This window comes from Capra hircus, chromosome 5, assembly GCF_001704415.2.
Source record: "Capra hircus breed San Clemente chromosome 5, ASM170441v1, whole genome shotgun sequence".
NCBI lineage: Eukaryota > Metazoa > Chordata > Mammalia > Artiodactyla > Bovidae > Capra > Capra hircus.
The window spans coordinates 57524579-57596667 of record NC_030812.1 but is presented as its reverse complement, the minus strand read 5'-3'; the positions used below and the strand labels follow the sequence as shown (position 1 = coordinate 57596667).

Below are 72089 nucleotides of genomic sequence, written 5' to 3'. Positions count from 1 at the left end.
TAACAGACAGAAAAGTAAGTGTGATAAGTTTTGCAACATGAATAATATTTACCTTTGTTTAATTTTGGCTAAATTTTTCTCTGAGGATAAAAAGATCTTGCCTGCCTGCATTAAATTCAGATATATAAGCTATAATCTATATATTAAAGAGTAAATAGAAAGTTTGTATATTTATATATAGTAAAAATATTTTTTTACTTTATATTTTCATTTTAGTGTATTTATATATATATTAAATATTTATATACACTAAACAGATGACTGTATAAATAAGAATCCTCATAAATATCCAGAAATGACTTCAGCTATACCAGCAACCTCAACTTAGAAAATAAATGTATCATGTTTGTGTGTGTGTGTATAAATGTCTCCCTTCATCACATGCATGCAAAAGACAAGCTGTAGTAATATCACTCATTAGAAACTCATTCCCCTTTTCAAATATTTATTGAAAAATAAATAAACAGAAATCCATGGGTTATCAAACTCAATTAGTTTATTGAATTTTTTTCTTATAATCCCATGTAATATCTTCTAAGGAAAAAAAATTAACTGAGTAATGCCCATAAGGTATGAATTGGGACAACTACTAGATATAGCTCTTCTCTTACCTCAATATCAGTAGAATAAAGTTTTTATTAAAAAGAGAGAAACTGTACACAAGCAAATAAATTGTGGATTCATAGAGCTTTTTTTTTTTTTCTCATTGATATAAGATTACGAGTATTGAGAAACTTAAAATTGAGGACATTCACATACACCACGACAGTAATGAATTCTTGATGCCTGAGAAAGTTACTGTGGAGCAGCTTTTGACATAAATTCAGCAGAAAAAAAAATTCCCATGATCTCTGGATTTAATATTATTTTAATAGATAATAGTGAGGATGGAAACAAACTATCAATGAAAATACAGCTACTATGTAAAAAAAAAACCAAAACAGAGAAAATAGTTGTAACTGTAACATTTGTCACAATTATAAAGATCACGTCACAGTGTCTTAATAAAACAGCTCTTCTATAAAGACAAAAAGTAAAATAATCACAATACTTTACAATAATAGAATTAGTGATGCAGAAAATTTAGTAAGTATATTCAGTATTAGAGCATTATGACTTTAATATGAGAAAATTGTGGGTGCTTGATAAGGATTTACCAGGTGGTGCTAGTGGTAAAGAACCTGACTGCCAAATCAGGAGACATAAGAGATGTGGGTTCAATCCTTGGGTTGGAAAGATCCCCTCCCTGGAGGAGGACTTGGTAACCACTCCAGTATTCTTGTCTGGAGAATATCATGCACAGAGGAGCCTGGCAGTCTACAGTCCATAGGGTTGCAAAGAGTCAGACACCACTGAAGCAACATAGCATGCAAGCCTACATCTACATGGTAATTGAGAATATATAAATTTATTCATAAAATAAAACAACCAAGATAATCATGATGGTGTAATCATTCACCTAGAGCCAGACATCCTGAAATGCGAAGTCAAGTGTGCCTTAGCAAGCATCACTACGAACAAAGCTAGTGGAGGTGATGGAATTCCAGTTGAGCTATTTTAAATCCTGAAAGGTGATGCTGTGAAAGTGCTACACTCAATATGTCAGCACATTTGGAAAACTCAGCAGTGGCCACAGGAATGGCAAAGGTCACTTTTCATTCCAGTTCAAAAGAAAGGCAATCTCAAAGAATGCTCAAACTATTGCACAATTGCAATCAACTCACACGCTGGTAAAGTAATGCTCAAAATTCTCCAGGCAAGGCTTCAGCAATACATGAACTGTGAAATTCCAGATGTTCAAGCTGGTTTTAGAAAAGGCAGAGGAACCAGAGATCAAAATGCCAACATCCGCTGGATCATGGAAAAAGCAAGGGAGTTCCAGAAAAACATCTATTTCTGCTTTATTGACTATGCCAAAGCTTTTGACTATGTGGCTCATGATACACTGGAAAATTCTGAAATAGATAGGAATACCAGACCACCTGACCTGCCTCTTGGAAACCTATATGCAGGTCAGGAAGCAACAGTTAGAACTAGAAATGGAACAACAGACTGGTTCCAAATAGGAAAAAGAGTACATCAAGGCTGTATATTGTCACTCTGCTTATTTAACTTATATGCAGAGTACATCATGAGAAATGCTGGGCTAGAAGAAGCACAAGCTGGAATCAAGATTGTCGGGAGAAATATCAATAATTCAGATATGCAGATGACACCACCCTTATGGTAGAAAGTGAAGAGGAACTTAAAAAGCCTCTTGATGAAAGTGAAAGAGGAGAGTGAAAAATTTGGCTTAAAACTCAACATTCAAAAAACAAAGATCATGGCATCTGGTCCCATCACTTCATGGGAAATAGATGGGAAAAGAGTGGAAACAATGTCAGACTTTTGGGGGGGGGGGTCTCCAAAATCACTGCAGATGGTGACTGCAGCCATGAAATTAAAAGATGCTTACTCCTTGGAAAAAAAGTTATGACCAACCTAGATAGCATACTCAAAAGCAGAGACATTACTTTGCCAACAAAGATTCGTCCAGTCAAGGCTATGGTTTTTCCTGTGGTCATGTATGGATGTGAGAGTTGGACTTTGAAAAAGGCTGAGCACCAAAGAATTGATGCTTTTAAATTGTGGTGTTGGAGAAGACTCTTGAGAGTCCCTTGAACTGCAAAGAGATCCAACCAGTCCATGCTGAAGGAGATCAGCCCTGGGATTTCTTTGGAAGGAATGATGCTAAAGCTGAAACTCCAGTACTTTGGCCACCTCATGCGAAGAGTTGACTCATTGGAAAAGACCCAGATGCTGGGAGGGATTGGGGGCAGGAGGAGAAGGGGATGACAGAGGATGAGATGACTGGATGGCATCATGGACTTGATGGATGTGAGTCTGAGTGAACTCCGGGAGATGGTGATGAACAGGGAGGCCTGGCGTGCTGCAATTCATGGGGTCGCAGAGAGTCGGATACGACTGAGCAACTGAACTGAACTGATTCAGAAAATATTCTTTAGATATTGACAGTATAGGTAGAATTATGTTGTCATTATTAAGAATGACATGTACCCAACAAGCAAGCATGCATGCGTTCATGTTCAATAGCTTAACCATGTCTGACTCTTTGTGATGCCAAGGACTTTAACCTGCCAGGATCCTCTGTCCATGGGATTTTCCAGGCAAGAATACTGAGGTGGGTCATCCTTTTCTTCTCCATCCAGCAAACTTAGCCTCCTGCTAATCACTAACACAGTAGCAAATTTTATTTGTTATGGGTGCATAGGTGAGGATGAGGAGGCTAAGATAGTCATCAGAATAGCAGAAAACATTCCTGGGAGGTGGTACTTCAACAGAAAATCAATGATTAGATTTAATCAGTTCAGTTCAGTTCAGTTCAGTTGCTCAGTCATATCCGACTCTCTGCGACCCCATGAATTGCAGCACGCCAGGCCTCCCTGTTCATCACCATCTCCCGGAGTTCACTCAGACTCACGTCTATCGAGTCCGCGATGCCATCCAGCCATCTCATCCTCGGTCATCCCCTTCTCCTCCTGCCCCAATCCCTCCCAGCATCAGAGTTTTTCCAATGAGTCAAGTCTTCACATGATGTGGCCAAAGTACTGGAGCTTCAGCTTTAGCATCATTCCTTCCAAAGAAATCCCAGGGTTGATCTCCTTCAGAATGGACTGGTTGGATCTCCTTGTAGTCCAAGGCACTCTCGAGTCTTCTCCAACACCACAGTTCAAAAGCATCAATTCTTCGGCGCTCAGCCTTCTTCACAGTCCAACTCTTACATCCATACATGACCACAGGAAAAACCATAGCCTTGACTAGACAGACCTTAGTCGGCAAAGTAATGTCTCTGCTTTTGAATATACTATCTAGGTTGGTCATAACTTTTCTTCCAAGGAGTGAGCATCTTTTAATTTCATGGCTGCAATCACCATCTGCTGTGATTTTGGAACCCCCAAAAATAAAGTCTGACACCGTTTCCACTGTTTCCCCATCGATTTGCCATGAAGTGATGGGACTGGATGCCATGATCTTCATTTTCTGAATGTTGAGCTTTAAGCCAACTTTTTTGCTCTCCTCTTTCACTTTCATCAAGAGGCTTTTTAGCTCCTCTTCACTTTCTGCCAGAAGGGTGGTGTCATCTGCATATCTGAGGTTATTGATATTTCTCCCAGCAATCTTGATTCCAGCTTGTGTTTCTTCCAGTCTAGCGTTTCTCATGATGTATTCTGCATATAAGCTAAATAAGCAGGGTGACAATATACAGCCTTGACACACTCCTTTTCCTATTTGGAACCAGTCTGTTGTTCCATGTCCAGTTCTAACTGTTGCTTCCTGACCTGCATACAGATTTCTCAAGAGGCAGGTCAGGTGGTCTGGTATTCCCATCTCTTTCAGAATTTTCCACAGTTTATTGTGATCCACACAGTCAAAGGCTTTGGCATAGTCAATAAAGCAGAAATAGATGTTTTTCTGGAACTCTCTTGCTTTTTCCATGATCCAGCGGATGTTGGCAATTTGATCTCTGGTTCCTCTGCCTTTTCTAAAACCAGCTTGAACATCAGGGAGTTTACGGTTCACATATTGCCAAAGCTTTGCTTGGAGAATTTGAGCATTACTTTACTAGCGTGTGAGATGAGTGCAATTGTGCGGTAGTTCGAGCATTCTTTGGCATTGCCTTTCTTTGGGATTGGGATGAAAACGGACCTTTTCCAGTCCTGTGGCCACTGTTGAGATTTCCAAATGTGCTGGCATATTGAGTGCAGCACTTTCACAGCATCATCTTTCAGGATTTGAAACAGCTCAACTGGAATTCCATCACCTCCACTAGCTTTGTTTGTAGTGATGCTTTCTAAGTCCCACTTGACTTCGCTTTCCAAGATGTCTGGCTCTGGATTAGTGATCACATCATCATGATTATCTGGGTCATGAAGATCTTTTTTGTACAGTTCTTCCGTGTATTCTTGCCACCTGTTCTTAATATCTTCTGCTTCTGTTATGTCCATACCATTTCTGTCATTTATTGAGCCCATCCTTGCATGAAATGTTCCCTTGGTATCTCTAATTTTCTTGAAGAGGTCTCTAGACTTTCCCATTCTGTTTTTTCCTCTATTTCTTTGCATTGATCTCTGAAGAAAGCTTTCTTATCTCTTCCTGCTATTCTTTGGAACTCTGCATTCAGACGTCTATATCTTTCCTTTTCTCCTTTGCTTTTCACTTCTTAAACTGGGGAATATGGAACAAAACATACAAGACAAGAGCTTACTCTAATATCTGGCTCAGATTGTATGGTTAACAAATGGATCCTATTAGCACACAGGAAAAATGAGAAGGATGGCATAGTAGGTGAATATCATAACTTTGCTTTACCTACAGTGCAACAGACAAGCATATGGTTTGTGCAAGCAGATATGTTTAGGAGTAGGTTACAAATATAAGTACCTATATTTGATAATAAATTTAATATGAGTCAGAAAAACTCCATTACTAGAAACAGAAATTTTGTATTCATTAAGAGAAAGATGTTGTATAAAATTGTAGGAATTGTGTGGAAAACAGGAAGAGCATATATAGTCAGAAGTGAAGAGGACCTAATGGATCCAAGCAATCAAAAATGGAAAAGAGATTACATAGAAAAATCTTATGTGTAGTTTTAAAGTTACTTTATTAAAGCATTTCTTTTAAAACTACAATAATTATATCAAAAATACTTCATTTTGCACAACAGTTTGCAAAATGACAAAGAAATGTGGAAGGAAAACAGGAAAAGGAAGTTTGTATGTGGTCTTCTGTGTAATGTTTAGCATCATTTTAACAGAAAATACACTTATCCAAAAAAAAGAAAAAATCTTATAAAACTTGTGCACAGACTCCATGTTCTGACAAGACTCTTTAGAGTTCAAATTACATATTATGTATTAGTATTTTGACAAGGATCAAATCTGTAACCAAAAGCATTAATTTGTTTAGTTTTTTGGTTCTGCTTTGATTTTTGCTTAGCTTTGAATAGGGAAGAATTTGAGGAGCCAAATGACATTTTGTTACTGGAAAAGCACACTATGTTAGCAACATATGAAATCATCTGCATATTATGATCTAAAATATAATATGAAAATATAATGAAGATGAGCTGATTAAATTAGAGTTTATAGACATCACTCTGAATAATAATCTGAATTATTGGCAATGCAGATTTGATAGAAGTCACCAGTGATGAAAAAACTATACAGCAACAACCTTTATTCTACTGGGACTGACAGATGACCCTGAGTTACAGGTTCTGATTTCTTTTTTTTAATATAAATTTATTTATTTTAATTGGAGGTTAATTACTTTTAACTTTTAATTAATTTACTTTTTCTTTCTTTTTTTTCAGATACGAGCTGAGTGTGACTGGGAAATTCATCATCATCATACTCACCTTTGCGGATTCCCACCCAAAAACACCCATGTACTTGTTTTTTTTTTACAAAATTTCTCCTTCTTAGAGATCTCATTCACAACTTCCCGTATCCCTAGATATTTCTGTAACATCGCAACAGGTGATAATACCATCCTATATAAGCACTTGCATCAGACAAGTGTTTTTTACTGACTTCTTTGCAGTAACGGAATTTTCTCTTCTGGCTGCCATTGCTATGACCACCACATGGCCATCTGCAAACCCCTGCATTAAGTGACCATCGTGAGCAGCAAAGTCTGCCAGAGATTTATTTTTTCCTCTTGGTTGGCTGGACTGTTGGTCATAGCCTCCCTACTTAGTCTGAGCTAAATCTGAAATTCTGTGACTCCAATGTCATTGATCATTTTCTCTGTGATTCTTCTCCCCTCCTGAAGAAGTCCTGTTTGGATACATGGTTCGTGGAACAAACGGTTTTAATCCGTGCAGTGCTGACCCCCATTTTGACACTCATGTGTGTAGTTCTATCCTATATTTATTTTATGAAGACAATTTTAGGATTCCCTTCTGCCCAGCAAAGAAAAAAGGCTTTTTCCACTTGTTCTTTCCACATGATTGTGTTTTCCATCAAGTATGGCACATGCATGTTCATCTATATGAATCCTACAATCAAGGAAAAAGTCACTATTAATAAGGTGGTTTCACGGCTCATTTCTTCCATTTCACCTATGCTGAATCCATTAATTTACACACTGAGAAATAAGCAAATAAAGAAATCCTGTTATGACTCAATCAAAATAATTGCATCATTATTAAAGAAGTAAAATACAATGTAAAAGGTGAATTGCCCATAAACCTTTCTATTGATGCTTTTAAGTTTCTTTATTTTTTAATAATCTATATTTCAGTTACATTATATTTCTCTGTTCCTCCTTAGATTTACTTAAGTTGCACCTTAATCAAATCCATTATTCCCTTTGGTTTTTACTTATCTTCTTGAGGGAGCTTTATCTCTGTAAAAAAAATGAAAGTATATTTCTCATAAATTCTTTTGTAGATAAACATGATCTAATATATTAAAGTTTTGGCATAATAAAAAACAACTCTTTCATCTTACATAAAGTTAGTAGCATAATATTGCTGATTACTATACTCAAACATTCATAATATTCTATAAAAATTCAAGAGTTAAAATCTTGTGCTAAAATATTGAGTAGAAATGATGAGGGCATGGTGTAAAAATATAGGGATCAATTGGGAGAAGATAATATCATTTCTAATACTTTGGGAAAATACACTGAACACAAAAAAACTGCAGAATAAAATCTCACATTTATAGTTTAATTATAATTTAAAATGTGAGCAGTCGCAAATTATCAGAGACACAGAAAAATCAAAAATGAAGATAAGTAATTATAACCCATGGATTTCCAGAGAAGCAAATAAAGGAGGATAAAGAGGGGCAAGTTATTGAATTACAGGTTATAAGGACTTGGGTTTAAACATCCGTGTGTAGAGGAAATGGCAACCCACTCCAGTATTCTTGCCTGGGAAATCCCATGGACAGAGGAGCCTGGTGGTGGGCTAGTCCAAGGGGTCACAAAGAATTAGACACAACTGAGCAATTAACACACACACACACACACACACGCATGCACGCACACGCGCGCGCACACACACACCCTAGGTGGCACAGGGATAAATAATCTGCCTGCCAATTCAGGAAAGCCAAGATGTGAATTCAATCCCTGGGTCCGAAAGATCCTCTGGAGTAGCAAGTGGCAACCTACTGCAGTATTGGGAAAATTCCATGGTTAGAGGGGCTTTGGGGGAGGGGGAGACTATGATCCATGGGGTCAAAGAGAGTCAGAAGCGACTGACTGAATGCGCATGTATATCTCAAAGATGGCTTTTACAACTCAAATTCTATAATAATCACTAATGCTATAGATAATGTTAAGTAGTGAACACAAATTAATTCTTTGAAAGTTAAGAAATACAGATGAGATAGACACTTCATAACAATTTAATAAAGTATAAAAAGTTATACACCGAAGAAAGTAAAGAATTTTTATGCTTGTGTTGTGCACAATCGCTCAGTCATGTCCCACTGTTTGTGATCTCATGGACTGTAACCCTCCAGGGTCCTCTCTCCATGGAATTTTTCAGGCAAGAATGCTGGAGTGGGTTCCTCTTTCCTACTCCAGGGAATCTTCCTGACCCAGGGATCGAATTAACATGACTTGCTTTTCCTGCATTGGCAGGCAAATTCTTTACCACTAGTGCCACCTGGGAAACACTTTTATTCATAGACATTAATTATTTAAAAAAAATAAACAACAAAAAATAAATTCCTGATCATTATAAAAATGTCATAAACCATAAAATTATTTTAAAGTATATAGAACATGTATTTACTAAGGATAGAAAATTAAATTTAAAAGCTAAATAAATATAAAAGTAAATTCTTTCAAATTTTAAGAGAAATGAAAGATTAAGAAAAATGATAAATTTCTCAGAAATTAAAAACATGAAACAAAGAGAGAAAAACATGCAAAGTTACAAATCTTAAAGAAGATATAAATACTAGCATAGAATAAATTAGTATAACTTTGTAGGTATATTATCACAACTGTACTACAGCAACAATAAGCTGTGAAGACCTAGAGCTAATGAACCAGGACTTAGCAAAACAAAATTTCAAATTTAACTCAAGATGTGGAAAACTTACATGTATTAATCTCTATGCAACATTTGGGAAATCAAGTAAGATATATCATTAAAGAGGCAAAAGAACCAGATTGTTGTTGCAGTTCAATCGCTAAGCTGTATCTCACTCTTTGTGACCCCATGGGCTGCAGCACTCCAGGCTTCCCTGTCCTTCACTATCTCTCAGAGTTTTACTCAAACTTATGGTCATTGAGTTTGGCCATTCAATCATCTCATCCTATGTCATCCCCTTCTCTTCCTGCCTTCTATTTTTCTCAGCCTCAGGGTCTTTGCCAATGAGCTGGACCTTTGCATCAGGTGGCCAAATTATTGGAGCTTCAGCTTCAGCATCAGTCCTTCCAATGGATCTTCAGAGTTGATTGCCTTAGGATTGACTGGTTTGATCTCCTGCTCTCTCTCAAGACTCTCAAGAGTCTTCTCCAGTCACACAGTTTAAAGGTATCAATTCTTCAGCACTCAACCCTTTTTATTGTTCAGCTCTGACATCCGTACATGACTACTGGAAAAATCATAGCTTTGACTAGACGGACCTTTGTCGGCTAAATCTCTGCTTTTTAATATGCTGTGTAGTTTTGTCATAGCTTTCTTTCCAAGGAGGAAGTATCTTTTAATTTCATGGCTGCAGTCACCATCTGCAGTGATTTCGGAGCCCAAGAAAATAAAATCTGTCACTGTTTCCATTTTTTCCTTCATCTATTTGCATGAAGTGATGGGACAAGATGCCATGATCTTCACTTTCTGAATGCTGAATTTTAAGCCAGGTTTTTCACTCTCCTCTTTTATCTTCATCTAGAAGTTTTTAAATCCCTCTTGTCTTTCTGCCATAAGGGTGGTGTGTCATCTGCATATCTGAGGTTATTGATATTTCTCCAAGTAATTTTGTTTCTAGCTTGTGCTTCATCCAACCCAGAAGTTCTCATGATGTACCCAGCATATAAATTTAATAAGCAGGGTAACAATATACAGGCTTAATGTACTCCTTTCCCAATTTTGAACCAGTCTGATGTTCCAGTCTGGTTCTAACTGTTGCTTCTTCACCTGCATACAGGTTTTGCAGGAAGCAGGTAAGGTGATCTGGTATTCCCATCTCTTTAAGAATTTTTCACAATTTGCTGTGATCCACACACCCATCTATTAAACTCAACATTTAAAAAGCTAAGATCATGGCATCTAGTCCCATCACTTTATGGCAAATTTATGGGTAAACAATGGAAACAGTGGGAGACTTTATTTTTGTAGGCTCCAAAATCACTGCAGATGGTGACTGCAGCCATGAAATTAAAAGAGGCTTGCTTCTTGGAAGAAAAACTATGAACAACCCAGCAACATATTAAAAAACAAACAAACAAACAGAGACATTACTTTGCTGACAAATGTCCATCTAGTCAAAGCTATGGCTTTACCAGTAGTCATGTATGGATGTGAGAGTTGGACCATAAAAAAAGCTAAGCACCACAGAATTGATGCTTTGGAACTGTGGTGTTGTAGAAGACTCTTGAGAGACCCTTGGACTACAAAGAGATCAAACCAGTCAATTCTAAAGGAAATCAGTCCTGAATATTCATTGCTGAAGCTGAAGCTCCAGTACTTTGGCCACCTAATGTGAAGAACTGACTCATTTTAAAAGGCCCTGATGATGTGAAAGATTGAAGGCAAGAGAAGAAGGGGATGACAGAGAATGAGATGGTTGGATGACATCATCGACTCGATGGACCTGAGTTTGAGTGGGCTTCAGGAGTTGGTGATGGACAGAGAAGCCTGGCATGCTGCAGTCCATGGAACTGCAATGAATCAGACACAACTGAGTGACTGAACTGAACTGAACACACCCAACACAGACGGCTCATGGTGGAGCGTTCTGACAAAACATGGTCCACTGGAAAAGAGAATGGCAAATCACTTCAGCATTCTTGCCTTGAGAACCCCATGAACAATATGACAAAGCAAAAAGATATGACACTGAAAGATGAAGCCCTGAGGTCAGTAGGGGTCCAATGTGCTACTGTAGAAGAGTGGGAAAATAGCTCTGAAGGAATCAAGAGGCTGAGCCAAAGCAGAAACAAAGCCAAGCTGTGGATGTGCTGGTGGTGAAAGTATGCTCAAACTACCACACAACTGCACTCATCTCACACGCTGGTAAAGTAATGCTCAAAATTCTCCAAGCAAAGCTTCAGCAATACGTGAACCGTGAACTTCCTGATGTTCAAGCTGGTTTTAGAAAAGGCAGAGGAACCAGAGACCAAATTGCCAACATCCGCTGGATCAAGGAAAAAGCAAGAGAGTTCCAGAAAAACATCTATTTCTGCTTTATTGACTATGCCAAAGCCTTTGACTGTGTGGGCCACAATAAACTGTGGAAAATTCTGAAAGAGGTGAGAATACCAGACCACCTGACCTGCCTCTTGAGAAACCTATATGCCGGTCAGGGAGCAACAGTTAGAACTGGACATGGAACAACAGACTGGTTCCAAATAGGAAAAAGAGCACATCAAAGCTGTATATTGTCACCCTGCTTATTTAAGTTATATGCAGAGTACATCATGAGAAACACTGGACTGGAAGAAACACAACCTGGAATCAAGATTGCTGGGAGAAATATCAATAACCTCAGATATGCAGATGACACCACCCTTCTGGCAGAAAGTGAAGAGGAGCTAAAAAGCCTCTTGATGAAAGTGAAAGAGGAGAGTGAAAAAGTTGGCTGAAAACTCACCATTCAGAAAACGAAGATCATGGCATCCGGTCCCATCACTTCATGACAAATCGATGGGGAAACAGTAGAAACAGTGTCAGACTTTATTTTGGGGGGCTCCAAAATCACTGAAGATGGTGACTGCAGCCATGAAATTAAAAGATGCTTACTCCTTGGAAGAAAAGTTATGACCAACCTAGATAGTATATTCAAAAGCAGAGACATTACTTTGCCGACTAAGGTCCGTCTACTCAAGGCTATGGTTTTTCCTGTGGTCATGTATGGATGTGAGAGTTGGACTGTGAAGAAGGCTGAGCGCCGAAGAATTGATGCTTTTGAACTGTGGTGTTGGAGAAGACTCTTGAGAGTGCCTTGGACTGCAAGGAGATCCAACCAGTCCATTCTGAAGGAGATCAACCCTGGGATTTCTTTGGAAGGAATTATGCTAAAGCTGAAGCTCCAGTACTTTGGCCACCTCATGCGAAGAGTTGACTCATTGGGAAAGACTTTGACGCTGGGAGGGATTAGGGGCAGGAGGAGAAGGGGAAGACAGAGGATGAGATGGCTGGATGGCATCACGGACTCAATGGGTGTGAGTCTGAGTGAACTCTGGGAGAAGGTGATGGATAGGGAGGCCTGGCGTGCTGCAATTCATGGGGTTGCAAAGTGTCGGACGCGACTGAGCGACTGAACTGAACTGAACTGAGCCCTTTCATTCACACATTGTTTATAGCTGCATTTATATTACAGAGGGGTAGAGTTGTTTAATATCATCACGGACACTAAGGTCTGCAAATTCTGAATTATTAAAATAGTGCCCTTTAGACACAAATTGTGTTGACTTCTGAAACAGATAATTAAAATGTTTATACTGATTTAAACCTTTATAATAACCACTAAAGTGTTTGCATAGAATTATATAGAGAGTCACATTATCTGTTATCAGCATAAACTCCCTCATATCTTTTGTAATAATTTTACAGTTCTTTTAATTCCTGGTAATATAACTAGCTAGTTTACTGAGTTCAGTTCAGTTGCTCAGTCGAGTCCGACTCTTTGCAACCCCATGAATCGCAGCACGCCAGGCCTCCCTGTCTGTTACCATCCCCAGAGTTCACTCAGACTCATGGCCATTGAGTCAGGGATGCCATCCAACCATCTCATCCTCGTTGTCCCCTTTTCCTCCTGCCCCCAATCCCTCCCAGCATCGGATCTTTTCCAGTGAGTCAACTCTTCGCATGAGGTGGCCAAAGTACTGGAGTTTCAGCTTTAGCATCATTCCTTCCAAAGAAATCCCAGGGCTGATCTCCTTCAGAATGGACTGGTTGGGTCTCCTTGCAGTCCAAGGGACTCTCAAGAGTCTTCTCCAACACCACAGTTCAAAAGCATCAATTCTTCGGCGCTCAGCCTTCTTCACAGTCCAGCTCACACATCCATACATGACCACAGGAAAAACCATAGCCTTGACAAGACAGATCTTAGTTGGCAAAGTAATGTCTCTGCTTTTGAATATGCTATCTAGGTTGGTCATAACTTTTTTTCCAAGGAGTAAGCATCTAGTAATTTCATGGCTGCAGTCACCATCTGCAGTGAGTTTGGAGCCCAGAAAAATAAAATCTGACACTGTTTCCACTGTTTCCCCATCTATTTCCCATGAAGTGATGGGACCAGATGCCATGATCTTCGTTTTCTGAATGTTGAGCTTTAAGCCAACTTTTTCACTCTCCTCTTTCACTCTCATCAAGAGGCTTTTTAGCTCCTCTTCACTTTCTACCATAAGGGTGGTGTCATCTGCATATCTGAGGTTATTGATATTTCCTCTGGCAATCTTGATTCCAGCTTGTGCTTCTCTGGCCCAGCATATCTCATGATGTACTCTGCATATAAGTTAAATAAGCAGGGTGACAATATACAGCCTTGACGTACTCCTTGTCCTATTTGGAACCAGTCTGTTGTTCCATGTCCAGTTCTTAACAGTTGCTTCCTGGCCTGCATATAGGTTTCTTAAGAGGCAGCTCAGGTGGTCTCGTATTCCCATCACTTGAAGAATTTTCCACAGTTTATTGTGATCCACACAGTCAAAGGCTTTGTCATAGTCAATAAAGTAGAAATAGATCATTTTCTGGAACTCTCTTGCTTTTTGATGATCTAGCAGATGTTCGCAATTTGATCTCTGGTTCCTCTGCCTTTTCTAAAACCAGCTTGAACATCTGGAAGTTCACTCAGGTATCAAAACCCACATCATCAATCAATCCTAAACCTCAGTAGCTTCAAATATTTCCTGTTAACTGTAGAAATTTTTGTTTCAACAAAAAGGTAGGAAATAGTAAATTCATGACTCTCTCCAAACTGCAAAACTCGAGTATTTTTTAAAGTTGTTTTCTTTGCTTTTCAGTGTAGTATGGATCTAAGTCTCTCAACTGAGTACAATACATGCATATCAAGAAGAATTTAACTCAATGAATTACAATTATATTCTTTCTAGAAAAATGATTAGAAAATGCAAGATGAGTATGCATAACATTCAATATTATTTGAAATTTTGACTTCATGAAAAAGTTAAAAAAAAAACTTTACTGCCAGAGTTGCAAGATCTTGCATAATCATCTTCTAAATTGTAATCAATACATTTTTAAATACAGTGCTATATTATAATGCTTAAAACAGAGTGAAAATACAAATTTTTAGCTAAAGAAAATCTCAAGTTTATACACAGTAAAGTTTTGTCATTTAGCATTTTTATCCCTATTAATTGTTTATCATTTAATTAGGTAATTGGATGCATTATATGTGTACAATATTAACTCAAAATAACCACTTATATGAGAAAGTTGCAAGAACTGTCACCTATTGGTTATTTACCAAAAACAGCTTGCCATCAAGCATTAAATATACAACTGACTATTCAAATGCAGTCACATATGGTTTCCAATAATATTTAATTCTTCAGGCTTTTATTATAAATCGTTGTTATATGTGTTAATTAAAGAGTTCCCCCAAAAGAGGGACAATTTCACAGTTTTCTTGAAAGTATATACTCTTAATTGTTCTCAAATTGATAAATTATATGGCAGAGAGAGTTTAAGTTGCATAATGAGAAAAGTTTTTGATTTCTCAAGAAAGTATAATTCCATTATTTTTTTAGTTGTGCTGTTTTTCATGTAATTACTGAGTAGCCTTAGTATGGAGAGAATAATATGTGTAATACTCTAATAAGATGGTCAGTTTATGCTCATGGTCTTGTATAGTAAATTAAAAATAGTGTTTAACATGATTTATTATTTCCTGAATTTCTAGAAAGAATGAAATCATGAAAAAGGTCTCTCTTGAATATTCTTGCTCTGCCTCTTTCTGTCTGAATTTAATTTCCCAAGAAATATTGTGGGAGAAATGAAATTTTAAAAGTTTCAAAGAAGGAAATTGCCGTTTCCTAGTTACAGAGTGGAACACATGCGTGCAGGTGCACAATCATGCCAGATTTTTGTGCCAGCATGGACAATAGCCCATCAGGGTCCTCCATTCATAGACTTTTCCAGGCAAGAATACTGGAGTGTGCTGCCATTTCCTACTACAGAGGATCTTATGCACCCAGGGATTGAACCTGTGTCTCTTGTGTCTCCTGCATTAGCAGGTGGATTCTTTACCCCTGGTGCCAACTGGAAAGCACAGAATGAAAAGCTGAGCCCAAAGGAAGGGAAGTGCATGAGAGAAGGATGGGAATTTGAATAGAAAAAAAATGTATATAATATGCTTGTGACATTGCTGTCAATGGAAATATGAGTAATGAAAAAATAGCTCAATGGAGACAATATGAAAATTAATATATTTTGAAAAGCTCTGAGTTTTATTTAATTGCATTTCATTATGTCTCCATTTGTGGGATAGAACTTTTATTTTTTCATTTCCTTGAGAAAAGTACATTCTTCCTTGCCATGTCCATGAAGGCTCGCTTGACTTGCTGATTCCTTAAGGTATAGATAAATGGGTTTAGCATGGGGGCAACTGAGGTATTTAGCACAGCTACTCCCTTACTCAAAGACACCCTGTCCTTTGCTGATGGATTCATGTACATGAAAATGCAGCTGCCATAAGAGATGGAGATGACAATCATGTGAGAAGAACACGTGGAAAAGGCCTTTGTCCTCTGAGTGGTAGAAGGGATCCTCAAAATTGTTCTGATGATATATGTGTAGGACAGAATTATTAATGCCAAAGTAAACATCAGAGTAAATGCAGCACAAGAAAACACCATTATCTCTAGGAATTTGGTGTCTGAACAAGAAAGTTGTAAAAGGGGGGAAAAATCACAGGTATAATGGTCGATAGCATTGGACTTGCAATAATCAAGCTGTAGGGAGAACATGAGTAATGGAAATGTGTTTAAGAATGAGGCCAGCCAAGAAGCCAAGACAAGCAGGGTGCAGACTCTATGATTCATGATGGTCATGTAATGCAGCGGTTTGCAGATAGCAATGTAGCGGTCATAGGACATGGCAGCCAGAAGATAAAACTCAGTGACTCCCAAGAGAATGAAAAAAAATAACTGAGCCATACAGTCATTATAAGAAATAGTTTTATCTCCTGAAATAATGGTGGCCAGAAACCTGGGTATAGTGACAGTTGTGAATGATACTTCTAAGATGGAGAAACTTCTCAGGAAGAAATACATGGGGGTCTGGAGGTGGACGTCCAGCAGGGTTAGGATGATAATGGTCAGGTTCCCAGTGATGCTGAGCATGTAGGTGATGAGTAGAAAGACAAAGATCACAACCTGAAGTTGTGGGTCATCTGACAGTCCCAGGAGGATGAAATCTGTTGTTTCCGTGTAGTTTCTCATTTTCTTCTTCTTCTGAGTAACTTTCAAGAGAAAACAGAAACCGAAGAACTTAAAGAAAAGAGAATTATTCATGGACTACACTGGAATTTATTTCTGAATGTGTTATGCCATACTAATTTAACTTGGGAGATCTTTGAAACAATACAAACAGAGAACTCTCTTTAGAAGAATTTCTTACTATATGACACTGTGTGTGTTTTCAATAGAATGTTTCTTTTAAAATCTCCATTTTACTGATTGGAATTATGCTAAAAGTACTTTTATAAACTTTATCCAAATCACACCCCCTAAATGGGAAGAGCAGGAATTTTAACCTAGGCTTTTCTCTTTTTTAATATAAATTTATTTATTTTAATTGGAGGTTACTTACTTTACAATATTGTATCGTTTTTGCGAAACATCAACATGAATCCACCACAGGTATACACGTGATCCCCATCCTGAACCCCCCTCAGTGTTTGAAATACTGGAAAAGAAATGCTACCTGTTGACTTTTAAAAAATCCTTCCCTAAAAGTTTTCTTTCCCATTAAGAATCTTGTCTTTTCTTCAAACCTGGTAAAATTATATTATTTCTTAATTTTTCACCTAGTTTTGTATTGTTATTTGCTAGTTAACCTATAGAAAATTCAAAAATGTCAGGAAAAAGATCATTTAGTTGGATCTGTCTCCCAAATGAAAGTCATTAGACTTAAATCTTCAACAACGGAAACAATTTCTAAGATTTCACTCTGACTCACATTTACCTCCCAAGCTCCTACTCCTTATCTGAAGCCACATCTAATGGATGCATCGTCATGACCTCCTCAGATATTAAAGCAGTGGTCCCCAACCTCTGAGATCTAATGTCTGATGGTCTGAGGTAGAGTTGATGTAATAATAAGAGATGAAGTACACAGTAAATGTAATGCACTTGAATCATCCTGAAACACATCCCTGCCCTCGGTCCATAGAATAATTTTCTCCCGCATAAACTGTCTTTAGTGCTGAAATGTTTGAGGACCACTGTAGAGAGTCCAGAGTTCAGAGAAGGCAGAGTACATGTTTAGTAGACTGGATCTGTGTCATGGGCTAAGAAGACCAAAGTGTATGAAAAATCTAAAATAAAGCATTAAAAAAATCATCTTCCTGAGAACATTTTTTTTTCTTCAGAATGTCTCCTATCTAAATGATGGTATTGTTCTCTCTCTCTCTGTCACTTTAATATATACATGTGTGTTCATGTGTGTCTGTGTGTATCTTTCTACTGCATGTTATACTTTTAGGTTTTTCCTTTTATCTACATTTATATTCCTTAATAGGTCTATTTTGCTAGTACTTTGTAGTAACCCAAGAAGTAGTAAGGAAATGCCCTTATTTTTGTCTTCCTATATAACGGTAATGATAACATGACTTCATTTTAAAAGGAAGCTAAGAGTTCTCTCAGTAAATAGAGTTTTCCCCTTAGGCCTGTGGAATTTAGGATAACAATCTTCGTATTCCTTTCAATCCTTTTGTTCTTTTTTAAAATGAATTTTAAAAATTCATTTTTAAATGAATATCTCATTGTCGAATCAGTCTTATAGCTCACTGAATGTGAAAATCAACTTCTATAAACATATATCCTCAAGGCAATTTGCACCCTCAGCATTGCTAAACAGTGTTCCAATTCTCTATCTTTCCCTCTTACCTGATGATCATTTTCTGTGGTATGTTTATACGCTAGGTTATTCTGTCATAGAAGAGAACAGAATATTGGTGGTAATGTGATATCTTGGGTAAATTTTGAGTTTAAAACAACCTGAACTTTTTCTGGAATGATCCATTTCACTCTTGACTGTGCTTGCTGACATCTAAGATCATGTAAGAACTTCATCATGACTGCAGTAAAAACAAAAACCCATAAGAAGAATTAATTTAGTTTATTTTCAGATTATTGCTTTAAGACTGCCTCAAATAGTACTGCAATTAGTTCAGAAACAAAATTCTCTGAGTCCTTTGGTGGGGTGGTGGTGGTGGGGCGGGGGAAATGTCCTTGCTTTTTTCTTACTGGAAAAGAGAGTCAGATCAAGTCAATCAGATCAAAGCACCAACCAGTATGATAGGAACAATGAAGGAAAACTGTAATCACCTAAATTACTCTCAAAATCTATAGGTTTTCATACAGATGCTCTAATTCCTCCCTGATTGACTCAGTTTGTTAACTAGTTCTATATTTGAAGATAATTTTAACTTTACAAAGAAAAGAAGTTATAATAATATGGCATCAGGACTTAATATATAACATGTGAGATTATTTGGGGTTTGCATTCCAGGAGAAATACACATAAAATACAGCTTTTTCTGAGTTTTAGGTTTGTTTGTTTGTTTCTTCACTGGGAAGATGGGGATAATATTTCAGAGAATAATTGTGAGAGCTAATTTATAAGTAAAATTCAACTATACACAGCTTTTAAAGCATGTACTCCACATAGAAAATATCGCTCTTTATTAATTCCTAAAAGTGAAATCAATTATCATATTTGATGAAGAGGGTCCTGCTTGGAAACAAGAATATTCATTTCAAGGAAACTCATTTGAGAGACAATGCTGATTTATGCATATATCTCATTGACTCATTACAATTCTTATGTTAATTTTGAAGAAGCTGAGCATGAAACTTTAAGTAACATAATGAAGATAATACTACTAGTTAACACACAAATTGGAACTCTAAACTCTTTTTGCTGAAACTGAAGCATGTGCTGCTTATCAAGGACTTCCCTGGTGGCTCAGAGGTTAAAGCGTCTACCTGGAATGCAGGAGACCCGGGTTCGATCCTTGGGTCGGGAAGATCCCCTGGAGAAGGAAAATGGCAACCCACTCCAGTACTCTTGCCTGGAGAATCCCATGGAGGGAGGGACCTGGTAGGCTACAGTCCATGAGGCCGCAGAGTCGGACACGACTGAGCCATTTTAAGTAACATAATTTTAAGTAACATAATGATGATAATACTACTAGTTAATGCACAAATTGGAACTCTAAGCTCTTTTTGCTGAAAATGAAGCATGTGCTACTTATTAAACCTGAATTCAATGAGGGCCAAATTCAAAAAGTAGTTTTCTGAAAACTAATAAAGAACTAAATTAGTAGGACAAACAGGGAATGTAAACATGTTCACATTTCATAATCCTGGACATATACTGGAAGAAATGCAACACCAAAATATTCCACTCAACTGGATGATAGGTAGAGCCAAGAATGACTAAATCAATACTAATGAGAGGGTAAAAGATAGAAAGGCCAGGGGTCTCCAAATGGAGGAAATAGCCTGCAAGTGTCAAACATTTTTATCTCCCTTAAGTGGCAGGAGGAAACAAACTAGCTATATTTTTTTCCTTCTCTATACAAATTTAAAAGGAGGTTTCTCTTAAAATTCTGTGTTGCCATAATGACACCTGGTTTCACCTGAAGTTAACCAATGCCCTTTTCTTATGGAAATGTTTATCTTAACCTATGCTAATGTACTATGCATTTACCCCAAACTCTGTCTTCAAGTCGGTTCTGCCTTTTGGGCTCAGAACCTACTTGATAAACCAGTATGTTATACTCTGATATTGTTCCTCTAATCTATGTAAATGAAACTATTTGTATGGTGCTCTGCCCTTCTTCAAGATTCAAATTAATCCTTTTATGGCCCAAGATGAACCATTTGGAGCCAAGATTATCCCAAAATACATCTTATGGGTGAGGGGCCTGGTGCCATTCTAAGTTTTCAGACATTCCTTTCTTTCATTAACAGACTGCTGGTGACTATATAACATCCAGCTAAAGACTAGCAGGGGGGTACTCTTTCTGCCCCCTTCTGATGCCTATGTCAGAAGCTTTCTCTATCTCCTTTATACTTTAATAAAACTTTATTACACAAAAGCTCTGAGCGATCAAGCCTCGTCTTTGGCCCTGGATTGAATTCTTTTCTGGGGGCCAAGAATCTCGGCATCGTAATTCAACAACAACCTTTCACTAATAAAAAGAATGCTTTATATGCCTTTAACATTGCAAACTTACCTCTTCTTGTCATACAAATGCATCACATGAGCTGGTTTCAGTTATTAAAGATTTATTGGTAACCATTTCAGTTTTAGGTTAAGCAATCCAGTACTTCTAAGAGTCATTCTCTCTCAACACATTCAGACTTATTTTATTTCTATAGATAGTATTTTTAATACATCTTCCATTGTAGCCATGGGGGCAAAAAGAGTGAAGAGAATCAAGATATGGGGTTACTGTGGTCCTTTCTGGATAGGATTTTTATGTGGAAATTAACCTGCATGAGCCACACGTTGTTTACTCCACCACATGGGCAAGGCTCTTGGGAAATACTCCAGGGACTCAAATGTGCCAACAAGGGCCAAGAAGAAAATGCTCCAAGGATTATAAATATTCTATCAACATTTGTACCACTATTGAAACAGGAAACGGAAGATTATGTCCAAACTGCTAGAAATGTATGAGAAATAGGATAGAAATAAATGGAATATTGTGCATATTCTCTATATGAAAATATCTAAACCTGCAAAATTTTGAAAAAAGATTTCCTGAATTTTCTAAGTCAGAATTCCTCTGAAGACTAGGCTTTTTTACTTCTTGCTTGCTGAAATACTGGGAATGTATCTCATGTATAAATGTTACAGTTTCTTTTCTCATATAATGAAATGTTTCTTAAAATAACTTTGAAAAGGGGCAATTCTCCAAGAAGACCTAAAAATTCCTAATGACTATTCTTAATTTCTAACAAGAGATAAAATATGTCATGCATAAATTAATAGAATGACTAAAAGGTAAATGAATGCACTATCACAGTTGGAGACATCAATACCCATCTATCAGAAAGAAACATATCCAGCAGGTAGAAAATCAGTAAGGACATAAAGGAACTCAACAAGGTCATCAACCAACTGGTTAAAACTGACACCTATAAAGTACTTCATCCAGTAACAGGAAAATATACGTTCTTTTCAAACTTCATACAGAATTATTGTCAAGACATTTTGGACCATCAAATGCACTAAATGAATTTAAAAATGAGAAATAATATAATGTCTACCCTAAGTAGACATTGAATTGTTGAATTAAACTACAAATAGTTGAATAGTTGAATTAAACTACAAATAAATTACAAAAAGATAACTAGAAAGCCACCAAATCTCCATTTAATGAAGATTAAATGATGTGCTTCTAATAACATATGAAGCAAAGAAATGTCAGAATAAGTTTTAAAATATTTTAAGATAAGTAAATAAACTGACTACATCAACATTTGTAGGATACCAAAAGCAGTGATGACCCAGAGAGATGTTATGGGGAGGGAGGTGGGAGGGGGGTTCATGTTTGGGAACGCATGTAAGAATTAAAGATTTTAAAATTTAAAAAATAAATAAATAAATAAAATTTAAAAAAAAAAGAATTACTGACATTGAAAAAATATTAGAAAAGATGAAAGATCTAAAATTAAAAATCTAAGTTGTGCCTTGGGAAACTAGAAAAAGAAGAAATTAAATGCAAGGTAAGCCACTCACGCCAACTGGTATCAAGTTTTCCAGGAGAAATATCATAAACCTTGCATATGCAGATGACACCATTCTTATGGAAGAAAATGAAGAGGAACTAAAGAACCTCTTGATGAAAGTGAAAGAGGAGAGTGAAAAAGCTGGCATAAAACTCAAAGAATGAAGATCATGGCATCCAGCCCCATCCCTTCATGGCAAATAGATGGGGAAACAATGGAAACAGTGAGAGACTTTATTTTCTTAGGTTCCAAAATCACTGCAGATGGTGACTGCTGCCATGAAATTAAAAGACACTTGCTCCTTGGAAGAAAAGCTATGACAAACTAGACAGCATATTAAAAAGCAGAGACATTACTTTGCCAACAAAGGTCCTTCTAGTCAAAGCTATGGTTTTCCCAGTAGTCATGTATGGATGTGAGAGTTGGACCATAAAGAAAGCTGAGCACTGAAAAACTGACACTTTTGAACTGTGGTGCTGGAGAAGAATCTTGAGAGTCCCTTGGGCCACAAGGAGATCAAATCAGTCAATCCTAAAAGAAATCCATCCTGAGTATTCATTGGAAGGACTGATGCTGAAGCTGAAGCTCCAATACTTTGGCCACCTAATGTGAATAACTGAATAATTAGAAAAGACCCTGATGCTGGAAAAGATTGAAGGCCAGAAGAAAAGGGGACAACAGCGGATGAGATGGCTGGATGGCATCACTGACTCAATGGACATAAATTTGAACATAATCCGGGAGATAGTGATGCACAGTGAAGCCCGGGAAGCTGCAGTCCATAGGGTCACAAATTGTCAGATTGGACTGAGCGACTGAACTTAACTGAAACTAAGCTGCTCACACAGAATAAACCTATGTGACTGTTGTGACACTGGTGACATAGAAACAACAAAGGCATTATCTATGAAGTAAATATTTGATAAAATGAATTTCATTAAAATTTAAGACAGGTTGTGAGAAGGACAATGCTTCGAAAAGTATCAGGCAAGCCACAGACTGACAGAGACATTTGTGAAAGAAACATCTGATAAACAACTGCTATCCAAAATATGCAAAGAATTATTAAAACTAAACAATAAGGAAACAACCGGATTAACAAATAGGTACTAGACTTTAACAGACCTTACCTAAAGAGGATACACAGATGATAAATAAACATATGAAAAGTTATTCATATCATCTCATCAGGGAAATTTAAAATGAAACAATGAGACCTACTGCATATATACTGGAATGGCCCATTCTGGAATACTGACAACATCAAATGCTGACGGGGATGTGGAGCGACAGGAAACCTCATTCATTAACGATGGGGATGTAAAATGGAACAGCCATTTTGGAAGGCAGTTTGGCAGTTTCTTCCAAAGTTGACCATACTCTCTCTGCGATCCAGTAATCATGCCCCCTGGTATTTAACGCAAAGAAGTTAAAAACAAGTTTCCCCAAAAAAGAGAAACTCTTCTTCCTACCGTTGTTAATGCTTCTTTCCTCATTTCCATGGTCTGCCAAATTGCTATATATTCTGTCCTGGATTCTGGGGCTCTCCAGAAGGTATTTTCTCCTGTGGGAGTTTATTCAATTGGAGTTTCTGTTGAGGTAAGAGAATTGGAGCTTCCTATCCTGCCATCTTGTTGATCTCACTCTTCCCTACATTGTTTTCAATACACAGGTAATATTTACCAAAAATAACCATATGCCGGGCTTCCCAAGTGGCTTAAAGGTAAAAGAATCTGCCTGCCAATGCAAGAGGCACAGGAGCCTCTAATTTGATCCCTGGGTCTAGAAGATCCCTTGGAGGAGAAAGTTGCAACCCACTTCTTGTTTGGACGATCCCATGGACAGGGGACCCTGGAAGAGAGCATGGCAACCCACTCCAGTATTCTTTCTTGGAGAATCCCCATGATGGGCTACAGTCTTTGGAATCAAAATAGTAGGACGTGACTGAAGTGACTAAGCACATGGACAGAGGAGCCTGTCAAGTTATAGTCCACAGGGTCACAAAGAGTCAGCCACAACTGAGCACACACGCACAACCATATGCTGGATTACAAACTGGTTCATAACAAGCCAAGCATTCATAAAAAGGAGCAAGTTTCAGTCAGTTGTTGTGAGGTGGATGAATCTAGAGTCTATAATACAGAGTGAAGTAAGTCAGAAAGAGAAAACCAAATATCCTATATTAATGCATGCATATGAAATCTGGAAAAACAGTACTGATTAATCTATTTACAGAGAAGAAATGGAGATGAAGACATAGAGAATGGAACTGTGGACACAGCAAGGGAAGTAGAGGCTAGGGGAAATTGAGAAAGTAGCATATATATATATATATATATATATATATATATTAGATAACTAGCAGGAAGTTGCCATGTAACACACGGAGCCCAGCCTGGCACTCTGTGACAACCTAAAGAGTTGGAATGGAGGGGGAAAAGAGACTCAAAGGAAGGAGATATATATATATATAATTCTGACTGATTCACATTGCTGAATGACAGAAACCACCACAACATTGTAAAGCAATTTTCCTCCAATAAAAAAAGAGTCAAAGATTTGAAAATATTCTGACCACAGAAGTATTTAGTTAAAAACCATATCAGTCCCAAATAATAAAGCTTTCAAAGAAGATATTCCCAATGAATACAGGCAGCATGATTAGAGTTTCTGGGTGTCTGAAAAGAATCAATTTTCGCTCTTCCTGTTAGTTACATGTGCACATATTTTTTTCATAATTAGGTGTGTTACACATGTATTTTATGTGTATCTTTCTTGGTAGGACACAAATTCAATAAAAACTGAAAGACAATACTGCCGAGGTAATCCTAAAAAGAAGGTGAGAAAACCAGGATAATTATCCTACCAGATAAAGACACCATAACTAAGACTGTATCAGTTGTACATGGATAGGCAAATAGTCAGTAGGACTGAAATATCTCAATACATCACGTTGAGGGGTATTTGATGTTAGCTTTATACTATCAATGATGTTAGTGTTTCTTAATGGTTAGCCTGTTTCTCTACTGTAAAATTCTCCCCTCTGTAAAGGTACTTTCCCCTCTGTAACTAAAATGACTGGGCAGTGATATTTGTGCAATGCAGGAATATTTTGAGATTGTATATATTAAGTATCATATTCCTTAAGAAACCCTTATCCATTATAATAATTCAGTATTATTTGTTCTCTAATCTAGACAGTGGAAATATATAATGGAGTGTCATTAATTTTAACACAATATTTATTTTTCTAAATCTATCAGCTCCCAATCCCTCCCAGCATCAGTCTTTTCCAATGAGTCAGCTCTTCACATGAGGTGGCCAAAGTACTGGAGTTTCAGCTTCAGCATCATTCCCTCCAAAGAAGACCAAGGGCTGATCTCTTTCAGAATAGACTGGTTGGATCTCCTTGCAGTACAAGGGACTCTCAAGAGTCTTCTCCAACACCACAGTTCAAAAGCATCAATTCTTCCGCATTCAGCCTTCTTCACAGTCCAAATCTCACATCCATACCTGACCACAAGAAAAATCATAGCCTTGACTAGACGGACCTTAGTCGGCAAAGTAATGTCTCTGCTTTTGAATATACTTATCTAGGTTGGTCGTAACTATTCTTCCAAGGAGTAAGCGTCGTTTAATTTCATGCCTGCAGTCACCATCTGCAGTGATTTTGGAGCCCCAAAAAATAAAGTCTGACACTGTTCCCACTGTTTCCCCATCTATTTTCCATGAAGTGATGGGGCCGGATGCCATGATCTTAGTTTTCTGAATGTTGAGCTTTAAGCCAACTTTTTCACTCTCCTCTTTCACTTTCATCAAGAGGCTTTTTAGTTCCTCTTCATTTCTGCCATAAGGGTGGTGTAATCTGCATATCTGAGGTTATTGATATTTCTCCCAGCAATCTTGATTCCAGCTTGTGCTTCTTCCAACCCAACGTTTCTCATGATGTACTATGCATATAAGTTAAATAAGCAGGGTGACAATAAACAGCCTTGACATACTCCTCAGTGCAAACCATCCAATATCACAGTAATCCAAGTCTATGCCCCAACCAGTAACGCTGAAGAAGCTGAAGTTGAATGGCTCTATGAAGACCTACAAGACCTTTTAGAACTAACAAACACTCCAAAAAGATGTCCTTTTCATTATAGGGGACTGGAATGCCCAAGTAGGAAGTCAAGAAACACCTGGAGTAACAGGCAAATTTGGCCTTGGAATGCGGAATGAAGCAGGACAAAGACGAATAGAGTTTTGCCAAGAAAATGCTCTGGTCATAGCAAACACCCTCTTCCAACAACACAAGTGAAGACTCTACACATGGACATCACCAGATGGTCAACACCAAAATCAGATTGATTATAATCTCTGCAGCAAAAGATGGAGAAGCTCTATACAGGCAGCAAAAACAAGACCAGGAGCTGACTGTGGCTCAGATCATGAACTCCTTATTACCAAATTCAGACTGAAATTGAAGAAAGTAGGGAAAACCACCTAACCATTCAGGTATGACCTAAATCAAATCAATGATTACACAGTGGAAGTGAGAAATGGAGTTAAGGGCCTAGATCTGATAGATAGAGTGCCTGATGAACTATAGAATGAGGTTTGTGACATTGTACAGGAGACAGGGATCAAGACCATCCCCATGGAAAAGAAATTCAAAAAAGCAAAATGGCTGTCTGGGGAGGCCTTACAAATAGCTGTGAAAAGAAGAGAGGCGAAAAGCAAAGGAGAAAAGGAAAGATATAAGCATCTGAATGCAGAGTCCCAGAGAATAGCAAGAAGAGATAAGGAAGCCTTCTTCAGTGATCAATGCAAAGAAATAGAGGAAAAGAACAGAATGGGAAAGACTAGAGATCTCTTCAAGAAAATTAGAGATACCAAGGGAACATTGCATGCAAAGATGGGCTCAATAAAGGACAGAAATGGTCTGGACCTAACAGAAGCAGAAGATATTAAGAAGAGGTGGCAAGAATACACAGAAGAACTGCGCAAAAATATAATCATGATGGTGTGATCACTAATCTAGAGCCAGACATCCTGGAATGTGAAGTCAAGTGGCCATTACAAAGCATGACTACGAACAAAGCTAGTGGAGGTGATGGAATTCCAGTTGAGCTGTTTCAAATCCTGAAAGATGATGCTGTGAAAGTACTGCACTCAATATGACAGCAAATTTGGAAATCTCGACAGTGGCCTCAGCACTGGAATAGGTCGGTTTTCATTCCAATCCCAAAGAAAGGCAATGCCAAAGAATGCTCAAACTACCACACAATTGCACTCATCTCTCACACTAGTAAAGTAATGCTCAAAATTCTCCAAGCAAGGCTTCAGCAATACGTGAACCGTGAACTCCCTGATGTTCAAGCAGGTTTTAGAAAAGGCAGAGGAACCAGAGATCAAATTGCCAACATCCACTGGATCATCAAAAAAGCAAGAGAGTTCCAGAGAAACATCTATTTCTGCTTTATTGACTATGCCAAAGCCTTTGACTGTGTGGATCACAATAAACTGTGGACAATTCTTCAAGAGATGGGAATACCAGACCACCTGACTTGCCTCTTGAGAAATCTGTATGGAGGCCAGGAAGCAAACAGTTAGAACTGAACATGGAACAACAGAATGGTTCCAAATAGGAAAAGGAGTATGTCAAGGCTGTATATTGTCACCCTGCTTATTTAACTTATATGCAGAGTACATCACGAGAAACGCTGGACTGGAAGAAACACAAGCTGGAGTCAAGATTGCCGGGAGAAATATCAATAACCTCAGATATGCAGATGACACCACCCTCATGGCAGAAAGTGAAGAGGAAATAAAGAGCCTCTTGATGAAAGTGAAAGAGGAGAGTGAAAAAGTTCCCTGAAAGCTCAACATTCAGAAAACGAAGATCATGGCATCCGGTCCCATCTCTTCATGGGAAATAGATGGGGAAACAGTGGAAACAGACTTTTTTGGGGCTCCAAAATCACTGCAGATGGTGATTGCAGCCACAAAATTAAACGACGCTTACTCCTTGGAAGAATAGTTAATGACCAACCTAGATAGCATACTCAAAAGCAGAGACATTTCTTTGCCAACTAAGGTCCATCTAGCCAAGGCTATGGTTTTTCCAGTAGTCATGTATGGATGTGTGAGCTGGACTGTGAAGAAGGCTGAGCGCTAAAGAATTGATGTTTTTGAACTGTGGTGTTGGAGCAGACTCTTGAGACTTGGACTTGGACTGCAAGTCCTTGGACTGCAAGGAGATCCAACCAGTCCATTCTGAAGGAGATCAACCCTGGGATTTCTTTGGAAGGAATGATGCTAAAGCTGAAACTCCAGTACTTTGGCCACCTCATGTGAAGAGCTGGCTCATTGGAAAAGACTGATGCTGGGAGGGATTGGGAGCAGGAGAAGAAGGGAACAACCGAGGATGAGATGGCTGGATGGCATCACTAACCGATGGACGCGAGTCTGGGTGAACTCTGGGAGTTGGTGATGGACAGGGATGCCTGGAGTGCTGCGATTCATGGGGTCGCAAAGAGTCAGACACGACTGAGTGACTGAACTGAACTGAACTGATGATAATATGTATGTTTCAATGACATTCTCCCAAATCATCTCATTCTAGCCCTCTCCCACAGAGTCCAAAATACTGTTCTATACATCTGTGTCTCTTTTGCTGTCTCACATACAGGGTTATTGTTACCATCATTCTAAATTCCATATATATGCTTTAGTATACTGTATTGGCATTTTTCTTTCTGGCTTACTTCACTCTGTATAACAGGCTCCAGTTTCATCCACCTCATTAAAACTGATTCAAATGCATTCTTTTAATGGCTGAGTAACATTCCATTGTGTATATGTACTACAGCTTTCTTATCCATCGTCTGCTGATGGACATCTAGGTTGCTTCCCTGTCCTGGCTATTGCAAACAGTGCTGTGATGAACATTGGGGTACACATATCTCTTTCAATTCTGGTTTCATTGATGTGTATACCCAGCAGTGGGATTGTTGGGTCGTATGGCAGTTCTATTTCCAGTTTTTTAAGGAGTCTCCACACTGTTCTCCATACTGGCTGTATTAGTTTTCATTCTCACCAACAGTGTAAGAGGGTTCCCTTTTCTCCACACCCTCTCCAGCATTTATTGCTTGTCGACTTTTGGATAGCAGCCATCTGATTGGCATGAAGTGGTACCTCATTGTGGTTTTGATTTGCATTTCTCTGATAATCAGTGATGTTGAGCATCTTTCCATGTGTTTGTTAGCCATCTGTATGTCTTCTTTGGAGAAATGTCTGTTTAGTTCTTTGGTCCATTTTTTGTTTGGGTCGTTTATTTTTCTGGAATTGAGCTCCAGGAATTGCTTGCATATTTTTGAGATTAATTCTTTGTCAGTTGCTTCATTTATTATTTTCTCCCATTCTGAAGACTGTCTTTTCGCCTTGTTCATAGTTTTCTTTCTTGTGCAAAAGCTTTTAAGTTTAATTAGGTCCCATTTGTTTATTTTTGCTTTTATTTCCAATATTCTGGGAGGTGGGTCATAGAAGATCCTGCTGTGATTTATGTCTAAGAGTGTTTTGCCTATGTTCTCTTCTAGGAGTTTTATAGTTTCTGGTCTTACATTTAGATCTTTAATCCATTTTGAGTTTATTTTTGTGTATGGTGTTAGAAAGTGTTCTAGTTTCATTCTTTTCCAAGTGGTTGACCAGTTTTCCCAGCAACACTTATTAAAAAGATTGTCTTTTCTCCGTTGTATATTCTTGCCTCCTTTGTCGAAGATAAAGTGTCCATAGGTGTATGGATTTATCTCTGGGCTTTCTATTTTGTTCCATTGATCTATATTTCTGTCTTTGTACAAGTACCATATTGTTGTAATGACTGTGGCTTTGTAGTAGAGCTTGAAGTCAGGCAGGTTGATTCCTCCAGTTCCATTCTTCTTTCTCAAGATTGCTTTGGCTATTCGAGGTTTTTTTGTATTTCCATACAAATTGTGAAATCATTTGTTCTAATTCTGTGAAAAATACAATTGATATCTTGATAGGGATTGCATTTAATCTATAGATTGCTTTCGGTTGTATACTCATTTTCACTAAGTTGATTCTTCTGATCAATGAACACAGTATATTTCTCTATCTATTTGTGTCCTCTTTGGTTTCTTTCCCCAGTGCTTTATAGTTTTCTATATATAGGTCTTTTGTTTCTTTAGGTAGATATATTCCTAAGTATTTTATTCTTTCTGTTGCAATGATGAATGGAATTGTTTTCTTAATTTCTCTTTGTGTTTTCTCATTTTTACTGTATAGGAATGCAAGGGATTTCTATGTGTTGATTTTACATCCTGCAAATGTACTATATTCGTTGATTAGCTCTAGTAATTTTCTGGTGGAGTCTTTAGGGTTTTCAAGTAGAGGACCATGTCATCTGCAAACAGTGAGACTTTTACTTCTTTCCCAATCTGGATTCCTATTATTTCTTTATCTGCTCTGATTGCTGTGGCCAAAACTTCCAAAACTATGTTGAATAGTAGTGGTGAGAGTGGTCACCTTGTCTTGTTCCTGACTTTAGTAGAAATGCTTTCAATTTTTCACCATTGAGGATAATGTTTTGCTGTGGGTTTGTCATATATAGCTCTATTATGTTGAGGTATATTCCATCTATTCCTGCTTCCTGGAGAGTTTTTATCATAAATGAATATTGAATTTTGTCAAAGGCTTTCTCTGTATCTACTGAGATAATCATATGGTTTTTAATTTTTAATTTGTTAATGTGGTGTATTACATTGATTAATTTGTGGATATTGAAGAATCCTTGCATCCCTGGGATAAAGCCCACTTGGTCATGATGTATGATCTTTTTAATCTGTTGTTGGATTCTGTTTGCTAGAATTTTGTTAAGGATTTTTCATCAGTGATATTGACCTGTAGTTTCCTTTTTCTTTTCTGTTTGCTTTTATTTATTATTTTTAATTGTTTTTTAATTTTTATTTTTACTTTATTTTGCTTTACAATACTGTATTGGTTTTGCCATTTTGTGGCATCTTTGTCAGGTGTTAGGGTGATGGTGGCCTCATAGGTTGAGTTTGGAGGTTTAACTTCCTCTGCAATTTTCTGGAAGAATTGGAGTAGGATAGCGTTAGCTCTTCTTTCTATTTTTGGTAGAATTCAGCTGTGAAGCCATCTGGTCCTGGGCTTTTCTTTGCTGGAAGATTTCTGATTACAATTTCAATGTCCATGCTTGTGATGGGTCTGTTAAGCTTTTCTATTTCTTCCTGGTTCAGTTTTGGAAAGTTGTACTTTTCTAAGAATTTGTCCATTTCTTCCAAGTTGTCCATTTTATTAACATATAGTTGCTCATAGTAGTCTCTTATGATCCTTTATATTTCTGTGTTGTCTGTTGTGATTTCTCCATTTTCATTTCTAATTCTGTTGATTTGATTCTTCTCCCTTGTTTCTTGGTGAGTCTGGCTAATGGTTTGTCAGTTCTATTTATCCTTTCAAAGAACCAGCTTTTGGCTTTGTTGATTTTTGCTATGGTCTCTTTGTTTCTTTTGCATTTATTTCTGCCCTAATTTTTAAGATTTCTTTCCTTTTAGCAATACTGAGGTTCTTCATTTCTTCATTTTCTAGTTGTTTTAGGCATAGAGTTAGTTTATTTAATTGACTTTTTTCTTGTTTCTTGAGGTAAGCCCGTATTGCTATGAACCTTCCCCTTAGCACTTCTTTTACAGTGTCCCATAGATTTTGGGTTGTTGTGTTTTTATTTTCATTCACTTCTATGCATATTTTGATTTCTTTTTTGATTTATTCTGTGATTTGTTGGTTATTCAGCAGCGTGTTGTTCAGCCTCCCTATGTTGGCATTTTTAATAGTTTTTCTCCTGTAATTGAGATCTAATCTTAATGCATTCTGGTCAGAAAAGATGCTTGGAGTGATTTCAATTTTTTTGAATTTACCAAGGCTAGATTTATGGCCAAGGATGTGATCTCCTCTTGGAGAAGATCCATGTGCACTTGAGAAAAAGTTAAAATTCATTGTTTTGGGGTGAAATGTCCTATAGATATCAATTAGGTCTAACTGGTCTATTGTATCATTTAAAGTTTGTGTTTCCTTGTTAATTTTCTGTTTAGTTGATCTATCCATAGGTGTGAATGGGGTATTAAAGTCTCCCACTATTATTGTGTTATTGTTAATTTTCCCTTTCATACTTGTTAGCATTTGTCTTACATATTGAAGTGCTCCTATGTTGTGTGCATATATATTTATAATTGTAATAATTGTAATTATTATAATTGTAATTATAATTGTAAATTTATAATATCTATATATATTTATATATATATCTTCTTCTTGGATTGATCCTTTGATCATTATGTAGTGGTCTTCTTTGTCTCTTTTCACAGCCGTTATTTTAAAGCCTATTTTATCTGATATAAGTATTGCTACTCCTGCTTTCTTTTGGTCTCTATTTGCATGGAATATCTTTTTCCAGCCCTTCACTTCCAGTCTGTATGTGTCCCTTGTTTTGAGGTGGGTCTCTTATAGACATCATATATAGGGGTCTTGTTTTTGTATCCATTCAGCCAGTCTTTGCCTTTTGGGTGGGGCATTCAACCCATTTACATTTAAGGTAATTATTGATAAGTATGGTCCTGTTGCCATTTACTTTGTTGTTTTGGGTTTGAGTTTATACACCCTTTCTATGTTTCCTGTCTAGAGAAGATCCTTTAGCATTTGGTGGAGAGCTGGTTTGGTGGTTCTAAATTCTCTCAGCTTTTGCTTGTCTGTAAAGCTTTTGATTTCTCCTTCATATTTGAATGAGATCCTTGGTGGGTGCAGTAATTTGGGCTGTAGATATTTTTTCTTTCATCACTTTAAGTATGTCCTGCCATTCCCTTCTGGCCTGAAGAGTTTTTACTGAAAGAACAGCCGTTATCCTTGTGGGAATCCCCTTGTGTGTTATTTGTTGTTTTTCCCTTTATGCTTTTTATATTTGTTCTTTGTGTTTGATCTTTGTTAATTTGAATAATATGAGTCTTGGGGTGTTTTGCCTTGGGTTTATCCTGTTTGGGGCTCTCTGGGTTTCTTGGACTTGGGTGATTATTTCCTTCCCTATTTTAGGGACTTTTTCAACTATTATCTCCTCAAGTATTTTCTCATGGTCTTTCTTTTTGTCTTCTTCCTCTGGGATTCCTATGACTCGTATGTTGGGGCATTTAACAGAGGTATCCAGAGGTATCCAAGGTTTTCTTAATTTCTTTTAATTCTTTTTTCTTTTTTCCTCTCTGTTTCATTTATTTCTACCATTCTATCTTCTACCTCACTTATCCTATCTCTGCCTCTGTTATTTTACTGTTGGTTCCCTCCAGAGTGTTTTTTATTTCATTTATTGCATTATTCATTATATATTGACTCTTTTTTATTTCTTCTAGGTCCTTGTTAAACATTTCTTGCCGCTTCTCTATCCATGTCTCCAGGCTATTTATCTGTAACTCCATTTTGTTTTCACGATTTTGGATAATTTCCTCTATCATTATTCGGAATTCTTTATCAGGTAGATTCCCTCTCTCTTCCTCTTTCATTTGGTTTGGTGGGCATTTATCTTGTTGCTTTACCTGTTGGATATTTCTCTGCCTTTTCATCTTGTTTATAATGCTGGGTTTGGGGCAGCCTTTCCGTATTCTGGCAGTTTGTGGTTCCTCTTTATTGTGGAGGTTCCTCACTGTGGGTGGGGTTCGACATGTGGCTTGTCGAGGTTTCCTGGTTAGGGAAGCTTGTGTCAGTGTTCTGGTGGGTGGAGCTGGATTTCTTCTCTCTGGAGTACAATGAAGTGTCCAGTAGTGAGTTTTGAGATGTCAGTGGGTTTGGTGTGACTTTGGGCAGCCTGTTTATTGAAACTCAGGGCTATGTTCCTGTGTTGCTGGAGAATTTGTGTGGTATGTCTTGCTCTGGAACTTGTTGGCTCTTGGGTGGCACTTGGTTTCAGTGTAGGTATAGAGACGTTTAGTGCACTCCTATCGATTAATGTTCCCTGGAGTCAGGAGTCCTCTGGTGTTCTCAGGATTTGGACTTAAGCCACCTGCTTCTGGTTTTCAGTCTTATTCTTACAGTGGCCTCAAGAGCTCTATCTATACAGAACTGATGATACAACGTATAGGTTAATGATGAAAAGTTTTGCCACAGTGAGGGACACCCAGAGATGTACACAGAGTTACATGGACAAGACAAGAGGGAGGAGGGAGATAGAGGTGACCAGGAGGAGAAGAGGGGGAAATCAAAAGGGGAGAGAGCAATCCAATCAGTAATCACTTCGTATGTGCTCTCCACAGTCTGGATCCCTCAGAGATGTTCACGGAGTTACACAGAGAAGAGAAGAAGGAGGAAGGAGACAGAGGTGGCCAGGAGCATAAAAGGGGCAATCAAAAGGAAAGAGACAGACCTAGCCAGTGAGCAGTTCCCTAAGTGCTCTCCACAGACCAGAACATACAAAGAGATTCATAGAGTTGGAGAGAGAAGAGAAGGTGGAGGGAGGAGATAGAGGCGACCTAGTGGAGAAAAAGGAGAGTTCCAAGGGAGAGAGAGCAATCAAGCCAGTAATCTAGCTCCCCAGTAAAAATGGGTCCTGAAGATTGGGTTCTTAAAGGTACAAAATTGATAACAAATACCAAAAAGCAAAGATTAAATATCTAGAGCAGAGGTTAGATTCTCAAAAATACAATATTAAAGAAAAAAGCAAAGTCACAAAATTATTATATATATATATGAAGTTTGCTTTAAAATTAGGGTCTTTTTTTGGCGAAGTAATTGTAGGTTATAAAAATGAAAATTAAAGGTGTAATAGAGGACTTAAAAATAATTTTTTTCTATACATCTAATTAGCCTCCAATTAAAATAAATAAATTTAAATTTAAAAAATAATATTTGTTTTTAATTAAAAAAATGATAATAGTAAAAATATATCTAGGACTTTCTTTGGAGTTGTTGTGGACACTATGGGGTCAGTTCATTTTCAGATAGTTCCTTGATCCGGCTTATACTTCTCAAGATCTATAGGCCCCTTCCTACATAGTCAGTGCTAACTGCAGGGTTTTAATCTGTTGCACCTGTCACTTCAAAAGCAGTTCCCTCTGTTTATTTTAGCTTCTTTTGTTTGCTGGTCTCTTCAGTGTCTAATTCCACCAGGGGAATTCCCTGGTGGCCCAAATGGTAAAGTGTCTGTCTGCAATGGAGGAGACCCAGGTTCGATCCCTAGGTTGGGGAGATCCCCTGGAAAATGAAATGGCAGCCCACTCCAGTATTCTTGCCTGGAAAATCCCATGGACGGCAGAGCCTGGTAGGCTACTGTCCATGGGGTCACAGAGAGTCAGACACGACTGAGCTACTTCACTTCACTTCTGCACTTCAGTGTCTAAATTCCACCCTGACACAAGGGGGAGGTGGTGGTCACTTATTTAGGCTCACTTGTTCAGTCGTGCTGTGAGGAGGGAGGAACACTGCAAACAAATATCACTGGTGTGTGTGGGGAGTGCTTTCAGTGTCGTGACCATACTGGGTTTACCCCCACTCATGGCATGTATGCTTTCCCTGTCCACACTGCTCAGACTCTAGGTTGCTCTGCCAGGAACTGTCTGATGCTGACCCTGAGTTGCATGCACTCTCCAGTCTAAGCTGCTCAGGTTCAGGTTCTCAGATACTTCACAAAGGCGCAGACTTGGTTGGTCCTGCATTTTGTGCCCCCTTCCCAGGTCCAAGCAATTCAGGTGACCAGGTGCTTGGAGAGTGCAGTCATCCCTGGCTGTGTCTTATCACCTCCCTCATCCCAGCTGCTTGGTTTTCTGGGTGTACAACTGGCGCACCTTCTCAGGTGTGCTGTGTGTCTCTTCTGGGGAGCTGATTTCTGGCTGTGACCCTCCCGGCAGATGTGGACCATCCAGAATCCCAAGAAGTCTTGGTTAGCAATGAAGCCTGCTTGCATTTTGGTAGAGGATGCCTCTCTAGGACCACGATTGCCCCTTACCGGCTCTGGCTGCCCTCACCTGCCTATCTCTGGTGGGGGATGGGCTGGTCCGCAGCTGGCTAGCTTTGCTCAGTCCTTTGTTCTGTGAGCAGGCCTGGTGATGTCTTACATTAGGGCTTTTTGCAGGATAGCTATCCCGCAGTCTGGCTTGCTATCTCAAGTTAGTTCCTTCAGATTGCCCTTGGGGCATTCATGCTGGGTTCTTTCCCTAAGCAATGCAGCCCATGCCTCCCTGTCCAGTCCCCGCTTGCTAGTGGTGAATGGGAGTGTCTGCATTGCTTCTCCACTGGGAGTTGCCATTAGGCACGTAATCTGTGGGGTTTAATTATTTATTTATTTTTCCTCCCAGTTATGTTGCCCTCTGAGTTTCCAAGGCTCGCCACAGACTTGCCAGTGAGAGTGTTTCCTGGTGTTTGGAAAATTCTCTCTCTTTTAAGACTCCCTTCCCAGGATGGATCTTCATCCCTACCTCTTTTGTCTCTCTTTTTATCTTTAATATTTTTTCCTACATCCTTTTGAAGACAATAGGCTGCCTTTCTGGGTGCCTGTTGTCCTCTGCCAGCATTCAGAAGTGGTTTTGTGGAATTTGCTCAGCGTTCAAATGTTCTTTCAATGAATTTGTGGAGGAGAAAGTGCTTCCCATCCTATTCCTCTGCCACCTTAGGACTGCCCTTAATATATATATTTTAAATCCTGATATAGCTATGCCAATTTTAGTCAATGCTGACATTAAAGAATAAAAGTGTGCTTCAGATAAAGAGGAATTGGTGGGTTTTCATAATGATAAATAATTATGCCCCAGAAGATATAACAGTTCCAAATTTGGGTCTTCATAAATACACAGTGTTAATATTTTTAAAAGTAAAAACATGGCATGACTGTAAACAGAAAGAAACTGCTCCATAGTTGTTTTGGAAATTTTAAGTAACTCAGTAATGGTGCAAATAGTAAAAGTACAGATTTAAATCATGAATTATTGACTAGCTGACTCAAATAGAACAATGCATTCAACTACCATTACATATAATTCTCAAGTATATGAAAATGTTTACAAAACTCTGATCATATACTAGGCCATAAAGTGAGATTCTAATAATTTAGAAGGATGTAACTTAATTAATACATGTTTTATGACAATATAAGAGGATTCTTTGGAAAATTTATGTCCAGGAGACCCACCTGTAAAAGACTGAGGCCAGTGCAACTCAGTGACTCTCCCCCAAGGGGAAAAAAAATAGTGTGGAGCATGTATCTGGCATCTGGGCTTTTGGGGACTGGGGAAGCACTAGTGTCTGTGTAGTTTTCCTTGGGGCCTTATGGGATCTGACAAAAAATAAATGCCTAAGGGATACTGAAGCCAAAAGAGGACTAGGTGATGTGCTGTTGCTTGAAGGAGCTGGGTTACAGCAAACAGAAACAGAGGGAGCAAGAGACTATGGGCTCCATGCAAAAAAAAAAAAAAAAAGATAAAATGTTCTAGTTAGGAATCTTCATACACAACTCTGAGAAGACACAGACTCAGAAAGGTTTGAAAGCCCACTCAGAATCTCTAAGTGGACTGATGGTGATGGATTCCCCTGTAAAGGTGGTTGTTCTGTAAAATGTGTAGATTACAACACAGAGTTAAAAGTAACATTTAAAAAAAAAAGAAAAGTGATCCAATCAAACAAATAAAATAAATCTCAAAACACAGACCCTAAAAAAATGGAGGTAAATAAATATCTGACAAAAAATTTAGAAAAACTGCCATAAATGCACTCAATGAGCTCAAGAAAGTGGAAGTGTCTCAGTTTTAGTTGATTTATTTTGAATTTTTAAAATATAAAATATCTTGATAAATACTTATTGTGAAAATATGCACTTAATTTCACAAAGTATAAAGAATTATATGATATTTTTGGAATGACTTTACTGTATTATAATATATAACAGGTAGATTCTTTAATGTTAAGAAATTATCAGTGTTCATCTTGAAAACACTTCAGATATTACACATTAATTTTGAAACTTTGCATTTAAAATACAATGTGATATCATATCATTTTAAGGACTGATATTTACAGGATTAAAACTATTTTTTCTTTTGCAGTTAATTTAATTTTATTTTTTTAGTTATGTATAGATTTTTTATTTTTTTTTAAAGATATTGCCAACTGGTTTCTAAAGTACATGTACCATCTTACATTCCCATCAGCAGTGCTTACTATTTCTTTTTTTTTTTTTTCTGATGGTGTATTTTATTTTATTTCATTTTTAACTTCGCACTATAAAGTATGTCTTAAAGAAATACAATTCTATTCTAGAATATGCTGTAGGATAAATAACTTTTACTATAATTTAAATGTCAATAAACAATGACTGGAGAAATGGAAGAAATGGACTGGAGAATATATATTAAGTCATGTGGCCTGGTAAGAGGATATAAACAGCAAGCAGAGTTATACAGATATTTAGGAATTTCAGAATTTAACCTAATTGTTCTTTAAAGTGTTTTTGACCAAAAAAAAAAATGATTTATTAGCAGAAAATACTGCTTTATAGATCATGTCTTTGAAGACTTGTTTTACTTCTTGATTTCTCAAGGTGTATGTGAAAGGATTTAGCATGGGGGCCACAGAGGTATTGAGACTAGCTACTCCTTTTTTCAATGATGCCTTTTTTTTTTTTTTTTTGGCCAAATGATTAGCATACATGAATATACAGCTTCCATAGGAGATGAAAATGACAATCATGTGAGAGGAACAAGTGGAGAAGGCCTTTTTTCTCTGACTGGCAGATGGGTTTCTCAAAATAGTCCTGACAATGTACATATAAGACAAAATCACTAATGCCAAAGTGAACAGCAAACTAACCAAAGCAAAGTAAAAACCCATTACTTCTAGAAGCCATGTATCTGAACAAGAGAATTGTAAAGGAGGGGAATAGTCACACAACAAGTGATCAGTGACATTGGAAGCACAGTAATCCAGCTGGAAGAGAAGCATAAGGGGCAAGAAAATGGTCAGAAACCCACTGAGCCATGCTCACAGCACAAGCAGGCTGCAGAGTTTCCTACTCATGATGGTTTGTTTAGTGCTGGGGCTTGCAGATGGCAACATAGCAGTCATAGGACATGGCGGTTAGAATGTAAATTTCAGTCACCCCATAAAAATAGAGAAAAATAGTTGGGCTGCACAATTTTTGTAAGAAATAGTCTTGTCCCTGGTGATAATTGCCCCCAGAAGTCTAGGTATGCACACAGTAGTAAAGGAGATTTCTAAGAAAGAGAAGTTTCGGAGGAAGAAATACACTGATCTCTGGAGATGGGAGTCCACCCAGGTTAGGGTGATGATAGTCAGGTTTCCAGTGACACTGAATACATATGTGATAAATAAAAAGAGGAAAATCACAATCTGAAGGTCAGTATCATCAGAAAGGCCTAGGAGGACAAACTCTGTCATCACAGTGTGGTACATTTCTCTCTCTCTCTTTTTAAAACATATTTAGGTTAAAAGTGTATTAAAAGGGAAGAGATGAAAGATATAATTTATTATAATCAAAGTCATTATAATCAGTACAATTCTAAAACATTTTAATTCTTGCTGATGTCACTTTTTTGGCCTATTTTCATTATATCTTAAAACATATACCTGGGTCCTGCTTTATATAATACTTCTCTTATTCTAATTAGAAAATCTTCATACAATAAATCACATTATTGAGAGATGATAAATGAAATGTATGCTTTTTATTTTGTCCATTTAATGGAAATCCTTGCAATTTTGTTGGAATAATCCTACAAAATATTCATTTCTTTTTTTCTGTCATGTATTTATTAGAAGATGCCACCACTTAAAAAACAGAAATGGATGATCTCACTTCCTTCAAAAGATCAAAAATGAAATTTAAAAAACTAAAGTAGCAACCCATTTTTCTTTGTGTATGACTCATTACTTTTATGATATAAATCAATTAAAGATTTTCTTATCAAATAAAATAAACTTTAAAATGTTTAATAATTAAATTATTAATTTTATTTTAATATTAATATTGATATTTATGAAGTAATTATCAACATAACATAAGAATGCTCTATATTTATATATGTATTTATAATAAAACAGAATAAATAGCTGAATTATGTTATTTAATAGGAAATATAGTCACTTAAAGATTTGTCTGTAATTTCATTGAAATCATTAATGTTTGGTATCTTCTGTGATTTTCTAAGAATATACATATACAAGCATTTCTATTTTGAACTTAAGGCTATGCAGCATTTATCTACTTTTCTTTTTGTATTGAAGCACAAACTGAAAAGTAGCTACTTTCCTCATATCATAGCGCCTCTGTCACCCAGATTGCAGCCCAGTGCAATTTCCGTTTGAACATCCTTATTTCTCAGTTATTAAGCTTTATTAAAAAGCATTTTATTTCCTTGAAGCTCTGCCCCACATTTGTCTTTTGCATGAAGCAACTGAAAAAAAAAGGATATTCCAGAAATGTGTAGGGAAACCTCTCCTATGCACACAAACCTATTCACTTAATTCCCATCTCTGCTATCATTCTGTTTATTTGTTTTGCTAAAATCATGACAAATCCCTTCTCCTTATTTCTGATATTCACATTTCTGCTGTGAGTAATAAAATGCAAAATCATTGCTCCCTCCCAGACACTAGCACATGTCACATTAATCAAATTTCATTAAATTTTCTCTGTTTTATGGTGACTCAAGGGAAATAGTTCAGGAAATAAAAACAATGTCAGAAACCTATAGAAGATTGGAAATACACTATCCTCCTTTTCAATAAAGTTGGTCTAGAAGTTTAAGGGAGCCATATTTTAAGAGAAAACTGCAAGGAATATGACAATATTGGGTATTATGAGCATAGATACTTAAACTAGGATCTGGTATCTCTCTGGCTCAAAATTTTTCATGTCCAGTTGTTCTGACCTATGAAGAAAGTCATACATTGATCTCCTAGGAATGAAGCAAAGTCGAGGCCAAATCTGTGCTAAGGTATAGACCATGAGGGATTTCTGGAAGCCATACTTGGCATTCTCAGCAGCCTCCTAATTCCCCTCTATAGTGAATTTCTTTTCAGAATGGCCATGTTCATCTTTGTATCCCATAGAAGACCTCAATGTTGACTTTTATAAAATAACCACTTCCATTAACCACAATTATTTAATATTTCATGAGTAATAGAAATAAATGGGGGATCTTACAAACATAGAACTTTAAATCTAACATGCCCTTGATAAATAGACAGCATATACAAATAGCAGATTCTCAACGCAATAAGGATCTAACCAATTAGTTAATGTGTTTCTTCTGAAGTCAATAATGACTTCATTAGACAGTGAAACCTTGGTATTCTACATGATACACTAGCAAGGCAGAAGTCACCTAGAATTAAGTGCCTACTAAATCAAGGTTGAAGAAACTTGCATAATGAGTAGGAGTCCTGTGTACTGTGCTAGCATCTTCCAAATGCATCTGACAGCTAAAAGAAAAAAAAAATATATATATATATATATAGCTTTAATATTTCAGTCATCTCATAACCAATGAGCTGGTATTACCAATAATAAATCCTGGTCCTACATCTCCTTAATTATATAAATGATTTGATTCACAACATTTCCACCTGTCTCATGTAACTATTAGTCTCATGTGACTGGGAAAGGTTGGGGACTGAGAATTAATATAAAGCTCCTATAGATTCAGATGCCTCAAAACTTGAATTTGGAGGTACCACGTAGACTCCCTTGCCAAGAAAAGGATCCACATCCCTCTGCTTCATGAAGCTAGCCATGCATTGTTTAAGGACACTGTCATTACTTCACATGAAGGAGCTATTTTCTTCATGTGTGCATTTGTCACTTCCCTGGTGGCTTAGAGGTTAAAGGGTCTGCCTCCAATGCAGGAGACCTGGGTTCGATCCCTGGGTCGGGAAGATCCCCTGGAAAAGAAAATGGTAACCCACTCCAGTATTCTTGCCTGGAGAATCCCATGGATGGAGAAGCCTGGTGGGCTACAGTCCACGGGGTCGCAAAGAGTCGGACACGACTGAGCGACTTCACGTCACTTCAAACTATTTTTTAAGTTTATAGCATGTATACATGTCAGGAATTATTCAGGAGATGGTAAACATCAAAAAAAAAACTAAAAATAACTTTGTATATGAAAAATTTCACAAATTTTTGCTATTTTTGCAAACTTTTTCTTTTTTCTTTTTATTTTTTATTGCAAGTTAATTGTTTTACAAAATTTTGTTGTTTTCTTTCAAACATCAAATAAATCAGCCATAAGTATACATGTATCCCCTCCTTTTTGAACCTCCTTCCAATCTCCCTCCCCACCCCACTCCTCTAGGTTGATACAGAGTCCCTGTTTGAGTTTCCTGAACCATACAGCAAATTCTTGTTGGATATCCATTTTATATAGGGTAATGTAAATTTCCATGTTACTCTTTCCATACATCTCATCCTCTCCTCCTCTCTCCTATGTCCGTAAGTCTATTCTCTATATTTCTCTATTGCTGCCTTGTAAATCATTTTTTTTGATACCATTCTTCTAGAGTCCATATATATGTGTTAGAATACGATATTTATCTTTCTCTTTCTGACTCATATCACTCTGTATAATAGGTTCTAGGCTCATCCACCTCATTAGAACTGACTCAAATGCATTCTTTTTTATGGCTGAGTAATATTCCATTGTGTATATGTACCACAACTTTATCCATTCATCTGTCAATGGACATCTAGCTTGCTTCCATGTTCCAGCTATTGTAAATAGTGCTGCAGTGAACAATAGGACACATGTGTCTTTTTCGATTTTAATTTCCTTAGGGTATATGCCTAGGAGTGAGATTGGTGGATCATATGGTGGTTCTATTCCTAGTTTTTTAAGGAATCTCCAAATCATCTTCCATAATGGCTGTATCAATTTAGATTACCATCAACAGTGCAAGAGCGTTCCGTTTTCTCCACACCCTCTCCAGAATTTGTTTGTAGACTTTTTGATGATGGCCTTTCTGACCAGTATGATGTGATATCTCATTGTAGTTTTGATTTGCATTTTTCTAATAATGCAAAACCAGACAATAATGCAAAACCAGACAAAACGCAGCAAGAGCAGAGGAATGTAGATTATCTTTGGCCTCTGAAATTCTGGGATTTAAAACTCTTCTCACTTAAAAACAAGCCCAGCTCCAGAGCATGACTGGCTGGGCTCACTGGACAAGTGGGGAACAAGTGGACTGGGTTTGTGGAGTTTACAACGAGCATCTTTTCATGTGTTTTTTAGCCATCTGTATGTCTTCTTTGGAGAAATGTCTGTTTAGGTCTTTTTCCCACTTTTTGATTGGGTTGTTTGTTTTTCTGGCATTGAGTTGTATGAACTGCTTGTATATTTTGGAAATTAAATTTTGTCAGTTGTTTCATTTGCTATTGTTTCCTCCCATTCTGAGGGTTGTCTTTTCACCTTGCTTATCCTTTCCTTTGCTGTGCAAAAGCTTTTAAGTTTAATCAGGTCCCACTTGTTTACTTTTGCTTTTATTTCCATTACTCTAGGAGGTGGGTCATAGAGAATCTTGCTTTATGTCACTGAGTGTTCTGCCTATGTTTTCCTCTAAGAGTTTTATAGCTTCTGGTCTTACATTTAGGTCTTTGATCCATTTTGAGTTTATCTTTGTGTATGGTGTTAGAAAGTGTTCTGATTTCATTCTTTTACATGTAGATGTCCAGCACCACTTATTGAAGAGGCTGTCTTTGCCTCATTGTATATTCTTGCCTCCTTTGTCAAAACTAAGGTACCCATAAGTGCATGGGTTTATTTCTGGGCTTTCTATCTTGTTCTCTTGGTCTGTATTTCTGTTTTTGTGCCAGTACCATACTGTCTTGATGGCTGCAGCTTTGTAGTATGATCTGAAGTCAGGAACGTTGATTCCTTCGACTCCATTCTTCATTCTCAAGACTACTTTTGCTACTCTGGGTCTTTTGTGCTTCCCTAAGAATTGTGAAATTTGCCATTGGTAATTTGTTAGGGATCATATTGAATCTGTAGATTACATTTGGTAGTGTAGTCATTTTCACAATATTGATTCTTCCTACCCAGGAACATGGAATATCTCTCCATCTGTTTATGTCATCTTTGATTTATTTCATTAGTGTCTTGTAATTTTCTGTGTACAATTCTTTTGTCTCCTTAGGTAAGTTTATTCCTAGATATTTAATACTTATTGTTGAAATGGTGAATGGGATTGATTCCTTAATTTCTCTTTCTGAATTTTCATTCTTAGTACATAGAAATGCAAGTGATTTCTGTGTATTGATTTTGTATCCTGAAACTTTGCTAAATTCACTGATTAGCTCAAGTAATTTTCTGATACCATCTTTAGGGTTTTCCATGTACAGTATCATGTCATCTGCAAACTAAGAATTTTACTTCTTCTTTTCTGATCTGGATTCCTTTTATTTCTTTTTCTTCTTTGATTGCTGTTGCTAAGACTTTCCAAGCTATGTTGAATAATAGTGGTGAAAGTGAACACCCTTGTCTTGTTCCTGATCCTTTATTAATGATGACAATGAAACAAAACCAGACAAAACGCAGCAAGAGCAGAGGAATGTAGATTATCTTTGGCCTCTGAAATTCTGGGATTTAAAACTCTTCTCACTTAAAAACAAGCCCAGCTCCAGAGCATGACTGGCTGGGCTCACTGGACAAGTGGGGAACAAGTGGACTGGGTTTGTGGAGTTTACAACGAGCAGGTGCAAAGCATTACAAGGTCTCTTTCAGCCTGGCAGGGCAAAGATGAAGTCGCAGGAAGGAACACATTGGAAACAGGAATATGGCAGATCTTTTGTTGTTCAATTCTCCTCCCTGAGGCACCAGAAAGGAGAGACAGCCTCCATGACTGCAGGAGGCCAATGGTTCAAACACTCAGGACTCACGACAATTCCAGCAAAGTTGGGAACCAGCAGAGGAGGTCTGTGATCTTCAGGGAGACTCACTGTGAATTTAAACTATTATCCAACCATCAGATAATAGAGTGGCTGTCTTTTCCAAGGCCATAAAAATGTTGATGGACAGAATCCCATCTGTTTTATGTTTTCTTTCCTTTTTAAAATTATTTTTACTGAAATACAATTGACATATAACATTACATTAGTCTCAGGTGTACAACATAATAATTAGACATTTGTATAAATCACAAAATAATCATCAAAATAGGTCTAGTTAACACCTCACCACCACAAATAGTTATAATCATTTTTTGTGATGAGAACTTTTAAGATCTACTCTCTTAGCAACTTTCAAATACATAACACCGAATTATTAGCTATAGTCACCATGCTTTACATGATGCTAGATTATTTTAACTAATTGCTGATTTATTTTACTATAAATATGGAAATTTATGTTTGGATGAATTCCCATGGCATAGGGGAGAAGAAACATAATTTTATATCATGCTGAATTTACTGAAATGAGTGCACTTATCAAAAATTCTGAATTTTCCATGTCACCTGGGGTAGATGGGGAAAGCACCACTGGATTTTCAGGTGATTACTCATTTCAATTTCAAATTAACTTATTATAAAAGAAGTTGAAATAGCGTAAGTTCCTTTATGAAAAGTAGAGTTTTAAACATATAGATTAAAGAGACAGATAGATTGGAATTTATTCAGCATATTCAAAGCTATTGATTGGGGAAGGAGAGGGTGACATGATATGAGAGCGTGACATGGGGAACACAAAGAGAGTGCTCTGTGACAACTAGCAGGGTGGGATGGAGATGGAGGTGGGTGGGAGGTTCAAGAAGGAGGGGATGTATGTATACCTAATGCAACATAGATAGCATATTGAAAAGCAGATACATTACTTTGCTAATAAAGGTCCATCTAGTCAAGGCTTTGGTTTTTCCAGTAGTCATGTATCGATGCAAGAGTTGGACTGTGAAGAGGGCTGAGGGCTGAAGAATTGATGCTTTTGAACTGTGGTGTTGGAAAAGACTCTTGAGAGTCCCTTGGACTGCAAGGAGATCCAACCAGTCCATTCTGAAGGAGATCAGCCCTCCGTGTTCTTTGGAAGGAATGATGCTAAAGCTGAAACTCCAGTACTTTGGCCACCTCATGCGAAGAGTTGACTCATTGGAAAAGATGCTGGGAGGCATTAGAGGCAGGAGGAGAAGGGGACGACAGAGGATGAGATGGCTGGATGACATCACTGACTCAATGGATGTGAGTTTGAGTGAACTCTGGGAGATGGTGATGGACAGGGAGGCCTGGCTTGCTGTGATTCACGGGGTCGCAAAGAGTCAGACATGACTGAGCGACTGAACTGAACTGAACTGAATGCTGATTCATGTTGATGTATGGAAAAAGACATCACAATATTATAAAATAATTATTCTCTAATTAAAAAAATAAAGCTATTGATTAACAGAACAAACTTTATTCTCTAAGATGTCCAGAGTTGAAACAAGTATGTCTTTCCAGTGTCTTTTTTAACAGGGGAAAAAGGGACATGGGGTTGACGATTAAAGTGGGAAATCTGCTATTGAAACATGTTAAACATTTCTCCTAACGTTGCCCTTTAAGTCTTGGATTTAAGAAACCTTTACACACATTTCCAGCTGAGGTTAAACAAAACAATGCTCTCCTTTCTTTTTTCAGCTATTATATCTTAAACACATTCCTTTTCGTTGGCCTATCTCATGCCATAATTTTTACATTTTTGTATTTTCATTGGCGATTTTACTGCTTAAAATGGTCCTCAAAGCCCAGTCTTAAGGTATCATTTCTTAAAAGCATGTACATTCATATAATCCATTATTGAAAACACTGGTAAAAAGCAGATTCTATAAAAAAAACTTTGAAAGCACATGAATTACTATGCTCAGTGAAGATATAAGTTATTGTTTAACATTGTCCTAAGAAGTATTTGTTTTCAGTACTTTACTGGTTTGCATAGTGTTCTTCAAAAAATTCATGTGCATCTAGAGTCTGAAGCTTTGACATTACTTGAAAATAGGATCTTTGCATATGCAAGCAAGCTAAGATGAGGATTTATACATTAATTTTCCATGTAGCTTTGTTAAGTGACAGGTTGTCCATGATGCATAATTTTTTTAATTTATTTATTTTAATTGGAGGCTAATAACTTTACAATATTGCATTGGTTTTGCCATACATCAACATGAATCCACCACAGGTATACATGTGTTCCCCATCCTGAACCCCTCTCCCTCCTCTCTTCCCATACCACCCCTCTGGGTCATCTCAGTCCACCAGCCCCAAGCATCCAGTACCATGCATCAAACCTGGACTGGCGATTCATTTCATATACGATATTATACATGTTTCAATGCCATTCTCCCAAATCATCCCACCCTCGCCCTCTCCCACAGAGTCCAAAAGACGGTTCTATAAGAGACACACATGATGTGTAATTTTAAATGACACTGTGGTTTATAGATAAACATCAGATAAAAGCTATCGTGACATTTATAATTAAAATGAGAATGTTTATGTCACATTAGTGAAGTTCTTTTTAATAGTCTTTTTCTTCAGTATGTTCTGTGTATTACTTAATATACCATGAATAACTTCATTTGTCTCCCAAAGAAACAGTAAAAATAATTTGAAATACTTTATTCAGGAATTTCTATTAAGATTATTAAATAATCCCAGGTTTCATTTAATTTAAGCTATATATTTTATGGAACCCCTGGATTAAAAACAACATAATATAAATCTCAAAAATTTAATGTGAATGGAATACTATAGACATCTTTTCAGATCCAAGCAGTGAGCAAGAAAATGCTGAGAAAGAATATTGCTTATATTGGACAAGAGAATGGGAATCTGAGATTTCAAAAACAATGTAGAATTCTCACACTTTTTGTAAAAAGTGAAAATTATGTAAAAAGCTATCCTTGCCATCTGTATATTCTCAGAAAAAATGTCAAAAATAATTATTGAATGAATCAATGGTAATGGGTCTAATCATGATCAGGTCTCTTATGTCAACATTCAATGAAAGTGTATAAAAACTTAAAAATAAGCCTGACATCTTTTACAGTGTAGAATAATTAATACCTTATCAGTACTCTTGCCTGGACAATCCCATGGACAGAGGAGCCTGGTGTCCGCGGGGTTGCTAAGAGTTGGACATGACTGAAGTGACTTAGCAGTAGCAGCAGTGTAGAATAATGGATGTCTTAACATCACAATGAATTTTTCATGTTTTCTTTATGATTTGAGAAAAACCCACTTTTTCATGGGGCTTCCCTGGTGGCTCAGTCAATAAAGAACCCACCTGGAATGCAGGAAACCTAGATTTTATCCCTGGGTCAGGAAGATCCACTAGAGAAGAGAATGTCCACCCATTTCAGTATTCTTGCCTGCAGAATTCCATGGACAGAGGAGCCTGTTGAGCTACAGTCCATGGCGTTGCAGAGAGTCAGACACAACTGAGTAGCTAACACTTTTATTTGTTCACAGCCGAGTCTGTTGCCACTTGAGTTCAGTTCAGTCGCTCAGTCGTGTCCGACTCTTTGTGACCCCATGAATTGCAGCATGCCAGGCCTCCCTGTCCATCACCAACTCCCGGAGTTCACTCAAACTCACATCCATCGAGTCAGTGATGCCATCCAGCCATCTCATCCTGGGTCGTCCCCTTTCCTCCTGCCTCCAATCCCTCCCAGGATCAGAGTCTTTTCCAATGAGTCAGCTCTTTGCATGAGGTGTCCAAAGTACTGGAGCTTCAGCTTTAGCATCATTCCTTCCAAAGAACACGGAGGGCTGATCTCCTTCAGAATGGACTGGCTGGATCTCCTTGCAGTCCAAGGGACTCTCAAGAGTCTTCTCCAACACCACAGTTCAAAAGCATCAATTCTTCAGCCCTCAGCCTTCTTCACAGTCCAACTCTCACATCCATACATGACCACAGGAAAAACCATAGCCTTGACTAGATGGACCTTTGTTAGCAAAGTAATGTATCTGCTTTTCAATATGCTATCTAGGTTGGTCATAACTTTTCTTCCAAGGAGTAAGCATCTTTTAATTTCATGGATCCTGTATCTTAAATGTCTGCAGTAATCTCACTGAAGGGAGTAGGGTTGAAAGTGGCTGACCTAAGTAGCTTCAAAATGATTGAAATTTGTAAGACTAAAAACAAAGGAAAGGCACATAAGTTCTACAATCTAGTTAATAAAGAGTTTTCCCATCATTGTATAGGTCAATAATTTTGATTATGTTTTATAAGTAAACAGGTATTGAAGATTTAAGTAAATGGATAGTGGGTGCCAAGAATCTTACTTTTGCAGTGGGAGCTTACAGAGAAGACCTGAAGTTATTATAATGTATCTGGTAATGAAGGTAACAATATAGATTCATTTTTAGTTTAGTATAAATCCAGAAGGTAGCATAAAGATTATACATACATATTGATACACAGGTTCACAGTCTCATACGTTTTTCCTGGTTCTGTCCTGTTAGAGGACCTAGAATCAATGGCACATGACAGCCATGAACACACACAGGGCCAAGATCCTGGTTTCTATGACAACTCACTCCAGTATTCTTGCCTGGAGAATTACATGGACAGAGGAACCTGGTGGGCTACAGTCATGAGGTCACAGAGAGTCAGACAGGACTGAATGACTAACACTTTAATTCTAAAGAATCCAGGCATCATTGAAGAAATAACTGAGGGCTGTGGTAAGGAATATACATGATGATCCTGGAGCATCTTATAATTCCAGAAAATAAAGAAGGGCCTTTTTTTTTTTAAGCACCATGATAGCTGTAGGTCAAAAAGAGCAGTAGCCCATTGAAAGGGCTCCCAATGGCCGAAGCTGAGAAAAAATCTAGCAACAAGATAAATTAGCAATGGTTATAATTCTAGGTATAAAATAAATATCCATGAACTCACACTGATCTAAGAAAAAATTGAAAAAATTAACACATGAGACTGATACATTAATTACCCATGTAAAGGAATCTTGAATAATTTTAACAGTGCATTGAGTCTCCTGGTTGCCCTATCCTCTTGCTATTTTCTGCTTCTTCACAAGTTTATATTAACTGAAATATAGTACCTCAGCAGACATTTATATCAAGCAAAAATAAAACAACACTGACAACACAAAATCCACAATTTCAAAGAAGGCTACTTCCTAGCTGTTGCTTTTTGCAGTTGTCCTCTGACATTTAATGTTCTTTAAAAATTATTTCCCAAGGACATCTAATTAAAATTATTCAACTAAATTTAGGTTGAACTAATAAGCACCATCTCTCTCCAGAGGCATTTGAATTCTGTTTCACTGCAACAATCCCCTGTGGCTATTTTGAGGAGGGAAAAAAAAAAAAAAAAAAAACGGGTAAAAACCAGTCTGTTTGTTTTGGAAACAGTAGTTAGACACTCTAGTCCTCACCCCTGGAAGGTAAACAAGTGAAAACAAAAATTATAAACCATCCTTCTTTCACAAAGGTTACTGAGAGCCAAGTAAGATATTATATTGCTAGATTTTCCTTGTATCTAAGGTTAGACCACTGCTACTTTTATGAAAATTTTGGGAAACGAGGTACAAAATACCTGGCCTTAGATGGTGAAATGTGGAATAGTTCCAAGTGCATTTTTTTTCTTACAAGTTTCTACTGATACGCCATGCATTGCATCTCCTTTCCAGAGCTTCTATTTTTTGATTCTCAGAAAGTGTGAGCTCTCTCCTTAGGAACTAGGAGCTTCACTTTATTAACCAGCAAAATATATAACTTTATCACCTTTATTTGCCTGTTTCATCTAAGTAACTACTGCTCTAATCCCACTTTCTTCTTTTCCTTTCCCTTTTTCTGTTATCGCTTTAGTTCTTTGAGTCTGACCCCACATTTCAGGAAAGCTTGGTCTCTGGTTGGTTCTACTGTGCAACAATTTAACACTTAGAACAAAGTTTTGTTTGGCTGCTACCCTCTCCCATTTCCAGCATTTCTAGCTGTCCTCCTAAACAATAAGCTAGTATCAGAGACTCTGTTACTCAATAAAAAATCTTGCAATACTACCTGAGTCTCAGCCTTTCAGACTCAACATGAATTGACTACATGGGACTGCCATGGATCCTCTGCCACTGTGTCACCAAATCCTTTCCTGAGGGACCTCTTGAACTCTTTGCTTGTCTTCTGGATGTAACACCTTATACCAGCAACTGGGACTATATCACTTTTCTGTCAAGACCTCATCAATTTCAGGAATAAACTTTCTACTGGACTTATCCTTTAATATGTCCATCTCACACTATGCAGCCAGGATCATATTGCCAAAATCCACCTACACACTATATAAGTATGTTATTGCATGGAAAAATCAAAGGCAGAAACAAGTTGGAAAGTCTATGAAATACTCCATTAGTAAAATTCCACACTGACACTCAAATTAAAGCAAAAGATAACTTGGATTTGAACAGTCAAATTGCTACCACATGGGATTATATAATTGTAAGTGTATTTTTCTTATCTCACTTCATTTATTTTTCTCACTTTCTAATGAATTTATACTTAGATCAATTAACTTTGCTTGTAAAAATCTCTTGTAAAACATAATAGATTGTTATTTAACTCAAAAGAAAAATTTTAACTTCTCAGCTTATTTAGGAGTATATGCATATTAATTTTTATGGCTCTGATCCTTTGGTTAAGTTATTAATTTTCTATGTAGGCAAGAATGACATTAATGATTTAAACATACAACTCACTAAAAAGACAAATTTTGAAATGTTTTATTTTCAGAAAAATCATTAGACCGTATGGTGATTGAGGATTAGAATATTTTATAATGTTCTACCTAATTTTTTACACATATGATCAAACTCTGAAAAGAAACTGAAGCACATGTGATAGGTATATTTTTCCTATACAAATATGATTATTAGTCCTATCAAGTCACTCCCTCAATATGAAAGGCTGATGGTCTAGAAGATATAAGTTTTCTTCTCCTGGCTTAGGTATATTTTCAAAATTCAGTAAAATTTGGTGTCTAATTTACTTCTCCATTATTTATATACATATATATGGGCTTCCCTGGTAGCTCAGCTGGTAAAGATCCACCTGCAATGCAGGAAACCCCAGTTCAATTTCTGGGTCAGGAAGTTCCCCTGGAGAAGGGATAGGCTACCCACTCCATATTCTTGGTCTTCTCTGGGGTTCAGCGAGTAAAGAATCTGCCTGCAATGTGGGAGAGCTGGGTGCAATCCCTAGGTTGGGAAGATCCCGTGTAGGAGGGCATGGCAACCCACTCCAGTATTCTTGCCAGGAGAATCTCCGTGGACAGAGGTGCCTGGTGGGCTATAATCCATGGGATCACAAAGAGTGGGACATGACTGAATGACAAAGCACACACACACGCACACATTTCTTAAACCAGCAGAAGTGATTTTTAAAAAGGTAAAATCCGTAAAACCGTACTCACTAAATCTTGCTTTTCTTTGCATTTATAGACTTGGAATAAGTCAGTAATAAGAAATGAAAAATCACACCTCTGTGAAAGAGTTCATTCTTCTGGGATTAACAGATGATCCAGAGCTAAATGTTTTGATTTTTCTATTTCTATTTTGCACATATATACTGAGTATAAGTGGAAACTTAACAATTTTCACCCTTACTCTGGTAGACCCACACCTCAAAACACCCATGTATTTCTTCCTTAGGAATTTCTCCTTCCTAGAAATCTCATTCACAACAGTATGTATTCCTAGATTTCTGGTCAGCATTGTGACAGGGGATATGACCATTTCCTATAATTCTTGCATGACTCAAGTGTTTTTCTTGATACTCCTTGGTTCAACAGAATTTTTCCTTTTGACTGTCATGTCCTATGATCGTTATGTGGCTATCTGTAAGCCACTGCATTACACAACAATAATGAATAGCAGAATCTGCAACCAGCTTGTCATTAGTTCTTGGCTGGCTGGGTTTCTCATTATCTTCCCACCTGTGATCATGGGACTTCAATTGGATTTCTGTGATTCCAACATCATTGACCACTTCGCCTGTGACTCTTCCCCCATGCTACTGATCTTCTGCACAGACACAGCCTTCCTAGAGCTCATGGCATTTTTCCTGGCAGTATTCACACTCATGGTAACCCTAACATTAGTGATTCTTTCCTATGTATTCATCCTTAAAACAATTCTGAGGATCCCCTCTGCTGAGCAAAGGAAAAAGGCATTTTCCACTTGTTCCTCACACATGATTGTTGTCTCCATTTCTTATGGAAGTTGTATTTTCATGTATGTCAAAACTTCAGCCAAAGAAGGAGTAGCCTTAACCAAGGGTATAGCAGTGCTTAATACTTCTGTTGCCCCAATGCTAAATCCTTTCATTTACTCCTTAAGGAACCAGCAGGTAAAGCAGTCCTTTAAGAACTTGGTCAAGAAATGCTTCTCAAGTAAATTTTAATTGAAAAGAAATGCATGTCCCGAACTTTAAATGGAATCTTATAACACAGTTAATATTCTTATATTTTCGCATCCACTACTATATTCAACTTTTGTTTCCTTCAGGTTTTAGTCTCCTTCTACTCCATTTTGATCTCAATTGATTCACAATCTTCTTTATATTTACATGCCCTGAAAATTTTCTGTGCACAAGTGATCTGATGTCACATAAACTGGAATGGCAGTGAATAAAAATTCCAAAATTTAGATTTAACAATCACTGAAGAGCTTTCCCTATGGGCATCAATAAAGAGCTAAATACAAGTTATCATCAAGCAATTCTAAAAAATGATTTCTCCCATTACAGCAGCACAGAGTATTAAAACAACCCTTCTGTGAGAATAAAGTCTCCTCCATCTAGTGTGTTTCTATTTGTCTTTGTATCTCCTATGCTTTTTACATTATGTATGCTGATCTATTCTATTTGGGGCACTGACATTATAACTTCATTGTGAAGTCCATATTTTAATATTTAATATGCTTTTTGGACAAATTTCAAAGTTACTACAAATATGGAGTTGACATTTCTGTAAGACCCCAATACCTCAACATGAATCATCTTTAACTAACAACACGGGTGATTGACCCACAGCCCATTATTTGCTTTTAATTTGCCAATGGTTAGTCTGGAGCTCATCAAATACTCCAATGGAAATAACCTGGCATGGCTTTTTCTGCCTAAAATCCGATAGCACGTCTTTGACTTTTTAGACAATTTAAACATATGCTTCACCCAGATAGTTCTCAAATTTTCTGATATAGTAATGATATCTTGAAATGTTTTTCAGTGTTTTTATAGTTACATTCTTATATATTTATATATATATATACATATGTGTGTATATAAATTATTTCAGAATTTTGTGAACTTTGGGGTTTGTTGATTTAAGCACATTTGCACTATTGAAACTTTGACATAATAAATCTTCTCCATAAGTTCTTATTATACCTTTACACTAGTAAGAATAAATTTTCATTTAGTATTCATCTACGCATTTATTTTCTCTCTTCTTGTACAAGGAATGTATAAGCAAATGTAATAATTTCCATCAGAGCACTTTTCCTTAATACTTATTAGAAACTCAATACTTGAGTTTATTTTCTCACCATTAAAAAATGAGCTCTTCTAAGAATTGTTTATAGAAACAGGGTTGCACCTAATGAAAAATATGAGAAAAAAATTAACAATTTCTGAGAGTGTGAATGTTTAAAACGTCCATATGACCTTTACATTTTCTGGTCTCAACAAAACCATTTACTACATCTGCTTGTTGAGAGTGTTTTACTCAATTTGACAATAGCCTCAGGTAGAATTGGGATGTATACTGGGCTCTCAGGCATCATTTTGTTGTTGTTCAGTCGCTAAGATGTGTCTAACTCTTTGTGACCACGTGGACTGCAGCATGTCAGGCCTCCCTGTCCATCACGTTTCCATCATAGGTGTGAATTTTCCAGTTATTCCAGAATTACATTTTTGCTTGTCTCTTTGCCTTATGAGACTTTTTATTTTTTTAGTTTTTGCTTCAGAGATTCTACATAAATGTAAATACTGCTTTGCATTTGTTGACATAGATATGACTCATGGAATCTAGTGCTCAATAAAGTCCAGACCCTTCAATGCATGTGTTCAGAGAAACAGTGTGCTGATGTTTAAAAAGCAGTTATCAGGAAAAAAATGCAGTTATAGTATAAATTTTACTAATCTAATTTACAAATAATAAAACATGAAATAAGCTTCATTGTAGGTTCTATATACCCAAGTGATTTTCACAGAATGATTTCACTGACTTTTACCAAACTACATAATCAACTTTTGGTTGCACACTCAACACAATTTGACAGATTTGAATCTGACACCAGCATTCAAATGTGTAATTACAGTCAGAAGTTTCAGTTCACTCAATAATTGATAGAAAAAGTTTTTTTGTTAATTGGAAATATATGAAAGATTTGAACAACCTTATCAATCAAACTGACCAAATTGACATTTTTAGAACATTCCACTCAACATCAAAGAATACTTATTATTTCCAAAATAACATAATGCATTGTCTTACTAGATCTTATTCTGAGTGACAAATAAGTCTCAAAAACTTTATAAGATTAAAGTCATATATTGTATGTTTACTGAAGATTGTGTAATTAATTTAGAAATTAATATGGCAAGATATCTGGAAAATCCAGTCTTTTCAAGCTAAATATCTTACTATGCAATCCACAGGTCAAATGAAATAAAATAAAATTATTAAAATGTAGTTTAAACAAAATAACATGGAATTATAACATACCAAAACTTTGACAAATCACTGGAGACTGAGCACTTACTAGGCTGAGAGTGAGAACTATCTAAGGATTATCATTGAAAGGGGGTCCCCACTCTTCTGTAGGTTTTGCCTCCACTAAAGCCACCAGGTATTCAAGCTGAGAAGCTAAGAAAGATCTCCTGATTCAGGCAAGAAACAGGAAGAGGAACCATTCTGAAATAATTCCCAACTATTCTTCATACAATGACCTATATATTCCAAGGGAAAAGACTTTACCAAAAACATTTATGAAGGCCCTTCTAGGCTCACTAAAACACTGAGAACTAATCATAAGATCATAGAATGATACCTTCTGTTACAGCTTACAACCTGTGTATTTCCCCCAAAGCAATTTCAGAGGGAAATCTTTATGATGCAAAGGCCTAAAAGATAGTAATTAACTGCATTTAACAAAGTTAACATCAGTGATAAGACATCTAGATAACATATTCTCCCTGAAGTACTGAAAAGGGCATACTGCCTCTGTAGTATTTTCCACAGAAGCTTGTTGCTATTGTTGTTCATCTGCCCAGTTTGTACAACTCGTGACCCCATGGATTGCAGGATGCCAGACTTCACTGTCCTTCACCATCTCCTGGAGCTTGCTCAAACTCATGTCCATTGAGTCAGTGATGCCATCTAATCATCTCATCCTCTTTTGCCCACTTCTCCTGCCCTCAATTTTTCCTAGCATCAGGGTCTTTTCCAATGAATCAACCCTAAACATCAGGTGGCCAAAGTATTGGAGCTTCAGCTTCAGCATCAGTCCTTCCAATGAATATTCAGGATTGATTTCCTTTAGGATTGACTGGTTTGATCTCCTTGCAGTCCAAGGGACTCCTAAGAGTCTTCTCCAACACCACATTCAAAAGCGTCAATCCTTCAGTGCTCAGCCTTCTTTATGACAAAATGTGGTCCACAGAAACTATACAACCTCAAAACGATTGGAGAAAACACCAGAAAAATTGGGAAGAATTCTAAAAACTACCTGCTCAGTACTCTTCAAATATATTAAGGTCATGAAAAACAAGGAAAGACATGATTTTTTCACAAATTGGGGAAAGCAAAGGAACATAATCTCTAATTTAATGAAGGATTTAAGATTTGATCCTCAGCAGGTAAGGTATATTGATAGAAACATTGATGTATAGAAATAAAGTATGTAACTTAATTAATATTGTAACAAAATTACTGTGCTTTCCACTTGGCTCTTGGTAAAGAACCCACCTGACAATGCAGAAATGTTAGAGACATGGGTTTGATCCCTGGATTGGGAAGATCCCTTGGAGGAGAGCATGGCAATCCATTCCACTATTCTTGCCTGGAGAATCCCATGTACAGAGGAGCCTGGTGGGCTACAGATCATAGGGACACAAACAGAAGAACAGAACTGAAGTGACTTAGCACACATGCACAACCCAATTAGTTAGTTTTAATAATGCTCTATGCTTATACATAGGAAGTTGCATTTATAGGAAGTGGACCAAAGTATTAAAATATAAGGGAGCTTTGGACCTATCTTCTCAGTCTTTATTTATTTATTTATTTTCAATTTTATTATTACTTTATTTTACTTTACAATACTGTATTGGTTTTGCCATACATTGACAAGAATCCACCACAGGTGTACATGCGTTCCCAAACATGAATCCCCCTCCCGTCTCCTCCCCATAACATCTCTCTGGGTTATCCCCGTGCACCAGCCCCAAGCATCCTGTATCCTGCACCGGACATAGACTGGTGATTCGTTTCTTACATGATAGTATACATGTTTCAATGCCATTCTCCCAAATCATCCCTCCCTCTCCCTCTCCCTCTGAGTCCAAAAGTCCACTCTACACATCTGTGTCTCTTTGGGTGTCTTGCATACAGAGTCATCATTGCCATCTTTCTAAATCCATATATATGTGTTAGTATACTGTTTGGTGTTTTTCGTTCTGGATTACTTCACTCTGTATAATCGGCTCCAGTTTTATTCATCTCATCAGAACTGATTCAAATGTATTCTTTTTAATGGCTGAGTAATACTCCATTGTGTATATGTACCGCAGCTTTCTTATCCATTCATCTGCTGATGGACATCTAGGTTGTTTCCATGTCCTGGCTATTATAAACAGTGCTGTGATGAACATTGGGGTACAACTGTCTCTTTCAATTCTGGTTTCCTCGGTATGTATGCCCAGCAGTGGGATTGCTGGGTAATAAGGCAGTTATATTTCCTGTCTTTTAATGAATCTCCACACTGTTCTCCATAGTGGCTGTACTAGTTTGCATTCCCACCAACAGTGTAACAGGGTTCCCTTTTCTCCACACCCTCTCCAGCATTTATTGCTTGCAGACTTTTGGATCAGAGCCATTCTGACTGGTGTGAAATGGTACCTCATTGTGGTTTTTATTTGCATTTCTCTGATAATGAGCGATGTTGAGCATCTTTTCATGTGTTTGTTAGCCATCTGTATGTCTTCTTTGGAGAAATGTCTATTTAGTTCTTTGGCGCATTTTTTGATTGGGTCATTTATTTTTCTGGAATTGAGCTGCAGAAGTTGCTTATGTATTTTTGAGATTAGTTGTCAGTTGCTTCGTTTGCTATTATTTTCTCCCATTCAGAAGGCTGTCTTTTCACCTTGCTTATATTTTCCTTTGTTGTGCAGAAGCTTTAAATTTTAATTGGATCCTATTTGTTTATTTTTGCTTTTATTTCCAGTATTCTGGGAGGTGGATCATAGAGGATCCTGCTGTGATTTATGTCTGAGAGTGTTTTGCCTATGTTCTCCTCTAGGAGTTTTATAGTTTCTGATCTTACATTTAGATCTTTAATCCATTTTGAGTTTATTTTTGTGTGTGGTGTTAGAAAGTGATCTAGTTTCATTCTTTTACAAGTGGTTGACCAGTTTTCCCAGCACCACTTGTTAAGGAGATTGTCTTTACTCCATTGTATATTCTTGCCTCCTTTGTCAAAGATAAGGTGTCCATAGGTGTCTGGATTTATCTCTGGCCTTTCTATTTTGTTCCATTGATCTATATTTCTGTCATTGTGCCAGTACCATACTGTCTTGATGACTGTGGCTTTGTAGTAGAGCCTGAAGTCAGGCAAGTTGATTCCTCCAGTTCCATTCTTCTTTCTCAAGATTGCCTTGGCTATTCGAGGTTTTTTGTATGTCCATACAAATCTTGAAATTATTTATTCTAGTTCTGTGAAAAATACCATTGGTAGCTTGATAGGGATTGCATTGAATTTGTAGATTGCTTTGGGTAGTATACTCCTTTTCACTATATTGATTCTTCCAATCCATGAACATGGTATATTTCTCCATCTATTAGTGTCCTCTTTGATTTCTTTCACCAGTGTTTTATAGTTTTCTGTATATAGGTCTTTAGTTTCCTTAGGTAGATATATTCCTAAGTATTTTTTTCTTTTCATTGCAATGGTGCATGGAATTGTTTCCTTAATTTCTTTTTCTACTTTCTCATTATTCGTGTATAGGAATGCAAGGGATTTCTGTGTGTTGATTTTATATCCTGCAACTTTACTATATTCATTGATTAGCTCTAGTAATTTTCTGGTGGAGTCTTTAGGGTTTTCTATGTAGAGGATCATGTCATCTGCAAACAGTGAGAGTTTTAATTCTTCTTTTCCAATTTGGATTCCTTTTATTTCTTTTTCTGTTCTGATTTCTGTGGCCTAAACTCCCAGAACTATGTTGAATAGTAGCGGTGAAAGTGGACACCCTTGTCTTGTTCCTGACTTTAGGGGAAATGCTTTCAATTTTTCACCATTGAGGATAATGTTTGCTGTGGGTTTGTTATATGTAGCTTTTATTATGTTGAGGTATGTTCCTTCTATTCCTGCTTTCTGGAGAGTTTTTATCATAAATGGATGTTGAATTTTGTCAAAGGCCTTCTCTGCATCTATTGAGACAATCATTTGGCTTTTATTTTTCAATTTGTTACTGTGGTGAATTACATTGATTGATTTGCAGATATTGAAAAATCCTTGCATCCCTGGGATAAAGCCCACTTGGTCATGGTGTATGATCTTTTTAATGTATTGTTGGATTCTGATTGCTAGAATTTTGTTGAGGATTTTTGCATCTATGTTCATCAGTGATATTGGCCTGTAGTTTTCTTTTTTTGTAGCATCTTTGTCAGGTTTTGGTATTAGGGTGACGGTGGCCTCACAGAATGAGTTTGGAAGTTTACCTTCCTCTCCAGTTTTCCGGAAGCGTTTGAGTAGGATAGGTGTTAGCTCTTCTCGAAATTTTTGGTAGAATTCAGCGGTGAAGCCGTCTGGCCCGGGCTTTTGTTTGCTGGAAGATTTCTGATTACAGTTTCAATTTCTGTGCTTGTGATGGGTCTGTTAAGATTTTCCATTTCTTCTTGGTTCAGTTTTGGAAAGATGTACTTCTCTAAGAATTTGTTCATTTCTTCCATGTTGTCCATTTTATTGGCATATAATTCCTGATAGTAGTCTCTTATGATCCTTTGTATTTCTGTGTTGTCTGTTGTGATCTCTCCGTTTTCATTTCTAATTTTATTGATTTGGTTTTTCTCTCTTTGTTTCTTGATGAGTCTGGCTAATGGTTTGTCAATTTTATTTATCCTTTCAAAGAACCAGCTTTTGGCTTTGTTGATTTTTGCTATGGTCTCTTTTGTTTCTTTTGCATTTATTTCTGCCCTAATTTTTAAGATTTCTTTCCTTCTACTAACTCTGGGGTTCTCCATTTCTTCCTTTTCTAGTTGCTTTAGGTGTAGAGTTAGGTTATTTATTTGACTTTTTTCTTGTTTCTTGAGGTATGCCTGTATTGCTATGAACTTTCCTCCTAGCACTGCTTTTATAGTGTCCCACAGGTTTTGGGTTGTTGTGTTTTCATTTTCATTTGTTTCTATGCATATTTTGATTTCTTTTTTGATTTCTTCTGTGATTTGTTGGTTATTCAGAAGTGTGTTGTTCAACCTCCATATGTTGGAATTTTTAATAGTTTTTCTCCTGTAATTGAGATCTAATCTTAATGCATTATGGTCAGAAAAGATGCTTGGAATTATTTTGATTTTTTGAATTTATCAAGGTTCGACTTATGGCCCAGGATGTGACCTATCCTGGAGAAGGTTCCATGAGCACTTGGAAAAAAAGGTGAAATTCATTGTTTTGGGGTGAAATGTCCTATAGATATCAACAAGGTCTAACTGGTCTATTTTATCATTTAAAGTTTGCGTTTCTTTGCTAATTTTCTGTTTAGTTGATCTGTCCATAGTTGTGAGTGAGGTATTAAAGTCTCCCGCTATTATTGTGTTGTTGTTAATTTCCCCTTTCATACTTGTTAGCATTTGTCTTACATATTGCGGTGCTCCTATATTGGGTGAATATATATTTATAATTGTTATATCTTCTTCTTGGCTTGATCCTTTGATCATTATGTAGTGGCCTTCTTTGTCTCTTTTCACAGCCTTTGTTTTAATGTCTATTTTATCGGATATGAGTGTTGCCACCCCTGATTTCTTTTGGTCTCTATTTGCGTGGAATATCTTTTTACAGCCCTTCACTTTCAGTCTGTATGTGTCCCTTGTTTTGAGGTGGATCTCTTGTAAGCAGCATATAGAGGGTCTTGTTTTTGTATCCATTCAGCCAGTCTTTGCCTTTTGGTTGGGGAATTCAACCCATTTACCTTTAAAGTAATTATTGATAACTATGATCCTGTTACCATTTACTTTATTGTTTTGGGTTTGGATTTATACACCCTTTTTGTGTTTCTTGTCTAGAGAAGATCATTTAGCATTTGTTGGAGAGTTGTTTTGGTGGTGCTGAATTCTCTCAGTTTTTGCTTGTCTGTAAAGCTTTTGATTTCTCCTTCGTATTTGAATGAGATCCTTGCTGGATACAGTAATCTGGGCTGTAGGTTATTTTCTTTCATCACTTTAAGTAAGTCTTGCCATTCCCTCCTGGCCTGAAGAGTTTCTATTGGAAGATCTGCAGTTATCCTTATAGGAATCCCCTTGTGTGTTATTCATTGTTTATCCCTTGCTGCTTTTAATATTTGTTCTTTGTGTTTTGTTATGCTCCGAGCCCGTATCTCCGAACCAACCGAGATAGCAAGTCCACCACAGTATTTCAAACGCAAGAAGGGAGTTTGTTTATTCCTAGCGCGCTAGGGCCCAAGTCTCATCCCACACAAGGGAATCTGACAAGAGCCGTGAACAAAGGAGTATGGCGGCTTATATACAGGCAGTTCTTTGTCTCAGTACAGGAGTAGCTGGCGTTACATGATTGGCCAGGCAGGATGAGTGCATATCCTGTCTCTTTCTGGTAAACATGACTCAGGTCCTAGAGACCGTCGTTTGGTCCCTAACATTCCCCTCGTCCTTAGATCATATAGAGGAATCTTCCTCTTGGTCCTGAGACACAGTTTGATATTGTTGTCGAAGCACAAACAGCTGTACGGTATTTATGCGTTCCTTTACAAAGGCTACAAGTCTATTGATAATGCATGGGCCAAAGGTAAGCATTAGTAAAAGTACTAGCAGGGGTCCTAGCAAGGTGGAGATTAAGGTAGTCAGCCAAGGGGATTGTTGAAACCAAAATTCAAACCATCCCTGTTGAGCCTCACGTTCTCGTTTACGTTGGGCTAGTCCTTCTCTCACTTTGGCCATAGATTCTCTAACTATTCCTGTATGATCCACATAGAAACAGCACTCTTCTCCTAGGGCAGCACAGAGTCCCCCTTGTTGCAGAAAGAGCAGATCTAATCCCCTCCTGTTTTGCAGAACTACTTCAGATAGAGAAGTTAGAGACGATTCTAAATGACTAATAGATTGCTCTATACGGGTAATGTCTTCATCTATGGCTGCTCTCAGGGAGTTAAATCCTTGGCCTTGCAGGGACAGAGCTGTTATTTCGGTTCCAGCCCCGGCTATTCCAAGACCGAACATAGTTGCTATGGTTATGACGGTAAGAGGTTCCCTCTTAACTTTATAAGTTCTTTTTGGAGGATTTAGAGTTAATTTCTGGGCCCAATAATCATATATTGCTTTCTCTGGTCGGTACAGAATCTTTGGCATGACAGCCACCATAACACAGAATTCTTCTTTGGGATCAAAGATTGAGCTATGCAGGCATGGAGTTAGCCCCGTGTGTGAACAGACCCACCATTCCCCCATTTGAGGCATTAACCATTTAGCTACAGGCAAATCATCAGGCTCGACGACATGCACACAAAGTGGAGACTTTGCTGGTAACACCGTGCCCATGCATAAGCCCTTTCCCCATACCTCTTTCATCGTCAGACCCACCTTTCGGTCCCCCCAATGACATTGAGAAGGATCGGTGCTGTTGGCCAAGTCATAAGAGGCATTGAGGCCTACTGCTTCATAATGAGGGGGAATTAAGTTGTAACATAACCAACAAGATTAAGTTGCCTCAGGATGGGTCTGATTCAGGGTGGCATAAGCTGCCCTAATCAGCTTCCATAGGGGATCTATTTCAGTGAGCGCTTCTGCTTCGAGACTCACTGCCAAAGATGTCGGCATGGAAGTCATTAGGCGGGGGATTACAGCCAGCTTTTCTACTTTGTTGGGCCCGATACTGTGTACAAGAATTGGCTCTAAGACCTGGCTCACTACTATAATCCCTTTCCCATCAACCCCAAACCCTCCTGATTCCCTCGTCTGTAGCCCCCAAGATAGGCCAGAGATCCAGGTCCCCTCTTTTTTGCTTTTTTCTGGATTGAACCTTATTCTGACTTGTGCATAATTGCAACTTTCACAGCTAAAAGTTGGATCTCCAAGGACCCTAAGGAGGGGCTTGGCGAATGAAAAATTAAGTAAATCTCGATTTCCTACTTCCCAGCACCGAGGTCCATCATTAGAAGTAACACAATCCCAAGTTTTACAATAAGAGTCTTGTGCCCCCCCACAGGTCTTCCAGTCATGCCTGGGTGCGCCTGGGCATGCCCAGAACCCTTGTTCTCGGAGATAACCCCTAGCCCAAGGCACATTTACCATCGGCTTAAGGTCAAAGTACAAGTCTGGCCACCATGTGTTTGGTGGATGTATTGCGGTAGTGGAGTTTAGCACCTCTCGTGTTAGTCCATTTTGCAGCTTCCAGGTGATTTTGACGGGTTGATGCAGGTTCACGCTGGCAACTCTGGAGCAGAGTAACTGGGTCATCCACAAGAGGGCCCAGCCGAGTTGTCCTGGTCCTGTTGGCACCTTCGAAGCTTTAGCCTCAAGGGGGTGGACGGGTGCAGAGATGCTTCCCATTCTTTCTTAGCGTCTTCTTGCTCTGCTGAAGCAGCTGGGCATATGTGGTTGCAATGCACCCAAGGCCCGATACCGTCAACCTTTAGGGCAGTTGGGGTGGTAAGAAGAACAACATAAGGACCCTTCCATTTGGGTTCTGTGCCTTGGTTTGGTGCCTTTTGACCCACACCCAGTCTCCTGGGCCAATATCATGTGAGGGAATAGTTCCCTTATTTTGACCCACATGTATTTCCCGGAGCAGTTTCCAGACATGAGAGTACACCTTGCTTAAGGCCATCAAGACCTCTTGGAGTTGCCCCAACATGGGAGGCGGTAGTTTCTTCCCTTCAAATATTGGACATACAGGGGGAGGTCTCCCATACAGAATCTCAAATGGGGTCAGATTAAGTTGATAAGGAGTATTATGCGCACGGAAGAGGGCAAAGGGAAGGAGGGTCACCCAGTCCCCGCCAGTCTCTATAGCCAATTTAGTTAAAGTTTCTTTTAGAGTCAGATTCATTCTTTCTACTTGCCCTGAGCTCTGTGGACTGCATTCACAATGTAACTTCCATTTAGTCCCCAGGGCTAGGGCGAGGCTCTGAACTATTTGACTCACAAAGGCAGGTCCATTATCAGAGCCGATGGTCACTGGCAGGCCAAACCTGGGAACTATTTCTTCTAAAATCTTTTTTGCCACTATCATCGTGGTTTCTCCCTTTGTAGGAAAAGCTTCTACCCACCCTGAGAAGGTATCCACCAACACTAACAAGTACCGGTAACCATACTTGCCTGGCCTTACCTCGGTGAAATCTATTTCCCAGTGTTGCCCTGGTCCTTCTCCCCGATACCTCAGTCCTGCATGTTGTCCTTTTCCTGGCCTCATCTGTTGACACGCCTTACAAGCATGCACTATGTTCTTTACAGTTGTCTGGTGCCAGGGAAATCGCAGGCACACAGTTTGAAAGAGCATCAGAGTCTTCTTTTCTCCCAGATGAGTAGACAAGTGCGAATGCTCATATAGTTGCCATCCCAACTAAGCAGGGAGTATCAAGTAGCCGTCTGAGTCTTGGTACCATCCATCTTTATCTTTTTGAAGGTTGGTGTGTTTTTGGATCCAAGCAAAGTCTGTGGATGAATACTCAGGGGTTGGGGGCAGAGTTCCCATACCTGGAGGTGGAAGTCCGATCGCCAACACAGGGGTGATTAAATCTTTATCAGCTACTTTTTGAGCTGCCAGGTCTGCGGCACGATTCCCTCGTGCCGTGGGGCTGTCACCCTTCTGATGTCCAGGTACGTGTACTATTGACACAGCCCGAGGCATCTGTACAGCCTCTAAAAGTCTATGGATTTCAGGCAAGTTTTTAATTTCTTTTCCTTCAGCTGTCAAAAACCCCTGTTCCCGATATATCGAGCCCTGGATGTGTACCGTGCCAAAAGCATAGCGACTGTCAGTGAAAATAGTTATTCTTTTTCCTTTGGCTCTCTCTAATGCTTGAATCAGGGCAATTAACTCTGCCTTTTGTGCTGAGGTATCCGGGGGAAGGGTCTCTGCCCATATCGTCCGTCCAGAGTCATCTACTACTGTGGCTTCCGCCCGTCTCTGTCCATCTTTTACATAACTGCTGCCGTCTGTGAACCATCTTAGCTCACTGTTATCCAGTGGAGTATCAGTTAAGTCCTTTTGCATTGCTGTTACCCCGGCCAGTATCTCATCACAATCATGGAGGGGGCCATTTTCCCCCGGATTGGGCAAAAGAGTGGCCGGATTTAGAGTGCAGGGCGTTTGGAAATTAATCCGTGGGGTGTCAAGTAGCAAGGCCTGGTAGTGCGTCAAGCGGGCATTAGAAATCCATTTACCTGGGGGTTGCTTTAAAACTCTCTCTATGGCATGAGGAGTGTAGACCAAGAGTCTCTGTCCATAAGTCAGTTTATCAGCATCGCGGACTAAGCGCGGTGGCCGTGATGATACGGAGGCAAGGTGGCCATCCGGCTGCCACTGGGTCCAGTCTCTTGGAAAGGTAAGCTACAGGTCGCTTCCATGGTCCGCATCTCTGTGTTAGTACCCCTTTTCCTATCCCCCGCTTTTCATCTACAAATAACTGGAAAGGCTTAGATGGATCAGGGAGGGCAAGGGCAGGAGCCTCTAGCAAGGCTCGCCTGAGCTCTTGGAAGGCCTCTTTCATTGGCTCAGTCCATTTCCAGTCCTTGTTTCCTTTGGTCCCCTCATATAGGGGCCTGGCCTTTTCTGCAAACCCCAAGATCCATAACTGGCAATATCCCACCGTTCCCAGAAATTCTCTCACTTGTCTAGGGTTAGCCAGCTCAGGGATCTGGAGGATGGTTTCTTTCATAGCCTGTGTTAGCCACCTCTGGCCCTGTTTTATCTTATAACCGAGGTATGTAACCTCTTGCTTGGCAATCTGGGCCTTTTTGGCACTAGCCCGGTAACCTAAAGTCCCCAAGGTTTGGAGAAGGTCACCTGTTGCCTCTTGGCTCTCTTTCTCTGTAGCCGCCGCCAGCATAAGGTCATCAACATATTGTAATAAAACAATGGTAGGGTGTTCAACCCGATACTCACGGAGGTCTTCATCCAGGGCCTCATTAAATAACGTGGGCGAGTTTTTGAAACCCTGTGGTAAGCGAGTCCATGTCAGCTGCACAGGGGTCTGACCACCGTCTTCATGCCATTCAAAGGCAAAGATCTCTTGGCTTGCGGGGGCAAGAGGCAAACTAAAAAAGGCATCTTTTAAATCTAAAACAGTGTACCAAATGTAGTTTGGAGGCACGTTGCTTAGCAATGTATAAGGGTTAGGAACCATAGGATGAATATCATTCACCCATTTGTTGACTTCTCGTAGATCTTGAACCAGTCTAAAATCAGTTCCCCCAGGCTTTTTCACAGGCAACAGGGGAGTGTTCCATGGGGACCGGCACCTTTTCAGGACCCCAGCATCTATGAGGCATTGTATATGAGGAGTAATTCCTTGTCGAGCCTCCTGACTCATGGGATACTGTCGTACCCTCACCGGGGAAGCACTGGCTTTCAGTTCCACAATGATAGGGGGCCTCTGTTTGGCTAGTCCCATTCCTGCAGTTTCAGCCCAGGCCTGAGGGTATCTTTGAACCCATGGTTGTACTTCAGGGCTTATTGTCGCTGGGGCCTCTGGCAAGTAGAGTCTGTATTCATCTTTTAATGCCAGAGACAAGACCTGAAGAGGATGCCCAGTCCATCTAAAACCGACACTTGTCCGTGGTCGAAATGAATTTGGGCATTTACTTTAGACAGTAAATCCCTTCCCAACAAGGGCACTGGACACTCAGGTATCACCAGAAAAGAATGGGTCACCTGGTGGGCCCCCAAGTTCACATGCCGTTTTGTAGTCCATCCATATCGTTTAGTCCCAGTTGCTCCCTGCACCCAGCTACTTTTCTTAGACATGGGTCCATCTTTTTGGTTTAAGACTGAGTATTGGGCTCCCGTGTCCACCATGAAGCCAACCAGTTTCCCCTCCACATTTATAGTTACCCAGGACTCGGGGAGGGGCTTCGAGCCCTGACCCCCCTAGTTGCTATCCTCAACCGCGTAGAGGATATGACTGTCTGGAGAGGGAGTCTCGTTCTTGGGGTTCTTGGGCTCCTCTTTTAGATTTTTCTTGGGGCATTTATCTTTCCAGTGTCCAAACTCTTTACAAAACGCACATTGGTTTTTCTCAAGCTTACGCCTTGTCGTTTTTTCTTCAGTTTTTGAGTCCAATTTTTTCCCTTTCTGGAACCTGTTTTTGTTTTTAACCCCAGCAAAAAATATCTGGGCCAGCTCTTTTTGATTTTTACGGTTTTCTTCAGCTCTAAATTCTCTTTCTTCTCTTCTAATGTGGTCCTCTCTCTCTTCTGGGGTCTCTCTATGATTAAAAACTCTCTCGGCTGCCCTCACTAGATCTTGCAAGGATTGTTCATTTAACCTTTCTATCTTTTGTAATTTTTTTCTAATATCGGGGGCTGCTTGATTTACAAATGCTAACATAACTGCAGCTCGTGACTCATCTGCCTGTGGGTCCATAGGGGTATACTGTCTAAAAGCTTCCATTATCCTTTCAAGGAAGGCTGCTGGGCTCTCATTTGGTTCCTGCCTCACTGAATTTATTTTGGCCAAATTAGTCGGCTTTCTGGAGGCTGCTCTAAGGCCGGCCATAAGAGTCTGACGGTATACCCGGAGACGCTCCCTACCTTCAGTGCGTTCGAAGTCCCAGTTGGGTCGCACCAAGGGGAACCCCTCCTCAATGAGGTTAGGCTGTATTGTGGGCCTCCCATCCACCCCTGGCACATTCTTTCGAGCTTCTGACAGGATCCGCTCTTGCTCTTCTGTAGTGAAAAGCACCTGTAACAGTTGCTGACAATCATCCCAAGTGGGGTTATGAGTAAAAAGGATAGACTCTAACAGATCAATAAGACCCTGCAGTTTTTCAGAGAAGGAGGGAGTCTGGGTTTTCCAATTGTACAAATCACTAGTGGAAAAGGGCCAATACTGATATGTCTGCTCTCCACCCTCTCTGGCTGGTCCCGCCCGGACCGGAAACGCGTTAACAGTGGAGGAGGGGACTTCCGGGTCTTCTTCCGCTACATTGGCCATTTCTCTTGTGTTTCTCTGAGTTCCCTGGGCAGGGCCCCCTTCTCTGGGATGAGCTGAAGGCTCGGTTCTCCTCCTGACTTCTCTCAATGAAACCTGTGAAAGCAAGGGCGGATGTGGATCCACATATGGGGATGGGAACAATTCGGTCTCCAGATCTATCAGATTAGGATACAGAGAAGATTCCTGGAATACCGGCTTTGGTCGATTTTCGTCCTTTATTTCTTCTGTTTCTTCGGAAGCCTTCATTACTAACACCTGTGGGCTTGATGAGGTTGGAGTTGGGGAAGAGGGACGGGGAGGTTTAGGAGGAGCGAGAACAAAGGGTTTAAGCAATTCTGGCAGGTTCCTCACTAGATCCTGCCAGACCAGAATGTAGGGAGTCTGATCTGGGTGCCCGGCAGGACTAGGAGTAAGCACCCTCTCTTTAACTGCCTGGATAATTTGGGGATTGAAGGTTCCCTCTTGTGGCCATCCGACGTCAAATGTGGGCCACTCGACAGAACAGAAAGTCACCAGTTTGCTCTTCTTTACCAGTAATGAAAGATTCTGAGCTCTAGACTTGAAATCAGAGAAGTGGTTAATCATAAGAGATAAAGGAGTAGAAGTTGTTTGTCCCATGATCACAGAAAAGTACACTGGGAGCCAACAGAGCACACAAAGAGCAGCGCAGACACCACAAATAGACAAACAGATAACAAACACAAGGTGGCCACCGACAATGCACTCAGTCTTATCTGCAGGGTGTTCACAGAGCCAGCTGCCTCCCCAGCACGAAACCAGGCCCCGGCCTTATGCTAACTTAATCCAGTATCAGAGCCAGCTGCCTCCCCAGCATGAAACCAGGCCCCGGCCTTACGCTGACTTAATCCAGTATCAGAGCCAGCTGCCTCCCCAGCACGAAACTAGGCCCCGGTCTTATGCTGACTTAATCCAGTATCAGAGCCAGCTGCCTCCCCAGCACGAAACTAGGCCCCGGACTTACGTTGACTTGCCTCTGCACTTTACAGCCAGATGCCTCCCCAGTAAGATACTAGGCCTCAGACTTAATCTGGGCTTCTGCAACGTTAGCACCGGTGCTCAGAGCTCTTATCTCCTAACGAGGTTACTCCCTTCTACCAGTAGAGTTGTCCTCCCCAGCGGGACAGAGATCCTGGACGAGCCCCCAGATGTTATGCTCCGAGCCCGTATCTCCGAACCGATCGAGAGAGCAAGTCCACCACAGTATTGCAAACACAAGAAGGGAGTTTGTTTATTCCTCACGCGCTAGGGCCCAAGTCTCATCCCACACAAGGGAATCTGACAAGAGCCGCGAACAAAGGAGTATGGCGGCTTACATACAGGCAGTTCTTTGTCTCAGTTACAGGAGTAGCTGGCTTTACATGATTGGCCAGGCAGGATGAGCGCATATCCTGTCTCTTTCTGGTAAACATGACTCAGGTCCTAGAGACCGTCGTTTGGTCCCTAACAGTTTGATCTTTGTTAATTTGATTAATATATGTCTTGGGGTGTTTCACCTTGGGTTTATCCTATTTGGAACTCTTTGGGTTTCTTGGACTTGGGTGATTATTTCCTTCCCCATTTTAGGGAAGTTTTCAACTATTATCTCCTCAAGGATTTTTCTCATGGTCTTTCTTTTTGTCTTCTCCTGGGACTCCTATAATTCGAATGTTGGAGTGTTTCATATTGTCCTGGAGGTCTCTGAGATTGTCCTCATTTCTTTTAATTCGTTTTTCTTTTTTCCTCTCTGATTCATTTATTTCTACCATTCTATCTTCTATTTCACTAATCCTATCTTCTGCCTCCCTTATTCTACTATTTGTTGCCTCCAGAGTGTCTCTGATCTCATTTATTGTGTTATTCATTATATATTGACTCTTTCTTATTTCTTCTCGGTCCTTGTTAAACCTTTCTCGCATCTTCTCAATCCTTGTCTCTAGGCTATTTATCTGTGATTCCATTTTAATTTCAAGATTTTGGATCATTGTCACTATCAATATCCAGAATTCTTTCTCAGGTAGATTCCCTATCTCTTCCTCTTTTGTTTGGTTTGGTGGGCATTTCTCCTGTTCCTTTACCTGCTGGGTATTCCTCTGTCTCTTCATCTTTGTTATATTGCTGCGTTTGGGGTGGCCTTTCTATATTCTGGGAATTTGTGGAGTTCTCTTTATTATGGAGCTTCCTCACTGTAGGTGGCATTGTATCAGTGGCTTGTCATGGTTTCCTGATTAGGGAGGCTTGCGTTGGAGTTCTGGTGGGTGAAGCTGGATTTCTTCTCTCTGGAGTGCAATGGAGTGACCAGTAATGCGTTATGAGACGTCAATGGTTTTGGAGTAACTTTGAGCTGCCTGTATATTGAAGCTCAGGGGAGTGTTCCTGTGTTGCTGGAGAATTTGCATGGTATGTCTTGCTCTGGAACTTGTTGGCCCTTGGTTGGTGCTTGGTTTCAGAGTAGGTATGGAGACGTTTGATGAGCTCCTATTGATTTATGTTCCCTGGATTCAGGAATTCTCTGATGTTCTCAGGCTTTGGACTTAAGCCTCCTGCTTCTGGTTTTCAGTTTTATTTTTACAGTAGCCTCAAGACTTCTCCATCTATACAGCACTGATGATAAAACATCTAGGTTAAAGATGAAAAGTTTCTCCACATTGAGGGACACCCAGAGAGGTTCACTGAGTTACATGGAGAAGAGAAGATGGAGGGGGTAGTTAGAGGTGACTGGAATGAGATGTGGTGAGATCAAAAGAAGAGAGAGCAAGCTAGCCAGTATTCACTTCCTTTTGTCCACTCCACAGTTTAGACCTCTCAGAGGTATTCACGGAGTTATACAGGGAAGAGGAGAGGGAGGAAGTCGACAGAGGTGGCCAGGAGGATAAAAGAGGGAAATGAAAAGGAGAGAGACAAATCCAGCCAGTAACCAGTTCCTTAGGTGTTCTCCACCGTCTGGAACACACAGAGATGGATAAAGAAGAGAAGGGGGAGGAAAGAGACAGAGGCCACCTGGTGGAGAAAAAGGAGAATCCAAAGGAGGAGAGAGTGGTCAAGCCAGTAATCTCGCTCTCAGGTAAAATTGGGTAGTGAAGTTTGGGTTTTTAAATGTACAAAATTGACAACAAAAACCAAATGCAAAGATTAAAAATCTAGAGTAGAGGTTGGATTTTCAAAAATACAATATTAAAGAAAAGAAGAAGGAAAAAAGAAAAAAAAAAAGAAAACAAACAATAAAAAAAAACAAAGCCACAAGAATTATTTTAAAAACA

At 38.5% G+C, this 72089-nt stretch overlaps 2 protein-coding genes and 1 pseudogene across 2 annotated transcripts; 1 reads left to right on the top strand and 2 right to left on the bottom strand.

Moving 5' to 3' along the window:
- On the bottom strand, positions 15721-16659 carry LOC102177036 (olfactory receptor 6C1-like). The gene has a single exon (XM_005680447.2). The coding sequence runs from the start codon at positions 16657-16659 to the stop codon at positions 15721-15723; it is 939 nt and encodes a 312-aa protein (XP_005680504.2).
- Positions 38659-39642, bottom strand: LOC102176767 (annotated as a pseudogene).
- On the top strand, positions 52697-53632 carry LOC102176500 (olfactory receptor 6C65-like). The gene has a single exon (XM_005680446.1). It carries the CDS (start codon positions 52697-52699, stop codon positions 53630-53632), a length of 936 nt encoding a protein of 311 aa, XP_005680503.1.

What these genes read in the sequence shown, in the direction of transcription:
- LOC102177036 (XM_005680447.2), bottom strand. Translation starts at nt 16,659, where the DNA reads ATGAGAAACTACACGGAAACAACAGATTTCATCCTCCTGGGACTGTCA.
- LOC102176500 (XM_005680446.1), top strand. Translation starts at nt 52,697, where the DNA reads ATGAAAAATCACACCTCTGTGAAAGAGTTCATTCTTCTGGGATTAACA.